At 37.4% G+C, this 72,089-nt stretch overlaps 1 long non-coding RNA gene across 1 annotated transcript; it reads right to left on the bottom strand.

Annotated features, from left to right (window-relative positions):
- Nucleotides 1-38,598: 38,598 nt before the first annotated feature.
- Nucleotides 38,599-58,531, bottom strand: LOC109156352. The gene is made up of 4 exons (XR_002050004.1): nucleotides 58,521-58,531; nucleotides 40,617-40,624; nucleotides 39,943-39,945; nucleotides 38,599-38,688 (listed from the first exon to the last, which is right to left on the bottom strand). It is a non-coding gene; the product is annotated as an uncharacterized LOC109156352 (long non-coding RNA).
- Nucleotides 58,532-72,089: the final 13,558 nt, after the last annotated feature.

Genomic DNA, 72,089 nt, shown 5'->3' with positions numbered 1-72,089 from the left:
TCCATATAACGAATCATCAATACACAAGAATATGGGGGAAATCCTAAGAGGGGAATCATAGCTATGAAAATAGGTTTTGTTGAGACATGGGTTACCTCTTAGCCTTAATTAATTCCTTGGCTATGAAGGGTCTTTCTTTAAGCTTTCTTCTTTCTTGATTCCTCCTAGGGAAATTCTTGGAATTCTTGGTGTGGTGAGAGATTATTGTGGTGGGGGTTCTAGGTGCCTCCTATGTTCCTTATTTATATATCTAAGAGTCTTACTTAGGGTCCAATTACTATATGCTTGCTAACTCTATTCCTTTTAGGACTAGGGGTTGGGTTTAGAGATGAGGGCCCACAGACTATGGTGGGCCTTTTCCTAATTAATTATTGTAATTTAATTCTTTCTTTTGGGCCATTGGTTCAATGATCAATTGGTTTTAGGGGTCGTAACACGGGGTGTTACATCAGAATTCTACAAATTCCTAATGCAGTGCATTATACAACTCTACAAATCCCAATTCCCAAATGGCCAAATCATAGATTTCTCAACAATACAGTTAACAATACGGCTTAATTCGCAAATCATAGTTTTCAAAAAAAAAAAAAAATCTCAAATCAAAAAATTTTAAAAAACCTTAGCAAATTTAAAAAAAAAAAAAAAAAAAAACCTTTGCAAATTACAACTGTAGACTGAAGAGGTGAAGGCGCGGCGAACAGAGTTAGGATCGGCCGATTGCAGAGAAGATTTGTTATTTGTGGATTATGAAAGTAGATTATCAATTCACTCGATTGCCCATTCTTATTTAGCTTCTGGACTTTTAATAACTCCTTGAGAGGAATTGAATGGTTGCTGTGGCGGAGATGTATTGAATGATTGCGACTTGCGACTTGCGATGCGCTGATGCCTCTTTTCTTTAGTTCTTCTTGAATCTTCCATCTATTCGGCTTCCAAAAGAAGTCATTAAGTCAAAAATATTAAATAATTTTTTCTAATATATACTAAGTAATATATAAAATATACAATATATTATTATATCTTAGTTTATGGGCCCCTCTAAGGATGGGCCCTGGGCAGGGGCCAGCTTGCCCATGTCCCAGGGCTGGTCCTGAACCCAGGTGAATGGGTTGAAGGTGAAGACAAGATACTACGTAACTAAGAGGCCTATCGTGTCCAAACAGTGAGGCCTTAGAGAAGCCACACACCCACCATTTATACTATTCCTTACAGTTCCCAGTCATCCATGTGTACGATGATCTTGACCAACCTCTCTCCACCAACCACGTACGCCCTACATTCTCCCGGCCTGTCGTAAGAACCCATGCACGTCACACACCATCCACCCCCACGGCCCCAAGGTCGTTATGACCAAAACGAAGGGCGCGGGACCCGGTCGGGGCGCGCGGGGCGCACTGGCCGTAGTATGCCGAAGCGCCATCTGGCGCCCTTGGAGGCCGGCGGCACTCACCCCCCATCCATGTACCAACCACATCCCGTGATCCAACAAATACCTTGGGCTAATCCACGACCCACCAAGGTCTACCGGCCCACTACCCATATCCCCATCAAAGGTACTTTAATATTAGCAATTATATCGTGGACTGCGGTGCACATGCACCGCGGTAAAAAATGACGCCGTTACAATTAACGAAGCGCGCATGTTTGGTGTATTAATTACCAACTGAAACTACAGTGTTTCTAAACTGACACTACCTCACATCTTATTTTTATATTATCAAGTAAAACTGCAATTGAAATGAAATGAAACTGTAGTTAGATGTGTTGAAATGAAATTGTAGTTTATACAAAATGAAACTGAATAACAATTTCACATATTTCAGTGTATATTACCCAATGAAACTGTAGTTATATCAAAATGATACTGTAGTTGTGTCGAAATGAAATTGCAGTGTATATAAAATGAAACTGAATAACATTTCACATATTTGAGTGTATACTGTGCAATGAAGCTTTAGTTATATCAAAATGATCATGTAGTTGTGTTTTAATGAAACTAATAGTGTACATAAAATAAAATTAAATAACATTTTCACATATTTGAGTGTATAAATATCGAATGAAACTGTAGTTATATCGAAATGAAACTGTAGTTGTGTTGAACTGAAACTGCAGTGTATACAAAATGAAACACTGCTAGAAATTATGAAATTTCCGACCACCTGAAAGTGATCTTAAATCAAGTCGAAAGCCTTGTTCCGGCCACTTTTGGTATCCGGAAAAACCTTTGTTGCTATATCTGACCACTTTTTGCTTTCGACTTGATTTAAGATCACTTTCAGGTGGTCGAAAATTCCATAATTTTCAGTAGTGAAACTGAATAACAGAGTTATTTTTTGCGAAACGGCGCAGAACAACGCGAAACGGGTACCGTTTCTTTTCATTAAACAAAATGACGTCGTGTTGAAACTCGGTGCATAATCGATTATGCACCACAGTGCACGATATAATTTTCCCTTTAATATAGATTCGAGTCTTAGAATTTTGAGCCGTTACTCTTACTCGGAAGAAATTGTACTCAAATTATTCTCAATTAATAATTCCATAAAATTAAATACATACAACCTTTGTTTTGAAGTTACTTTCCAAAGGTTTTTCGTATTTTTAGTCATTTACATATTAATTAGGCAAAATCTCCGATGGGGGATTCGTGAGACGGATCGAATTTTTCATATGTATTACACTTTCCTTCATAAGTATTATAATTTTTCTCGTAAGTAACTTTTTAACTCATAATATTATATTTTGATTTAAAAGTATTATATTTTTCATCATGGCATTCATGGGGTTCATTTAAAAACATGATAAATGTTTTTTAGAAATTTATTTCAGGATAATGATTCATATTTTCGAAAATGATTTTCATTTTTTAGTGTTTGGTTGAAAGTCAGAAAACAATACATGCCTATTTTGTTGGAAGTCATAAAATTGTATCTTTTCAATTAGGTTGATTACTTAAAAAGATAAACATAAATCTATTAAAATTTATTTCATATAAAATATTAATTATTTTAGTGATTATAGTAAATATGATTTATATTAAATAAATTTATAACCAGGGCTATGTGGTCTAGTGGTACCCGGGTTGGACTTTTATTTGGAAAGTTGTAAGTTCGAGCCTCAGTGGAGGCGTTATGAGCTAGGTTGAGAAAGTATATGAACAGATACAACAATGTAGTAGAGCTAGTAACAAATTCAAAAAAAAATAAATTTATAATAGTTATAAAGATTATTAATAATCACAATAAAAAATATGTAATTTATTAACTTATTGTAAAAAAAATAAATACATATACTTATGTATAAATATAAGTGTGGATAAGGAAGAGAGATCTGAGAATGAGATAAGAATGCAAGCATTCCGAACAAAAATTTTGGAAGACATTTTCTGTCAAATGGGTCACTTTTCTTTGATCGAAATGAGTATTTTTTAAATAGACCCGAAAGTATCACATTTTTTCCTCATAATCATTACCATTTCTCTCATAAGTAACAATCATTTAATTTATACATTAGTACATTTTTTCTCATAACTATTGAACATCAAAATATTTCATTTTGATTTAAAAGTATTACATTTTTCTAATTATAAAAAATATTACACTCACCCTTATTAGTAATAAATAACTTTTTCTTCATTAGTATGACATTTTTTAGCATAAGTATTATAATTTTATATTGATCCAACCCCGCATAATGAATAAAGTGTAGGAAGAATAAGTCAATAAAACAAATAAAAATAAAACAAAAAAGGGATTCAAATTTCGAAGAAAAAAATCCCTAAGCTAAAATCTAACTCATGTGTACCACACAACATTCTTAAAACCGATTTGCTATAGTGCTAGAAGTGTTGTAGTGTCCCAGCATAAAATGGATTACAACAATATTTTTGTACTAAAAAATAATGTTTTCAGCAAACTTAAACAACAAGTGAGCACTTCGTAATTTTTATATCAAGTGTTGGCAAGAATTTTCAAGGATGAAAAATGATTTTTGTGATCGAGGGAGAGGAAAATCAAGATTTTTGGAAGTTCAACTCGCATCCAAAAATTATAATGGTCATTTTACATACCAAACATAGCTAATATTTCATCATAAGAATTCGTGATGCGGTCTCACAGGAGACTCACACTACATATATATTATAAACTAGTATCACATGTTAACTAAATCTGTCAATAATACATTACATTGTAAAATTAATATATGATATAGATTATGCCTCAAAAAAGGGTGGTGGGGTGGATAGAACATGATACTCGTATATGAAGATCACCAATTTGATTCTTGTCCACACTCAATAAGTCGAACTCGTTGAACAAAATTTTCTTAGTACGATTCATCTCACTTCTCGTGTGTAGTTTACAGACCAAAATTACACAGAACAACCCATAGATAGAGGTGACGAGTTTCTCTCGTGACCAAAGAGATATATGGAGTAATATAAATTATTGTTTCAATCATTTAACACTTGCATTGGATCTGCTGCTGGTGTGCTTCTTGAATGTAGTTTTCGCTTAACTTTTCATTTCATATATACTTAACCTTACTTCACGCTAACATTACGTATTTTCTACATTAATTATGTTATTGCCATTTGCTTTACAAAAAGGAGAAAATTAATAAATAAATAAATAAAATGTCCGTTAGAATTTCCTAAATATGGATCACTCGTCTGGTTGACGGGGACGTATTATATATTAATATAAATATGCCGACCAATTACACAGGCAGAAGTGGCCAACATGAACTCAAATCTCTATCTTAATCACTTTTTAGTCATCTATATTGTCTAAAGATCAGATTTCCAATTTAATTAAACATAAACCCCTACGATGATAATATTGTTATTGATCAAATTAAATAATTGGTTAACCGGTCAAAGCTCAAAGTGATGTTTTGCCCACCCATTCTTCCAAAAACCTGAACCCCAATCCTAAGAGCCCCACACCTCGACCCATGAGAGTATGCATGCAATATTGTAGGTCTCTTCCAATTTAATTAATTAAATGTTTCGAATTTGAGTCCTAAAAAATGTAACTATTTTAAAACACACGGTCGTACGATACACAAACAAGACTAGATACCAAAAGAAAACGTGATGGATGCTTTGCCCAAAAGCAATATGTAGTCTTGACTCAACTTATATGGAGTTAGACTAGAGAGTTATTAAGGTCTATATGGTTCAAGTTATCTCACATAAACCTTTAGGAATGTGGATATGGTAATATCATATTCTCTTGTTTGGTTTAGGGAATGTGAGACTACTGACTTACTACAGTGAATGTGAGATTCTCAAACTTATATTTTTAATTCATTTTTGGTAGCTTTCATGAGAATTAGCACATTTTCCCATTCAAGATTATGTGAGATTCATGAGAATGTTACATTACCACAAAATATCACTTGAACTAAACAACCCCTTAACTCGTGGAATCTCTTTTGAAAAAATTAACTATTTTATTGGTAGGTAAAATGACAATTTTCAGGCATAATGTTGAGTGGGTCCACTTTCGGTTTAGATCGGATCAAAGTGATTTTTAGTTATCCTAAGTAATTAAGAGGTTACCAAGACTATATGGTCTAATGGTACCCGGGTTAGACTTTCATTTGAAAAGTTGTAAGTTCTAGCCTTAGTGGAGGCGTTATTGGTTCTTTATGTTTCAGTAGGGGTTGAGAAAGTATATGTACTACATTGTAATAGAGCCAGTAGCATTCACAAAAAAAGTAATTAAGAGGTTAATTCAATATATAATACATTTTTTTAAAAGGAAGTGTATATCATCAACACAAAACAAGGGGCGTAAAGCCCTACAAAAACTATATGGTCCAAATGACTAAATCTACCACAAGACATGAGGCCATTCGTCCATACAAAGAGAGCCAAACACTACAAAATGAATCAAAGCTATTTTGGCCCTTACATACTCAAGGCCATTCGGCCTAAATTCCAACCAAGCTACAAGCTCAGAACTCATCCAAAACCAAGCCCATAATCCCGATCTCATTCTTGAACAACTTCCTAAGTGTAGCTCATTCTTTGCTCACCAAACATTCACAAGCCCTTTTATTAGAATGCAAGTTCCAACAATCATAATACATTTAAAATCGATAATGGGTGAATGAGATCGAAATTGAGAAAGAAAGAATGTATATTAGGGAGTAAGCGCAGCATTTTGTGTCTGCACTAGCTTCACCATGCATTCATGCTTATATCATCACGTTCACCCAGTCTTTTAAATGTATACGACAACGTACACAACGTATAGTACCAAAAAGGATATGATGGAATGCAATGAATAGAAAGCGCATATACCTTACAATAATATATTATATATCGATCATTCTCTTTTGGTGATATTATCCTATTTATGTATTATATTTATACTTAAAAATCAAACAGTAATGAATTAAAGTTCAAATGTTTTCAGAGATTTACCCAAGCACACTACTTGAATTAAAGATTTTTTTTTCTTTTGAATACACTTGAATTAAAGCTTTATTATTATTAAAAATTAAACAATAATAAATTAAAGTTCAAATGTTATAAGAGATTTAATTTATCCCGTGCACACCACTTGAATTAAAGCTTTATTATTATTAAAAATAAAAAATTAATGAATTAAAGTTCAAATGTTATAAGAGATTTACCCCGTGCACACCACTTGATGAATTAAAGTTTTATTATTATTGTTATTATTATTATTATTAATATTATTATTATTATAGAAGTGCAAATATAAAATAAAAATATAATATTTATTAAAAATATTGTTAGAATATAATGCATAAAATATTCAACAAAGAAAAATATAAGTCAAAATTTAACATAAAAGTGCTATGCATATTTATATACAATATTTTTTTTTGAAAATAAAAGGCTAATTCATTAATCATAAACAGAAATGTTTACAATACAGATCATTAGAAAGATAGTGCATTTTTTACAGTCAGACATAGAAACAAATTTCCTAGCAATGCTATAGAAAACTTGGATCGTGGATTGTTTTATAAATTTGAAGCCAACGTTGTTGAATGAACTCAGTGCTTCTTCACAGATCTGGTCAAACATAGCCAAGCCTGACTCTGATGTGACCATTTTATAATCCACGCTTATGATGAGAACTTGCCAAAGAAACGAGAGGAAAACTCGCCAAAGAAACGAGAGGAAAACACTCGCCAGAGAGACGAGAGAAAACAAACTAGTCAAAGGAATAAATGGATAACGTAGAACCAAAAGATAACAAAATAAATGGAAAAGATGATAGAAAACCTGTCAGATCTGGAGAGTTTCTGAGGCCTTCTCTGAAAAAACGATCAGAGATAATCTGAGATCTAACGCTTATTCCTAAAACAGCCAGAGGATGGAGTCTACTAATGGCACCGCCAGCTCAACCCTCCATTAACATTAGAGCGTTAGCCGGCAGTCGAAGGATAGAGTTGCAGGACCTTTACATAAATTAAAACTAATACATAAACTTTAGAGACATAATTATCAAGTATACAAAATAACAAAATGATAGATTTATATACTCCGTATAATTTTAAAAAAATTAAGCACCCAAAAATTAGGGATTCTGCGGCCGCCATCGCCCTAGCCGTACATGGACACCTTGAATGCAATACTTTTTATGAGTGCAAGAAAAGTATTACAAAGTGCATTTTAACTAACAACATGAGAATTTGAATTAAAAATAGCTTTATTCGAAGACTCGTTAATTGAATTATACACCTAAAATTGAACGATGTGAGTGCTATTATTATTATTATTATTATTATTATTATTATTATTATTATTATTATTATTATTATTATTATTATTATTATTATTATAGAATACATATATAGTAAATAACAAAATTAAATAAGGATAAATTTCGTATTATCAAATAAGCTATTTCTGAGAACTCAGAAATATCTTAATATTAGGGTCGCCCCCTTAGAGTTATTTCTCTTGCAAGGGAAATAGATCATTCTCATGAATAATATTCTCAAGAATAAAATGACTTATCCAACGATATAATAGGTCTATCCCGAAAATACTTTTCCATTTTCAACTTATTTTGTGAACTAGACATAATATAAATGTATTATATATCTCACATGAGGTAGTCTTAGAGATAAGACTATCTCATAATAATAAATTAAAGTGTGTAAAATATGAAGACCCACCATCCATAGAGTAGCTTATATAATTGACTTAAAACTTTTAAACCCACTGTTGTCATACATATCTTAAACTCACAAAAGTCATATGGCTTTGATAAAAAATGTAAGAAGCAAGAATATAATGTGTCCCAATTACGTACTATGCTTTAAAGATTTATATATACTACTTCTCTTACATTTGTTCAAAGGGATAACATTCTAAGTGGAGAGTGGCCATAAAGTAGTGACATCCACGCCATTTTTTCTTTTCCTTCCTTTGATTTTCCCCCATTAAAATTTGATTGCCGAAATAACTAAGGAATAACATTAAATTTTAAAATATGAAACATTTACCTATAGGGTTGTGGATAGGATGAAGTAGCAAGTCTCTTTCAATTACCCTGAAATATCCTCAATTTATAGCAATATATGGCTGTTGTTTTAATAACATATTGAAGCTATTGGGTAATGACTTGAACGACAGGGTCCAATATCCTATTATCGAAATGCAACACAAACAACTATGTAACTATAAAGAAATAAAATTACCCTAAGGCATTAGTCTAAGTATATGAGAAGTCTCACTTAAGCCTTACTTCAAACGAAAAGGTATAATGAAAAATATAGGTTATCAAAATAATAATAATAATAATAATAATAATAATAATAATAAAGAAATAAAGTTACACATTTATTATTATGTATAATTTTTCAGTAGTGCTCAGCGGTTGAATTAACATAAGTAACTATAGATAATTATGTATAAACAATTTTATTGTGCCATATATAATGGTGTTATGGTATAGTTGATATATTTGATGAAATTATATTTTGCGGCGTATTTACATCGCTGTCAATGACCATCCACTAAGAATCATATATAAGTATTTGAATATTTTAAAATATACTTATGATTATGATATAAGAAATTAAGTGATAGACATGTTATCTATTGTCAATTCATCAAGAAGCTAAGCTAAATCTATATGTATTGTCCCAATTCAAAAATACAATACCCCACAAACATGAGGCCATGTTCCATAGTAGTCCACTTGTAATTATCTCTTATCATAATGTTTCTTATTGCTTTTATATTCCATCCCTGTCTTTCTTTAATCTCTCTCTCTCACGTAACCATTTTTGGTCTGTGACAATTCTATAGAGTTAATTCAAAGAATGGCCCTTGACTATTAAGTTTATACTAATTTTTATCTCTTGCCTTTTAATTGAACCATAAATAATGTTATGTTACCTTGGCTATTTATCTTTACCAGTTTTCGTCATTGACAATTAATATGGCCATAAATGGCCTCTTGCAATTGACTATTGATTTTGTTCTAAATTTAGTCATTCAGTTAAGTATTCATTTATAATAAACATTAAATTTAAAAATAATAATGTAAAAATTAGCTTGTTGTTGAGATGAACAAATTGAGTTTATAAATTTAATACATTGAGTTCATCATTGTGAAATTTAATGCTTATTAAAATGATATTTATACAAGAGTACAAGATTCCTTACATGATGATCTCATGGGGATATTTACACAAGAGTACAAGATTCCTACAAGGAAAGTAGGGTCGAAAGAGAGTCTAGAAGGGGGGGGGGGGGGGGGGGGGTGAATAGACTCTACTCGAATTTTTGAAAACAACTCTCAGGGAGTAATTCACAGCGGAAAGTATGTGAGTTCGTTTTAGAATATTCCTTGCACGCTTTTGTTATGGAAAATTAGAGTTTGATCAATATGAATGCAATGCATGGAAAATAAATAACTTAAAGTAAATAGAGAGTGAGAGGGAGATTTTTATAGTGGTTTAGCTATTAACGAAGCCTACTCCACTTTTTTTTTTTTTTTTTCACAACTTGTGAAAGGGTTTGCACTATCACTCCTAGTACAAACTAAACAAGCTAGCTTCCTTGATCACTAAGCTAGACAGCTACTTCTGTAGGTTTTTCAACTCTTAGAGTTTACTCCGCCTCTATCAACGTTTTCTTCAGAGTTGAGGGTTGGAAAGAAATAACGATATTCTCCAACTTGTGAAATCTTGTCTTGATGTTGCTTGAATCTTCAACTATAAGTTGCAAGATTTCCTTTTGTTGTGAAGACTTGAAGTCTTGATAATCTTTTTGAAAATGTTTCACAACTACACACTGGTTTTAAAAGCTTTAGGATGCTACTTATTAAAAAGCTTTTGTAGATAAAAGTCGAGTGATAAACCAACACCTTCTTCAAATGGTGAAGATGGGTATTTATAGGAGTGCAAAATTCATCCGTTGAAGGGAGATGGAGATTCAAACTTATTGACCAACGTGTAATAACCACTGGGCTTGGAGCATTTAATGCGGCGTACTGTGTAGCCGTTGGCAACAAAAAGTTGTTTGTCTTTTTGTCTTTTTTCTACTGACAAAAGTACCAATCATTTAATGCTCCTTGATTTTTGAAAATATCATTCCTAGGACTCCTTTTGTCTAGAATGATTTACCCAGCTACGAGACTTAGACAAATATACTTTTGTTGTAACACCCCCGATTTTTAGGCATATTTTGAAACAATTTAAGCTTAAGAAATATGAATAATTCTATCATTAATACCAAAATAAGCGGAAGCTAAACATAAGAGTTGGGTGTTATGCCACATCTAAGCTAAGAACTTATATACACAGGCTACTAACTAACTAATCATAATCCATAAACAACATCAGTATAACATCATGGCTCACAGGTCGTTCAAACTAAGCTAGTACTAACTAAGTCTAGGAACCATGGCTCCATCTAGCGCGCTCTCGTATCAACTAGTTTGTATCTAAAAAACATATGGTGTAGCAACCGTTAGCGAATAATGCTAAGTAACCCACTCCCACGCGTTGAGTACAATATATATAGATATGAGGAAATCATTTTGAGACTTAGGAATACATAAATATAGTCCTAACAAATCTAGCTTTAAAATCAAGACGTTGACTCGTAGAAGGATACACTCATCAATATAATCAGACTCATGACATACCATTAGCATTGACACGATAAGAAAACATTAAGATGCAAGAATACAAACCATGACCACATGACACGTCCATGTTCCAACCTTTACACCACTCCATCCATATAACAGTTCCAACTTGTACCTCCGAGACCACCCTGTACACCAGTCCAACCTTATTCCTCCGGAGCAATGCTCCCCACTTGCTTTTCCGCCGACTTCTCCGCCAATCTCAGCACACGCAGTGCTATAAACATAATTGCACCGCAGTGCAATAACATAAGCACACGCAGTGCCATAACATAGGCACCGCAGCACCGTAACATAAGCACACACAGTGCATCATAATAAGCACATACAGTGCATCCCCATAAGCACCGCAGTGCATCATACCGCCAATCTCATATCTTTTACCATACATGGACATCCACATAACATTTAAGACTCAACGATAACTTCATCAAGGGATAATCAGGAAGGGTGCAACATACTTACAACTCGCAACGACAAGTGACATCAAGACAACCATGAGACTCAAAAGGAACATCATAGACCATACTTTGAACCAACGGGATACAAGCTTAGACCACATGCATAATTCAAGACTCACAAATCTTATTACGGTACTTAGGACATCATTCTAGACTTATAAACATCAAAGAAGACACTTCGGGGCACGGGGATCAACCAAACGGAGGCCGGCGGACCACCGTGCACCACGTACCAGCAGGTGGACAACCACCCGCCGACCTCTCGCCGGCGGAGAACCACTGTTCCAGCGGGAGGTGCGGCGGGTGGTCGTCTACCCGCTGGCCGCCCGCCGGAACAGTACACTGTGACCAGCGGGTGGTCAGGTGGGGGTTCGACCCCCCACTGACTACCCGCTGGAACAACACTCCAAGGGGAGTTTTCCCACTTCGCGAATTTATCAATTATGCCCAATTCGAAGTCCAAACACATCAAAACTCACATCAACAATAATAGGGACTTGAATACATAAAATAACCCAATGAATAACATCATTGAACCCTAAACACAAGCTCTAAACATGCATAAACACAAGAATATACATATAAACGCTCAAGAACATCAAGAACATCAAGAGATCACAATATAAACCCTAAATACAAGTTTTATCAAGACATAATTGCAAGATAACGCATTCCATCATTCAAGGATACCAATAAATCACAATATACCTTTTAGCTTAATTAAACTCCCCACAAATCCTAAGATTCTTCTTCATGGTCTCCCCTTCACGTGATCTCTCCTAAGCTTGGTGATGGGGAAAAATAACCAAACTTGGTAACCTTCAATTGGTGAAAAGGATGGAGAACTCTTTTGGATAGGTGTGATACCCCGGTTATTTGGAATATTTTGTTGTAAATATAATTGTTTTTTTTTATGATTATTTATAAGGTGGTTTTATAGTATTTGATATATTTGATATATTAGTTATGTAAATAATTAAATTATAATACATTTATTATACGATGTGTACTTGCTTATTATATATGTGATATTTGTATGTGGTACGTGTATTGCAATATATATTATATTATTGTTATTATTATTATTGTTATGTTATTATTATTATTATTATTATTATTATTATTATTATTATTATTATATTACTATTATATAGTAAGTATAGGTATATACTTATAATATGTTGTGTATAAGATAGTGAATTTGGCCTTGGTAGAGTCTAGGTTCATTTAGCATGTGGATTATTTTAGTTAGACAAATCACCACAAAATCATCTCTTTTAAATTAATATAATTATGATAATTCATCTATTAACCTTAATTAACTATTTTCTATCAATATTAATATTGATTATTGACTAAGGATTATTTCCCATCTACCTCTCTTGCTTGTGGCCGAAATTCTTCTCATTCCTTCTTCCTCTCTCTTGGACGACTTCTTCTTCAATTCTAGCAAGCTGGAAAATCGATTATAGGAAATTATGGTGTGCAGTAAATTATATTGTTTTGATGACTCCTAATAGGTAAGATTTATGTTCACTCAAAATTTCTTTTAACCCCATATGAATCAAAAATCTTTTTCTAAGTGCTTGTGTGAAAATTTTTTTCATCAAAAATCTTTTTAGTTATTTTCGGATAATTGCTATATATGTGATTCATGACCTTCGTAAAAATTGTGTTCAATACGTAAATTTATGTATCGTTTTATGTTGGTGTTTATATGCTTATGAATATATGTTATATGCATTCGTACGTACGTTAGTGAAGTGGTATATATATATTTTTAATTGTGCTTAGCTTAAATGAGTGGTTGTGTTCATGTTTAATAACATGCGGTCATTCGTAAATGTGCGCCTAAAGATATATGTTGTGTTTGTATGGATAACAGTGCGTACAGTATGTTGTAGTGCAATATTAATTTATTTAGGCATGAAAATATTAGTATGTGGCATATTGGTTAAATAGTTGGATATTGTATTAATATTGAGTTAGATGATTAGCGTTGATGGATTATTCATATTTGGTTCATGGCATGCCAATTGATATAATGGTTGCAGATACAAATGTAAGGTTGAAAGTATTATTTGGGTGCAAAGACTTTTGATGTAAGATGCGAATTTTGAAAGTTATAGTTACATATATATTTTGTCTCGGAGGATGGTGATACTTGTAGTTTTGAACTCTTCTTTTTTGGTTACTATTATTATTATGAGAGCTGAGATCTCTCTAATTGAATTGGCCACCGGTTCGTAGATTCGTCCGGTTTATATTGGATTTGGTTTTGGATATGATTTGGTTTGGAAGCTTGAAATTTTCCATTTGGATCCATCCCTCCTTGGCATTGTATATAATAACTATTGTTGGACATGTGAAAAGTTTAACCGATTATTTGGAAAATTTACTATGGTGGTTATTTTGAGAGTTTTGGATACTCTCTATTTGGTGGTTATCTTGAGAGATTGAAAACTCTCTTTGAGTTATTCAATTGTGATTTCGGTAATTTTCCTTAATTGGTTATATGGAAATTTTGAGGGTATGGTTATATGAAAATGTTGAGATAAAGGTTTATGGAGAATTTTGAGGAAAAAATAATGGTTGAATAATTTTGGATTATGGATAGGCAATGCCTTGGTCGATTTGCTAGAAGTTGTTATGGATATTTTTGTAATTGGATGTGTGATTTCCTCAATATATATATATATTTTTAAATGATTAAAGACTATTGGTATTGTTGAGAATAAAAATGTTCTAAGGGGTTTATGTGCAAGTTATATGCTCCTATGTGTTATGTGTTATGTGCAAATGTTTTACAGGGTGGAGTAAGTCTTACCAGCTATTGTATGCTGAATTTGTTCCCCCTTTAGTTCTTTTGTAGGTGTTGTTGCATGGCATTTGGAGCATGAGAGCGAACCCTTCTAAATTAGTCTTTTGGAGTTGTTATTTTTTTATTAGATAATCTAGAGGTTGTATTTAATGCATTGTAATAGAATAAATTGGGTTGTTTTAGTAGTGTTGGTTTTAGCCTGTGCGTTTAGATATAGCTTGTATCTAGACGTGGCGGTAGCATCCCTTTTCCCCTTGTTTTGTTTAGCTTCCGCAAACTATACGATGGTTTCTAATTAAATAAAAGAAGAAAAAAAAATAAAATTTTCTCGAATTTTAGTCGTGGAAAATTGGGGTGTTACAAATGGTTTTGGGGAGGGGGAATTTCGAGTAAGGAGTATGAGATGCATGATAGGTGTAACACCCCGTGTTACGACCCCTAAACCAAATTAATTAATTAAATACTCACCCTAAAAAGAGAATTAAAATCCATTAATTAGCTAAAATGGGGCCCACCATAATCCATGGGCCCTTATCCCTAAAGCCAATCCCTTAGTCCTATAGGAAATAGAATTAGCAAATCCATACAACTTAGACCCTAATTGGGACTCTTAGATATATAAATAGAGACATAGGAGGCACCTAGAACTCACACCACAATAACTTTCACCACACAAGAATTCCCAAGAATTCCCATAGGAGAAATCAAGAAAGAAGAAATCTTAAAGAAAGACCCTTCATAGCCAAGGAAATTAATTAAGGCTAAGAGGTAACCCATGTCTCAACAAAACCTATTTTCCTTGCTATAATCTTCTTCTTTGGCTCCTTCTATATGCTTGTGTCTTGATGAAATCGTCTATGATGATTGTGATATGATCTTGATGATTGATGAGATGATTTTATGTGTGATCTTGATGATCTTGATGATGATAAGAGGTTCTTGATAGTGATGCGATGATTCTAGATAAATTTTGATGTTTCTTGATGTTAGAGATAAAATATGATTTTGATAATTTGGATGAGATTAGAGCCCTAGGTTGGATTGGGAATTTGTATTATGATGTTCTTGATTTATATTTGGGTGGGACTTCGCATGTTCGGGTGTTGTTATGTTTAGAAGTCATGTTAGGATGTGTTCAATATGGTTCTTGCTTTTGATCCGTTAATTGTCTATGTGGTGTCGTTATTTGCATTTAAAAGTGCCTAAGCATGGTTTCGGGTTCCACAAAGGATCCCGGGACGCTTTATTTGATGAAAGAGTCAGTAGGGGGTAGGTGGGGGTAGGGGGACCTGCCACCTACCCGCTGCCCGAGAATCACCGCCAGGGAGCGGGCAGCCGGCGGGCAAACGTCTGCCCGCCGGCCACCCGCTGCCCGAAAGACCATCGCCGGCGGGTGGCCCTCCACCCACCGGCTACCCACTGGTCTGTTACCCACCCCGGGTCCTCGGCTTCCCCGTTTGATGTTCCCCATTCCCCGTGGTGTCCCAATGGACCCCGTTTGTTGTGCGTGAGTCTAGTTTGGTGTTTCGGGTGCTATTCGTAGGATAGAAGAGTCTTAGGATTTGCATGCTAGTGAATCGGTAACCCGTTGGCCTAGGTGGAAGTTGTATGAACCCTTAGGACTACTCTTAGTATGTGAATGATCACACGTAAGTTTATTTATACATCCCCCCCTTCCCAATGTGTTATTATGTGCTACAATGTGTTATGTGATGCATGATTCCCCAATTTGGTTGCGATCAAATTGGTGTTCCTCAGTTGCGGTTCAGAAGTTGGCTGCGGTCAAATTGGTTACTTATGAGCTGCGGTTCATTTTCCTGGCTGCGGTCAGTGATTCACTTCTTGGGCTGCGGTCCACATAGGCCTCGTGTGCTGTGGTCCACCGACTGGACGCGCCAGGCGGTGTGTAGGACCATTAGCCCGAGGAAGGCTGTAGTCCACCGAATGAGTGATCAGGCGGTGTGTAGGGCTACGGTTGGCTGCGATCAACCGAGTGATGGGCCAGCGGTGTGTAGAGTCGTAGTCTCCGAAGATCATCGCCCACCGACTGAGTCCCTCAGGCGGTGTGTAGGGCTTGATCTGCTACGACCCACCGACTGAGTTCATCAAGTGGCGTGTAGGGTCGCAGTCCCCCATTGTAAAGAGGATCACAGTCCACCGACTGAGCGCGTCAGCGGTGTGTAGGGCTGTGATCCGCCGTTGAGTTCGTCAACGGTCTACGCGGTTGGTTGCGATCAACCCCCTTCATGCTGCGGTATGAGGTAGGGTTCTGCGGGGCCGTGTTACTACTATATGTACTAACTCTCATGTTCGGGGCATGCGATTGGTCCCGTGGCGCCACCAAAGTATGCTTGTGTGACTTAAATGATGATGGATTGATTATGTGAACGATTTGGGAGTGAACTGTGACCTTAGATATATGTTCTTTATGATATTTTCTCTATATAATTGTCTATCATCTCTTAATATGCTTATCCCTATCTGTCGAGTCTATCCCTGGTTTTAAAGCTTGAGTCTGCTAAGTATATATCTCCTTGCTTCAAAATGGTTTTCATATATCTATATATATATCTACCTATATTGTATTTCAACGCATTGGAGTGGGTTACCAGCATTACTCGCTTAACAGATATATTTAGCTTTCAGGCACAGATGAGTAGACACTGGAGCGCGCTAGAGATCTGAAGCGTAGAGTAGTTAGTTTCCCTTTCGGCCTGCGTGCCATGATTATGTATTGACATTGCTTTGAGGTTATTTAGTTAGTATAGCCTTTGCATCTGAGTTCTCTAACTCAGATGTGGCATAACACCCCGCACTTTTATATTTGATTTTGGGATTTAATGAGAATTCACCTTTATTATATAAGTTTTAAAAGATTCAAAATTTCGGGGTGTTACAGTTGGTATCAGAGCCTAAGTTTGACCCTAGGGTAAGACTCTTAAGACCAGATTTTAGGACATTAGGCTTAAAACTCTAGGAGTTCAGTAAGATAGGATTTAGGAATCATAGAATGCGCGGTGAGATTGTGAGGCCCCTAAACTTTCCCTCACACTAATTCACACCTAAATTAAAGAACTTCCCTTCGCTTATCACATCAAGGTAAGGGTACAACACTCTAACTCAACATTACTATAAACATTGGCTTTATAGATCAGCATCATGGCACCAAACAGAAGACAATCAAGGACCCCGGAACCCGCCTCACACGACCCCCTGGCTCAAACCCTACAGCAACTAACCCAAGTCGCCCAAGCACTAAGCGATGTAGCTCTCCGCAACAACCGACCACTACCACCTCCACCAAACACAAACTCAGAAGTCGCCCGACAAGTTTCAAATCATCGACCACCCACTTTCTCGGGGGAAGAAGATCCCGCCATCCATTCGGAATAGATTCAGACCTTCGACAAAATTCTGGGGTTTGTAGAATGCCCAGAAGAACATCGTGTAGAGGTAGCCTCGTTCTACTTCGGACACGAGGCAGACCTTTGGTGGATCCAAGAGGGACCCACTTACAGGCAGGAACCAGGGTTCAACTGGGAAAACCTGAAAACACGACTACGAGAAAGATTCTACCCAGCACACGTAAGAGCATCTATGCACGAGGAGTTCCTCCACCTAAAACAAGGAACGACTACTGTCATGGAATACCATAAACGATTCCTCGAACTAGCGCGCTTCGCGCTAGAATTAGTCCCTACGGAGGCAACGAAAATTGAAAGGTTTGTATCAGGCCTCAACTTCGAAGCTCGAAAGACACTAGTAGTAAGCGGACCCTGGACCCTCAACGATGCTTACTTCAGTGCCGCCAATCTCTATCGGATCCAACTACTACAACGTGGGGTTCAGGAACAAATTCGAAAGAGGAACACAGGAGGTGGAACACCACCTATAAAAAGAGCAAGAAACGACGCTAGCACGAGGCCAAGCAATCTAACTGGCCAGAGACCACCACTAGGAAACAACGAAGCTAATACAGGGAGCCTCCCTTGCCCAAAATGCAACAAGAACCATAGAGGCAAGGACTGCTTGGGAAACCCCTGGCGATGCTTTAACTGCGGAGGAGAAGGACGCAAGTCCTTCCAGTGCACTCGACCCTCGAACTCACGCCCTACATTCATGGGCCAACGCGGAGGCACAAACAACCAGGGGAATCACAGTGCCCCCGAAAAGGTATTCTTCATGAGCCGCACAGAAGTTGAACTCGAGGACGAGGGCAACCTCGACGAAGGAAACATGGTTCCAGGAGACGAAAACCACACAAGCCCATCAGAAGAAAACCAAGAAGATGAATTTTGTCTAGGATAGCTGGCGAATCCCATGTAACCACCCTCGTAGTAGAATTTTTGTTTAGAGTAGCTACTTCGGAATTATTATAAATAAAGAAGCAAAATCAAAATAATTTAGCATAAAGAAAAAGGGGCTAGAATACCCCGAAAACCCGCATCAACAACAAGAAGGACCAACCAAATCTTCTACCACTAGAAGACAATAGAAGGAAAAAACCAAGGAGTATACAATAAAGAGTATACTAATGTTACTAAAGGGAATTAAACCCTTAACCTCTCACTTATATGACCAAGTCCTTAACCACTAAGCCATGAGTATTTCTTAAAACCTCAAGGGAATACTCCCTTCTTAAACCCCTACAAAACCCTAAACCCACAAAATCCCCAAATCAAAAACCCTTCTTCTTCTTCTTCTTCTTCTTCCACACACACTCTCTCTCTCCCTCTCTCGCCTTTCCGCTGACCAACACACCCGACGTCACCCAACACCACCACAATCATCCCGCCAGCCACCGCCACCAACCAAGCCGCCGACGGCCACCCAGGCGTCACCCACCATCGTCGCCCACAAACAACAAAAGCAAGGATGTGGGAAGTTTGGAGTGCACTTTTGCCTACTTCCTAAAGCACAATATCAAGTTCAATCTACCTCCCCTTATGTTGAAACACATGGAGTTTTGCAAGACTAGCAACCGGCTTAGTCTACCTTACGGAATGATCCTAAGTTGGATCATGGAGAAAAAGGGAGTAGACCTAAGCCACACAAAAATCAAAACCGTAAGCGACATGATTTTCAATGCCCAGAACCTCCGCCGCAATGACATCTACTACACCGGAAGGGGACGATACATCATGATAGGAATATTTTTGTAAGTTTTGATGAGCCAAATATAATTTAGATCCCCTTAGATTTTAGGTCCTTTAGTACAAGCATCATAAACCAGAATATCGAGTCAAAGAAAATCTACCATATGAAGAACAAAATTAATTTGGGAAATTAATTTTGGTCCTACGAGTATTCATCTGAGAAAGAAGTACAAAAGAATGACGTTACAACAAATGACCGGATGAGCCTAACAGCGAAATAGTAGAAGTCTTTACTTAAAATGATCATACCCGAGATCAATTCTCCCCTAAGGATTTATTTTTTACAAGTCAAGAATTCAGACAAGCACAATGTTCTTAAAGAGCACGATGCGTACAAGCACAATGTTCCCAAAGAGCACAATGTTCTTAAGGAACACAATGTCCTTAAGAAGCACGATGTGTACAAGCAAGATGTGCCCAAAGGAGCACGATGTCTGAAAAGGAGCACAATGTGACCAAATCAGAAAAGCACAATGTTCAAGTCAAACAAGCAAGAAGTGCTTTAGTCAAAGGAGCACAATGTGGCAAAGAAGCAATATGATCAGAAAATGGATAAATTCGAAAGAATTTATTTTGAACCTACCCACATGCCACAAGAATCCAAAATTGCCTGAAGATATTGATCATAACGGAAAAAATATTTATGAAGACATGAATATAAAAACTTATCCTAGAAATAAATTCTACCATAGAAATTTATTTCAAAGATTCGTTGGATATTCAAATTGACAACAAAAATAATATTTTAAGAAACAACTTGAAAATCAAGTTGAGATAAAATATTATTTTGTCAGGCAAGTTGACAATCAAATCAAAATTGAAGATCTACTATTGTCAACAATATCAGGCTATGAAGATTCAAATTTCAAATATCAAATTATCCCACTCCAACGGATATATTTGGTTATCTATAAAAGGGTCATGAAGACTTGAAGAAAATATAAAGGTGAATACAAAAAGAAGATAGACAAGAGATAGAAAACAAAGTGCAAAATTCGAAAAGTGCAAGTGCTCAAATATTCTTTGGAGACTTAGTCTGAATAGTCTAAAAAATAATTGGAGAGAGATACAATTACCTTTGTATTTGTAATTGTTAAAAGAGTATAGCTGTGTGCAAAATACTCTAGTGAGTGTAGTTGTGTGCAAAACACTCGTAGTTGCTAAGTGTAGCCGTGTGCAAAACACTTAGTTGGTGTAGAGTATAATTGTGTGCGAAATACTCGTAGATTGAGTGTAGCTGTGTGCGACACACTCGGAGTTGGGTGTAGCTGTGTGCAAGACATCCGGAAGAAGTGCTTGTGTAACGCTTATTCACTATTGTAACTGTGTGTGGAAAATAGTGAATTACTCCTAGAAGTGAATGGAGTAAAGTGGACTAGGAAGATTACGCCACTTCCGAACCACTATAAACTGCCTCTCTCATTTACATACTGCACTTACATAATTTGCTCTATCTATCTATCTATCCTATCCGACTAACCCGTTTACTATTCATAGTTAATCTTAATCTTTCGGGTTTAGCATGTTTTCACGTATGCATGTAACTCAAACTTTCCAGGCTTAAATATTGAATTATTCTAAGCAAGTTTGACGTATTGCATGTGACGTTTGTTGCACGACCGACGTGATACGATATCTTAATTATAGTCTTGAATATTATTTTTAAATATTGAGTGAACCATCTCCTTTAAATATTCAAGATATCCACTTCATCCTCACACCTCATTTATACTTGCTATACACTTGCATGTGATTCGATTTATATATTGGGCATAACTCTTTACACTTATTTATTTCCGCTGTGCAGTTCAAGCTTACTCTATTTACTTGTTACTTAGAGTTGAAGTTACCAAAGAGTTATTAATTGTGAAAAAGCTTGAAAGTCTATTCACCCCCCCCCCCCCTCCCTCTAGACTTTCACACCCTATCGGGACCAACAATTGGTATCAGAGCAGTTTTCTATTTGAGTCAATCTTGACTGCTAGACAGATCTCAAAAAATCAAGATGATGAAAAGAGATATGGCTCTTGCCCAAAATCTATTGTTTTCCTTAGAAAAATTTGATAATTGGAAAATTCGCATGCAGGTACATCTATCCGCGTTACATGATGAAATGTGGGAAGTGGTTACGAGTGGTCCTATTAAAATTTTGCAAGTCAACACTTCATCCGTAAAAACAAGTGACACTCCACAATACATTCCAAAACCGAAGTGAATATTGCCAATATTGCCAAGGATATTTTGTTTAGAAATAACTTGGACAATATTGCCAAGGATATTTTGTTTAAATCTATCGATGACACGATATTCCCAAAAGTTCAAAAATGTCAATCCGCGAAGGAAGTTTGGGAAACGCTCATTCAAATTGTTGAAGGACACGAGCGAGAAAAGGATAATAAGCTCACCATAGCATTAAAGAAATTTGAGGATTTCAAAATGCTAAACGGCGAGAATATTACCGACATGGAAACAAGATTTGCCAAAATCCTAGGAGAGATTAATGATCTTGGAAAAGATATTAATCAAAAAGAAATCTCACTCAAAATTCTACGTGGTCTACCATCTACATGGGACATGAAGGTCACGGCCATGAGAGATCATAGGGATCTAAAAACCCTATCAACCGATAAGCTGTTTAGTGATCTAAAAGCTTATGAATTTGAGATGAAATCAAGAACAGAGGAAGATCATGAAGAAAAGAACAACGCGCTTATAGCCGAGCAACCATCAACTTCAAGGTCAGTACAAAATGTTGAATTATTGCCTAATGATCAATTTGCTCTCTTTGTCAAGAAATTTAGTAAATTCATGAAGAGAAGCAGCTACAAGAAAAATCCACAAGGAAAATCGTGGAATGCAACAAAGAATTCGAAGAAAGAAATAGTTGATGAAGATTCAAATTTGTGTTACAATTGTAGAAAGCCTGGACATTTTGCAGCAAGTTGTCCACACCCCAAGGTAAGTAAAAATCAATACACAAATACTTCTAACTCTCAACAGGAAGAATTCAAGACAAAAGATAAAAGATTTACCAAGGAGAGAAGAAAAGCACTCATTAGTGACCCACTTGAGACAAGTGAGTCAGAAGAATCTTCTAGTGATGAAAGTGACACCTCAAAGGATGACAATGCAATGTTTTGCATGAGTATTTCCAACAACACACCCTGCGAGGACATGTGTCTTATGGCAAATGAAAATGAAGAAAATGAGGTAACATCTAACTCTTATGACTCTGTAAATTCTTCATTCTCTAGAGAGTCCTTCTTTCACTTAATGGAAGAATGTCAAACCGTGATGGACACTCACTGTCAACTCAAAGAGCGCAATAATCATCTGATTCTTGAAAAAGATCAAATAAATGAAAAATTGCAAAATACTCTACTTGAAGTGAAAGACTTGAAAGATAAAATTATTTATCTTCAAGAAGAGTGTAAATCAAGGGAAGTGAGAGAACACAACCTTAGAGAGGTTATAGCAACATTTACACATTCATCCAAAATAATGGACAAAATGGTAAATATGCAAAAATCCTCAAGTGATAAAACCATACTTGGTTATGATCCATCGTGTTCTCAAGCCTCTGAGAAATTGACCAATTCTACTACTTCTTTAAATAATAAAGTCCAAGTAGTAAAATTTATAAAAGGTCAAGAAAGCACAGTGAGACAATGAATTGGTTATCAAACTAATGTAAAATTAAATGTTGTTAGGCCGAAGCCTCAAAGAAACAATATTTCGCTTAAGCAGTATATAAAAAGACAAAAGTTTGTTCCTAAATGGAAATACACCAATGAGTCTAGTGCACAAAGCCCTCATAGGAAAATGGGAAGAAATCCGAGAATTGGGGCAAGGAGATTTTATCCCTCGAAACAAGATTGGCCGGGTTGATTATTAAACCATGGACTAAGTCCAGATTTAATGCCTTTCATAGGCTCAAACAATCTTCTTCCCTAGTGCCAAAAGATCGAGTCAATTCTAAAAAATCGGCACGAAAAATGTTTTTTAAAATTAGTTATGATTATAATGTGTTTAATGGTTACCAATCACCTAAACTTAGATCAGTGAGTACAAGGTGGATTTGGGTACCAAAAATGACTAACACCCAAGGACCCAAATCAAGTTGGGTACCTAAAAATGTGTAATTTATTTGCAGGAAATTTGGTACTTCGGTAGTGGATGCTCTAGACACATGACTGGAAATAAATCTAGTCTTGTGAACTTTAAAAATATCAAAGGACCAAAAGTCGTATTCGGTGAAAATGAACGATACGGCATAACCAAAGGAATTGGTACAATATTTCACAATGGTTTAGGAATTGAAGATGTATCCTTTCTTGAAGGTTTAAAATTCGACTTGTTAAGTACAAGTCAATTTTGTGATAAGGGATATCTAGTAGAATTCGTCAAAGACAAATGTCAAGTGAAGGATAACTCCTCGGGAGAAGTTGTGCTCGAAGGTATAAGAAAGAAAAATATGTATGTGGTGGATTGGAACACAACAAAAGAATCAGTGTGCCTACTAGAAAACAACTCACGCGCAACAAGTTGGGAATGACATAAGAAGTTGAATCATCTAAACTTCAAGACTATCAACAAGCTAGCAAGAAACAAACTAGTTGAAGGTCTACCAGACATTGTTTACAAGAAAGATCAAATATGTGATGCTTGCCAAAGAGGAAAGCAAGTCAAGTCATCTTTCAAATCCAAAGTCCAAGATTCTACAACAAGACCGCTAAGTCTACTACACATGGATCTACCAGTAGACCCAGTAAGTCTTAGCGGTAAGAAATATACACTAGTTGTTGTTGATGATTTTTCCAGGTACACATGGACGATATTTCTCAAAAAGAAAAATGAAGTGGAGCAAAAGTTGCCAGAATTACTTAAGCTACTACAAAACGAGAAAGACTTGAAGATTGCAAAAATCCGAACTGATCGAGGAACTGAGTTCGTGAATCAAGTGATCCAAGCCTACTGCAATTCTCAAGGAATCCTACATCAATTATCTGCCGCACGTGCACTTCAACAGAACGGTGTAGCCGAAAGAAGAAATATAACGCTAAAAGAAGTCGCACAAGTGATGATTACGTCAGCCGAGCTACCTAAAAGATATTGGGCTGAAGCAATCAACACCGCTTGCTATACGCAAAATCGAAGCTTGATATACAAGTCTTACAATAAGACTCCGTACGAGTTATGGAAAGGGAGAAAACCTAAACTCAACTATTTCCATACTTTTGGCATCAAATGTTTTATTCTTAATAATGGTAAAAAATATCTAAAGACTTTTGATGAGTGTGCAGATGAAGGAATATTTTTGGGATATTCATCTACCAGCAAAGCATTCAGAGTATTGAACAAGAAATCAATGGTGGTAGAAGAATCAATTCATGTTACATTTGATGAAGCTCATAAGAAGGAAACCCAGAGCAACAAAAATGATCAGGAAGGTTGTCAAGTTGAAAAGTCATTTAATCATACTGACATATCTTTTAAAAATCAAGTTGTACAGGGTATGGAGCAATTAGACATTGATTGCAATAGTGAAGGACATGTGGAAGCAAATGAAGACCCCCACGTGGAAAATCAAAATTCTCAAGTTGAAACAAAAGTTGGAGAACTATCTAATGAGCAAAATGTGTCTACCTCCAACTTACCTACTGAGCAAGGAAACGTGGAAAACCCATGCAACCTACAACCTGACTTGAGATGGCTCAAAAATCACCTTCCTGAGCTAGTGGTTGGAGATCCATGAGAAGGAGTAAAAACAAGGTCCTCAAATATACATACTTTATTTTCTTGTTTTCTTTCTCAGGTGGAGCCCACAAGCATTGAAGAAGCTCTAAGTGATCCATATTGGATTAATGCATTGCAAGAAGAGCTTGATCAATTTAAAAGAAGTGACGTTTGGGAATTAGTTCCAAGACCTAAAAATTACAATGTAATTGGAACAAAATGGGTCTTTCGGAATAAAGCAAATGAGAACGGAATTGTTATTCGAAATAAAGCAAGATTAGTGGCAAAAGGATATTCACAAGAAGAAGGAATAGACTTCGATGAAACATTTGCACCTGTTGCAAGACTAGAAGCCATCAGAATATTTCTAGCTTATGCCGCATACAAAAAGTACCTCAGGGACATGCCAGTTCTTAGGGGGAAGATTGGTATCATGGTTTAGCAAAAAGCAAAACTCTATACCTACAAGCACAACCGAAGCTTAATATATAGCTGCTGGGAGTTGTTGTGCGCAAATTCTTTGGATGAAATAACAAATAAAGGATTATGGCGTGAATTGTGAAAATGTGAACATACTGTGTGACAATACAAGTGCCATAGCCATAACACACAATCCCGTGTTACATTTAAGAACAAAACACATTGATGTGAGACATCATTTTATCCGGGATCATGTTGAAAAGAAGGAACTGACGATAGAATATATCTCGACCGAAAATCAAATAGTTGATATTCTCACAAAGCCTCTGCGTGAATCAAGATTCTCAAAATTAAGACACGAGATGGGCATGATTGAATTGAGCTAAGTTTCTAAATTCTATTTAAATTATATGCTCAAATTTTTCTTCTGAAAAATTCATTACCTTATCTGATTTAACTAGATTAGTTTCGTGCATATGTGTCCCACATGCAAAATATGTCACATCTTAGCATTTAAGTCTACCTATCTTAATTGAATGTTGATAAAGCATATAATGCATGCATGCCTCTCTAACCGTGTATCAATATATATACATATATGCACAAATAAAATTTGTTTAGATTTACAAAATCTTTACCATTTAATGTTGACAAGATAGTATGCTGATGAATTTATCTTAAATGAGAACACCTTTTTATGGTAGTTGCACATAATAAATTATCTAAAAAGAATCAATTTTCTTTTTCTTCCAACTACATAAACGTGTACATGCATATATTATTTTCGGAACAGATTTAGTGCTCTATGAATTTTATTTCAGGTAAAATCAGTCTGAATAATTTTTTGCGCCACATCAGCAAACAAATTGGATGGAGAATGTATAACCTAAACTAATTATCAGTTAGGTCAAAGGATGGAAACTCTTGAAATAACAAAAATAACCCTCACTTATTAAAAGTCAAAATTCAATTTTGAGGATATTTTTGTAAAGACACCCCCATCTCCACCCAACCGGTCGAAAAGCCACCTTTTCACTCAACACTCTCCAAAAACTTTCCATCTTCCATAGCCGAAAATCCTCTCAAACTTCACCTCTCTCAATCTCAATCTCAATCAAAATACCAAACACATTATGGCTACCATTGGAGATTCAAGCTCTCAACCGAATGAGGAACAATCTACTCAACTTAATCTTGCCAAGCTAGCAGTTGGAATCAAAGCCGGAGGAAGCTTTGACCCTCACGGATTTCTCAAGGAAGCCAAGAACATCGAACTAGCACAAAGAATCATCCATGCTCTTCAAAGTAGCAATCTAATGAGGTTATGTTCTTATCCATATTCTGGATTTTATAATGAAGATGTAACAGATTTTTATGTGAATGCCAAAGTTGTTGGTTGGACCATTGAGTCCACCGTAAATGGAACTCTCATCACCATTGATGAACAAGAGTTGCACTCAACTTTTGGACTTCCTATGTCTAGTCCAGAACAACCACTATTGGACTTAGATGTACACACATATGATCACACCGAAGTTTGGGCAGAAATTTGAAATGAGAATGCATCTCCCGAACCCAACCTTTCTAGTCACAAATCTGACTTGAAGCCAGAATATGAAATGCTAGTCAAAATCATCTACAAATGTGTCTTATGCAAACTGAATAGTATGGAGGACATATCACTTGTGAGAATTGGATATATGCATGCCTTGATGAATGATGTTAGGGGTGATTGGATTAAGCTTATTTTGAGCCGGATTGCACACTTTGTGAAAGGAGAAAAAATAAGAAATGGCAGGTTCAATCATATATTAGGGTTCGGGTTACTCATTGGAGAGATTATCAAGAGAAAATGTTTGCCAATGAGGGCTAGAAAACCATTTGGGAATAACCGAATACTCTTCAAAGACCATGAGGTCTCAACTGAGTCCAATCCCAAAAGAAAAAGAAAACCGAGAGGAAAACCTTCCTTCGCTGAGTGGTTTCGTGAGTATATTTGCAAGCTGATCATCAGTATTGATATATGTGACAACCCAAAATTTAATTTTATAAATCCGGTTTTAAGAAATTCCAAAATAGCCATTTTCACTCCATTAAAATATTTTTTGCGATAAATTGGTGTTTGAATAAATTATTTTGAGTTAAATTTTAAATTAATTCAACACCAAAACCTATTTTTATTCCAAAATCCTAAATTTTTGGGTACCTCGCGTACCAAGTTTTAAACTGAGAAATCAATCTGAGTGAGACCGGGAGAAATCTGAACCAAGTGTTTGGTTGGAAATCATTTTTGGAAAAATACATTTTGACCCCTAAACTATTTAAAACCACCTTTCTAGACTTTGGTCCATGAAGCTTGGTAGGCCACAACCCTCCAACCTCTTTGTCTAATCTTTGCTAGAAACAAGCCAAATTACCACTTTGCCCTCAACCAATCATAGATGATCAGCCTAGGGTTTTGGACCTTATAAAAGCCTAACTATTCCATTGTTCATTCCCTTATCTCTTTCTTTTCCACTCCAAAAACTTGTCTGCCAAGAGAAGAAAGAAAACACAGTAAGTTCATCATCTTTTTCCCTTCAAACCTTAGCCTTCCATTTTCTCCTCTTGCTTTCATCCTTTCTCTGAGGTTTTAGTCTAAGCTTTGTATGGTTTGTTTGGGGAGTTTAGGTGGTGAAGGAGGTGCTAGTTAGGTTGGGAGGAAGAAGAGATCCAAGCAAGAAGAAGAAGAAGCTTCAAAGGTATAACCCCATGGACTCCCTCTTCATTTTTGGCTCTGTAAAGCCTAGTTTCTTGAGTAGAAATGAATATAAATGATAGATTTTTGTTATGTTTGAGCTAGGAAGTGATTTACTACTTGTCTATAATGTGTTTATAATGTTTTGGATGTGTTGGATTTGCTTGAAATTGATTTGCAGATGAAATGGATCATCTGGTGCACACACAGTGTGCACCAGATAAATGTAACGGCCTTAGCCAATGGCCCATCAAGGGGACCGTTGGCTAGAGCCGTGGCCAACCGGGCCTAAGGAACGGCTCTAGGAGGTGGCCGTTGCCTAGGCCCGGCTTTGTGGCGGCTTGAGAGGGGCTGGCCATGAGGGGCCGCGTCCCCTGGTCCCTGAGTTGAATCTGTGCAGTGGCCGGGCCCTTGTGGCTCAGCTACGTGTCGTTTCGGGCTAGGTGTCATGGGCCCTTGTGGCTCGGTACCTCGGGACCGTCTTGACGCACGTTTTGGTTTTGATTTCGTTGAATTTGGATTAGAAATGAGCAAGTTATGATGGATTTATTGATGATTTTGGTTAACAATATGTATGTTGAAGTTCACTGTAATGAGATTTGTTTTGCTTGTTGCCCTGATGTTATTTGCTTGATGAACAGAAAAGCATGTTCACTTTGAGAATAAGATTTATTAGAAAAACATGACTAGAATATGTTATTTGATCAATGGGATTTGGAGTACATTTTGATTGTAGAAATATGTAGAGTTTGATATGTTGCAATACAAGCATGTTGGTGTATTCTTGAAAGTTCATTGTGATATTTAATTTGAAGCATGTTGTATAGTATTTTGCATTCCAAGTAGATCATGTTTTAAAAGTGCATAAGTGGCCAACGTGAGCCTAAGTATTATTTTCCAAAAAATCTCATTCCACATAGAACATCTTATTCTTGTCTTTGAGAATGAATTGAGAAGTGTGTGCATGTCTTTTGCATAAGTTAAGTGTTGCGCATATGAAATGCATGAGTGATATATCTATATATATCTATGGTGAGGAAACCTTGTTTTTGAGGACCCGTTTGAACTATGTCCTCTCGGATGATTATTATGGACATTGCGGTCCCAGTACATGTAACACGGTGTATTCCCACGTTACGAGGTTGGAAACTGCCCGCCAGGCTTGGAATCCTAGTTAGGGGGTGTGCACGCTAAAAGTTCGTTACCTGATTCCACAGATTTGAGTTTAGAACCAAGAGAGTGGTTCGGTGGATGAGATGAGCATAGGTCGGCTAGAGGCCGTACCAGGATAGGTTCGTTCACGCTACGGTGAAGTTCCTACCTCATCCATTAGTAAAGAAAGCGAGTCATTGCGACTCTAAGAAAGCGAGTCATTGCGACTCTAAGAAAGCGAGTAATCGCGACTCTAAGAAAGTAAGCAAGCGAGTCCTTGTGGTTCTAAGAAACCTCCACAGAAAAGTATTATATTTTACAAACGAGTGTATGAGTATACTTATAGTATTGCACGAGATTGCATAATGAGAATGTTTGCACGAGATTGCATAATGAGAATGTTTGCACGAGATTGCATTTGAGTATAGTATCGCACTAGATGGCATGTGAGAATGATTAACCGAGTTTGAATGTTGAGCATGATTGCTTTAGTTGCATTTTGATGCCTTATATATCTAGTTTGGGTGATGAGGACTTGAAAGCATGAAGATAATTTCATATTGATTGATAGCATGCAATTGCTTGATGACATGAGTTTGTTATGATGAGTTTTGTTATGAGAAATATGTGTTGGAATATTTATGTTGATGATTTATTTATATTTGAAGCATGCCTGTTGATATTATAGGTTGCGAGCATATATAAAGTCTGTGATATATCTAAAGTTGTCTAAGGGCATCCCCATTTGTTTGATTTAAGGAGATTTTAGAATAGTAAAAGTTATACTTGGAGATTTTAAACAAATGGGAAGGATAAATTTTCATGCCATTTTTCTCCTGCAAAGAGAGAAACTTTGCAGAGAAATATGGCCCACCACAGCTCACATTGTCCTGACACAGCCCACCACAGACATACGGCCAGCTTTTTGTTGTTTTATTTTTTTTAGTTTGTTTTTATTTTTTATTTTAGTTTTTAATTTTTAATTTAACCTGTTAAATTTTTGTTTTTATTTTTTAATTATTAATTACTCCGTATTAATTTTATTTTATTTAATTTTAAGTTATTATTGTTATTAAATTTATATTTATTAATTAAATTAAAATTCTTAATTATCAATAATAATATTATTAAATGTATAATTATTAATAATATTTTTATCAAATTTATAATTATAATTTTTAGAATGATAATAAATAAAGAAATAATTAAAATAGAGAGATAAAATGGTGGGTCCACAAAAAGTTGTGAAAAATTTAAAACTAATGGGAAGATGAGATTTTGTGATTGAGTGAGATAGTAGATGATGATGTGGATGTTGGGACCCACAAAAATCTGAGGTAAAATCCTCAACTATTGAGGATGCCCTAAGTGTTGAAATTGTTTGATTGAGTTTGTGAACAAATGTTTTTCCAAAGTATATACTGTAGTACTTTACATGGTTGAGTGTGGTTATACTTAGCTTCGTGCTAACGGGTATTTTCTTATTCGTCTATGTGTTTTTTGTAAAACCCCTTCCAGATGGGCCCAACAGTTGAGAGACAATCGAGTTGGACTAGTCTAGTAGATCTAGTAGTCTAAACTCTTAGTACTTTTATTATGATGTACTATTTTGACGGATTTGTAGACTTATGTTTGTTGATGAAGTTTGATGTTTAGACATCGGGGTGTTTCCCCCTTTATGACATTTGATATAGTAATATGACTGTTGGATTACTTTTATTAAACTAGTTCCATCCTTAGCCTATGCAATCGCCACGGAGTGGTGGTTGTGACGGTGACATTCCCACTAGTTTACTTATTAAGTTGTTTATCCGCTGCTTAGTTTATGTTAATTATGTTTTAGATTTGTAATTGATATTTAGGAAAAGTGAGGTGTTACAATATATTCGAGAGATATATCTTTCTTTTTAATATGATCTCAAATAAAATGATATTTGATATCAATGTGCTTTGTTCGAGAGTGTAACACTGGATTATGAGTTATGGAAATTGCACTCTTGTTATCACAGTTTATGCACACTTCTCGTGCCACAACTCCATAATCTTTCAATTGTTGCATCATCCATAGGATTTGTGCACAACAACTTCCTGCAGCAATGTATTCGGCTTCAGCTGTGCTCGTGGCTATAGAGTTTTATTTCTTGCTAAACCAAGACACGATTCTTCCCCCTAAGAACTGGCATGTTCCAAAGGTACTCTTTCGGTCTATTCTGCACAATGCGAAGTCCGCATCTGAGTAACCAATTAGGTCGAAAAATCCTCTTTTCGGGTACCAAAGTTCAACACTTTAAGTCCCCTTGAGGTATCTTAAAATCTTTTTAGCTGCAATCAAGTGGGTTTCTTTTGGTTTAGATTGAAAGTAAGCACATACACCAACAACGAAAGATATGTCAGGCCTACTTGCTCTTAGATATAGTAATGAACCTATAATCCCTCGATATTTCGTTTGATCAACATCTTTCCATTCATTATCGATTTCCATATGTAATGAAGTGTTCATGGGAATTTTGACTAATGATTTCCCATCAACACCAAACTTTTTGATCAAATCCTTTGTATATTTAGCTTGGTTGATGAAGATTCCATCAGGACATTGCTTTAATTGTAATCCAAGAAAGTAGTCCAATTCTCCCATCATACTCATCTCGAATTCGCCTTGCATGAGTTTGGAGAATTTTTCACATAAATCAAGATTCGTGCAACCAAATATAATATCATCCACGTATATTTTCACAAGCAATATGTGATCTCCCTCTTTAATACGAAAGAGTGTTTTATCAACTACTCCTTTCGTGAATCCACAATTGATAAGAAAATATGAGAATGTGTCATACCAAGTTCGGGGAGCTTGCTTTAAGCCATATAGGGCTTTCTTTAAGTGGTAGACTTTATCACTTTCGTGGTTAGAAAGAAATCCAGGAGGTTGTTCTACGTAAACTTCTTCTTCGAAAAGTCCATTAAGAAATGCACTTTTAACGTCCATTTGGAAGACCTTGAAGTTTTTGTAGGCAGCATAGGCTAGAAAGATGCGTATTGCTTCTAGTCTAGCAACATGAGCAAATGTTTCATCAAAATCAATGCCTTCTTCTTGACAATAGCCTTTGGCTACTAGGCGAGCCTTGTTCCTAACAATGACTCCATCTTCACTCATTTTGTTTCTAAAAACCCATTTGGTTCCTATAACATTTTGATGAATGGGTCTAGGAACAAGTTCCCATACATCATTTCTTTCAAATTGATGAAGTTCTTCTTGCATGGCTGTAACCCAATCTGGATCACTTAAGGCATCTTCAATGGATTTTGACTCCATTTGAGATAAGAAACATGCTGTCATGCTTTCGTGAATTGAGGCACGAGTTCTTACACCTTCTTGAATGTTCCCAATAACCTAATTTGGTGGATGATCTCTTAACCATCTCAAATCTGGTTCAAAAGATGTTGGATGTGCATGCTCATCGATTTGTCGAATATAGGGCAACTCAACATATATCATTGGTTCTGGTTGAGCTTGTGGTGTAGGTGTAACTTCTTCAGCAATAGGTTCGAGCTGAGGCTGTATTTCGGGTTCAGTAGGTTTAGATTGATATTTTTGATAAGATGTCAAGAAGTCTTCGTGGTCTGAATTTTTTTCTCCCACATTGCTTGGCTCAACTTGTATGCTCAAATTTCTTACGTCGATTGATTCATCAATTGGTGGAGTCTTTTCAGCTCTTTCATCGAACTTTACATGAATGGAGTCCTATATAACCATAGTTCTTTTGTTTAGAACTCTGAAGGCTTTGCTTACTGAGGAGTATCCCATGAATAATCCTTCATCATCTCTTTCATCAAAGGCTTTTAGATGATTCTTTCCATTGTTGTTAACAAAGCACATGTATCCAAAGATATGAAAATAACTTACTACAGGTTTCATACCTTTCCATAATTCATAGGGAGTGATTCCATGAGTCTTGTTGATGAGTGATCGGTTCTGGGTATAACATGTTGTATTGATCGCTTCAGCCCAGAAACGTTTCGGCAGTCCAGAGTGAGCTATCATAGTTCATGCTGCTTCTTTCAAGGTTTTGTTCCTTCTTTCGGCAACTCCATTCTATTGAGGTGTTCGTGCAACCGAAAGTTGGTGAAAGATTCCATTTTGTCCGCATAATTCTGTGATAACTTTGTTCACGAATTCTGTGCCTTGATCTGATCTGATCATTATGATGCTAACTTCCTTCTCTGTTTGTAGTTGTCTAAGGAGTTCGGGTAGTATCTTTTCAATTTCATTCTTCTTTCTTAGAAACATTGTTCAAGTATATCTTGTGTAGTCATCAACTACAATGAGAGTATACTTTCGTCCACTTAGACTTGCAGGATCTATTGGTCCGAACGGATCCATGTGTAGAAGGCTTAACGGCCGAGAGGCTGTGTCTGTAGATTTAGACTTGAAAGAGGCTTTGATTTGTTTGCCCTATTGACAAGCATCACAAATTTTATCTTTGACATATGCTAGTTTCGATAAGCCTTCTACAAGGTTTCATTCTGCCAATTTGTTGATGGTTTTGAGGTTCAAGTGATTCATTTTGTTGTGCCACTGCATTACTTTTGGAAACAAGACAAATGTTTACCTTAGAAAGTTCCCATGCAACAACGTACATGTTTCTCTTTCGACCGGCCGAGAGAATGATGTCACCATTTTCAGTGTTGATCGCACTACATTTGTCTTTCGAGAATTCCACTTTATAACCCTTGTCACAAAACTGACTGGTACTCAATAGATTGAACTTGAGTCCTTCAACATATGAGACATCTCAAATGATTATTCCATTTCTAATGATGTCACCAATCCCTCGTGTCTTTCCACTGGAATCTCCTCTAAATACTACTTTTGGGCCATCAATTTCTTTATAGTTGCTCAAATTTGATTTGTCTCTAGTCATATGTCTTAAGCAGCCACTGTCTTCATACCATATGACCCTGTTAACCTGAAATAAAAAATTATGTGATTCTAGTTACCCCTTTGCTTTCGGGTCCTTGCGGGTTAGCGGTCAGTTTTGGGATCTAGACGAACCTAGAGCTGGTGTTGCTCATCCTCGGTCCTCTGTATCCATTAAACACGCGATATGTATAAGGGATTTTTGCAAAAGTTTTGGCCTTGTATCGTCTTTGAAAATAGGTTTCGGGTGGATTGTGATACACCTTAGAATAGTTAGTCTGTTTGTGTCTGTGAATCTTCTCGAATTCTGCTTTCGATAAAGGTTCGGGGAACACAAGCCAGTCTTCCTTGGAAGGTCCACTCCTTCCGTCGCCTTTCACTGGTTTTCTAAATGACCTCTTAAGCTTATCATGCATATTTCGTTCATTTTTTTTGACTTTCTTGTGAATAACCCTTGCGTTGATTCACTGAACCAACTTGCCTCTGATTGACATTCGGGTTTACCTTTAATTGGTTATTTCTCGTAGGCTGACACTTTTTGTAATGTAGACTAGGTCTATTTACTTTCAGTCCATTCCTTTTGACATTGTTGATATGTCTAGGATTGCCTTTCGGGAAATTCCCACTTGTAGGTTCCACAATACATTGGACAACCTTTCCTTTAGAATGACTTGTTGTTTGTGGTGCTTTGCCCTTATCAATCTGAGTCATTGGCTCAGGCATTTGGATTGGTCCTCGAACGAACACAAATTTTAAACCTCCACTAGAAGAAGGATCAATAGGTTTGTTCAGTAGACTTTGTGATGAGGAGCTTGGTTCATAGCCAATTCCGGCTTTTTCCCTTGGTGGTCTTGATGCATTCAACATTCGATCTATCATCTTAGATGAATTAGTGAAAGATGCAACGACCTCACGTAGATTTTGCTCCCTTAACTCTACTCTCTAGTTGTGCACTGCTCCTTAAGAAGATGAACTTGCTTTTCGAGTTCATCATTAGCGATGGCTAGCTCAATGTTTTTAATTCTAACTCGTCTGAGTTCATCATAACTGATCAAAAGTTGAGAGTTCTCTTCTTTCAACTTGGAGTATGTGCTTTTTACAACTTCAAAGTCCCTCATCAATTTTACAACCGAATCCCTGGAACTTTCCTCACTACCAGAACTAGACTCTATTTGAGTAGATGAGGAGGATTGAGAATTTAGCTCATCATCTTTGCCCATCAGGCACAAGCTGTTCTCGTCTTCTTCTCGGCTAAATAGACACAAGAGTCATTTTTCGCCCTCTAAGCTTTCGCTATCTGAGCTAGAGCTTGATGTGCTTGTTTCGGGTTTAGGCACTTCACTTGTCTCATTTACGACCATTGCCATCCTTCTTCTGTCGTGTTGTGGCTGATTGGACTCATATCTTGCTTTGCCTTTTTCTTGATTCGGCTGCATCCTTCCTTTCGTTTGGTGAGCTTGTGCTGGGTTCCTGATCCTGATATTTGCGGACCATGGGATGAGGACAATTCGCTTTGAAATGTCCTAGTTTTTGGCAATTATAACACAGCTCTTGAGCTTCCTCCTGCTCCGTTTTCTTGGGATAAGATGATCTTTCTGCCTGCCTTCGATTTGAGGAACTTGGAAAAATTTGCAGCTCTTGAAAGTTGTTCTTCCTTATGAACCTTTTGAACTTTCGTACAAACAAAGCAAACTGATCATCAGTTAAGAAATCAGAGGGATTAGAATTTGACTTGCTAGACGTAGAAGGTTGCTGACTTGCTTCTAGGGCGATGTTTCTGATTTCTGTTTCCTCACTGTTCTTGGGTTCGTGCTCAAACTCATATGTTTTCAAATCACTGAAGATTTGTGTAGTTTGAACAACTTTAAGATCTCGATGATCTCTCATTGCTGTTACTTTCATGTCCCAAGCTTTCCGTAGACCACGAAGGATCTTCAGGTTGATCTCATTCTGAGTTGGTTCTTTCCGAAGGTCTGAAATCTCTCCAAGAAGTTTCGTAAATGGAAAATCCATTTTTCGGTGATTGTCTCATTCAGATCATTTTGAAGTCTTCAAATATTATCATTGCCATAGTGAGCTTGTTATCTTTTTCCTGTTCATCTGCCTCGCCTAGGTTCATGAGAGTATCTCATCTCTCTTTTGCCGTGATGCACTTTCATACTTTTGGAAACATCGAATCATCCAAAGACTTGTATAAGATGTCTCGTGTAACATTATCAAGGTTTGCTCGTGTTTTCTCTTCCGACGTGAGTTGAGACTTTAGTTTCAGAATCATCACTTCGGGATCTGCTCCTTGAGCTACTGTTTGCGCGTTCACAATTGTTATCACGATAGGTCCCTCTTCAATGACATCCCACATCTCGTCATGGATGGCCGAAAGGTGTGCCTTCATTCTTACTTTCCAATCATCAAACTTAGACAAGTTAAAGACAAGAGGTCTAGATCTATTACCATAATCCTTTTCCATTTTTAAGAAAAATGTGCAAAGAGAAAATAGAGAATTTATAAGGATTTTTGAAAAGGGATCTACCAGGCAATATACGCGAAGCATTTAGCGTTTAAGGTAACAGCTCTGATATCACTTGTTGGTCCCGGTAGGGTCGAAAGAGAGTCTAGGGGGGGGGGGGGGGTAATAGACACTACTCGAATTTTTGAAAACAACTCTCGAGGAGTAATGCACAATGGAAAGTATGTTAGTTTGTTTTAGAATATTCTTTGCACGCTTTTGTTATTGAAAATTAGAGTTTGATCAATATGAATGCAAGGCAAGGCAAATAAATAACCTAAAGTAAAGAGAGAGTGAGAGAGGGATTTTTATAGTGTTTCAGCTATTAATGAAGCCTACTCCACTCTTCTTTCACAACTTGTGAAAGGGTTTGCACTATCACTCCTAGTACAAACTAAACAAGCTAGCTTCCTTGATCACTAAGCTGGACAGCTACTTGTGTAGGTTTTTCAACTCCTAGAGTTTACTCCGCCTCTATCAACATCTTCTTCAGAGTTGAGGGTTGGAAAGAAATAACGATATTCTCCAACTTGTGAAATCTTGTCTTGATGTTGCTTGAATCTTCAAATATAAGTTGCAAGATTTCCTTATGTTGTGAAGACCTGAAGTCTTGATAATCTTTTTGAAAATGCTTCACAACTACACACTAGTTTTAAAAGCTTTAGGATGCTACTTGTTGAAAAGCTTTTGTAGATAAAAGTCGAGTGATAAACCAACACCTTCTTCAAATGGAGAAGATGGGTATTTATAGGAGAGAAAAATCCATCCGTTGGAGGGAGATGGAGATTCAAACATATTGACCATCGTGTAATAACCACTGGGCTTGGAGCATTTAATGCGACGTACTGTGTAGCCATTGGCAACAAAAACTTGTTAGTCTTTTTGTCTTTTTACACTAATAAAAGTATCAATCATTTAATGCTCCTTTGAGTTTTAAAAATATCATTCCTAGGACTCCTTTTGTCTAGGATGATTTACCCAGCTATGAGACTTAGACAAATATACTTCTGTATTATCATGTAGAAGTTTTCATTTCGAGTTTGACTTTGACTCTCAGTCTTGGGATCAAGTAACGAAAGATTGTCCTTATCTTTCGTCTTCAAATCAAATGATCTTCCTTATCATTTGATGTTTACACGAGAGTTAGACCCTTCCATCTTTCGGTCTAAGTTGTTCTCTCGGGCCTCTCTTGATCTTCTCTTCTTCTTCAAAAGCATGACTCGGGTTTTCATTCGGCTGAATACGAGTCCTTCTCTAAGTTACAGACCCATTTTGTTAACCAACAAAAGATAACATAATCAAAAGAAAAATAGGGGTCTAACTTCCTAAGAACTTGGTATCATCAAAATCTAATTACACTTGTTCCTAACAGTATATATATAAATTTACAGTAACTAAATAAACTTACTAACTTTCAGTAAGTTTATTTAGTTACTGTATATATGCAGATTTGCACAACTAACATATTATAAAATATTACTTGTGAATGTTCGGTTATTCGGTTAACCGAATAACTGACCGAAATCGACGTATGTTCGGTCGGTTTCGGTCAGTTATGAAGATTTAAAAAATGTCTTCTGTTATCAGTCGGTTATTAATCGTAACCGACCGATGCTCACCCTAACCTCGATCGCTAAGCCTGGTCGCCAAACTGAGTTCCTGAGCGGTACCCGGTCGAGGACACACCGCCAACGGAGCCAGGTCGCCTGTTCAAATTTCGGGAGGGGATCTGGTCGGGGACACGCCAACTACCGAGGCTGGTCGCCCAATCGGGTCCCATGTGTAAGCCCAGCCGGGAACACACCAGTTACCGAGCCTGGTCGCTTTACCCGAGCCAGCCAACCTCCGTCCGGGTATGCGTCTGTCCTCATGGACAATTGGTTGCCGAGGATGACTGGTTATGATCTCCCAGGCGTTTCATGCGACGAACGGGGACCGCGGATGTCATCTAATTTGCCAAGTATCAAGCCATGCTCAAACTTGACTGTCTTGCCTCACACTCCAGACCAGGTGTCCGATTTGGGTTATCTATCAGTGATCATTTAGAAAAAGGTCACTAAAATACTCCACTAAAGTTGTTGGATTTAATTGTCTTCATACATTCCAAATTGGATTGTGTATCTAACAATAAGTCCAAAAGTTTCCACAAGTATTAATCTAGGTTTTGTTCTTTTAAATTCATAAGTTCAAATTTATTGAACATTTGGTTGTGAAACATATTTATGAAAATGTTGTAACAATACTAAGGATTTTATTATAACAAAAACATTTAACTTGTGGTGCACTGCCAATAAATAAATTCTTTAGCAATTAATAGAGTCTTTAGTTTCTTCAAAATTGATCATGGGTCATTCTGGTTTGTAAGGCTCAAAACAATTTGCAAGAAATATATGTAAGACAAATAATGTTTAGTTAATTTTTGAGGTGGACCTTGAGATTATTTGGGAAGTTATTGTGTATGTTTAAGGTTCCAAATTTATGGACTTAGACTTTTGGTTTGTTGTTTAAAATTATTGGAATGCTTCTATGACTTAACTATCTTTTGGCTATTTTGATGAGTGGGAGTGACAGACGTACGTGTCAACTCTAAACTTTTAGTTGTTAGAGGTGGTGTTTAAGTCGAGTTATATAAAGAAGTCATAGAATACAGTTAGCATTATGCTAACATTAAGAGATCTCTACTTAAGGCATGCTTCTTAGATTTTAGGGATCATATAATGTGCATATTTTCTTATGCCAATTTGGATGATATCTTTTTTCAGTTGCGCATATACATTTTTTGAGTAACATCCATTAAGGGACTAAGAATAAACGTAGGGTTTGTTCATAAAGAACCTAAGTTAGGGAATCTAAATGCATGTGATTATAGAAGATATTACTCACTTGATCAGTAGAGGACGTATTACTATGGTTCGTATGTTTTTTTCTTTAATGAAGGTTGTGCCAGTACTTGCACCAAGTGGTAGAATGTAAGTATTTTCCCTAATATAATATATTATAATATATTGTATTAATTAAGTGGTTGTGGTGCAAGTAGATGACTAATTCAGTTAGTGATTTAGTCAGTTAGGTAACTTAGGATATTCAGTTTAGCTTTAACTGAATATGTGCCTATATTGATGGCATGTAGGCTTCTAAGTAAAATAGTCCTCACACAACTTTTGTATTTCAGCATACACACACCGTCTAGTATTCAGGGGAGAGAAGTGGTAGACAAAACACCAATGTTATTCTGCTGGTTTACCATCCCAGTGACAATACGAACAACTATGGCCAGAGACATTTGAGTAATCCTAAAGCTTCCGCTGTTACAAGTCAGGTTTCTCGTTTACATTAATATCTGACATGGGGTTCATTTTATAATTATTGCAAACTTGAAAGTTTAGAAATAGTAAGATCATAGCATTTCATTTCTCAAGATGGAGTGTAACACCCCGTGTTACGGCCTTTAATCCCGGACGAATCATTTAATCAATCCCGTTAATAATAATTAAAAAAGCGTTTAAAATTGGTTAGGATTCCCTTCAATTAATTAGTTTTGTCCACAATGGACCATGGACCCTTATCCTTAAACCAAATCCTTAAATCCTATAAGAAATAGGATTAGTGGACCCTCACCATTCAGACCCTAGTCGGGACTCCTAAATCTATATATAGGAACTTAGGAAGCATTTAGAAACCCTACCACAGTTAATTCTACCACACACCTACAAAGGGACCCCCTGCCACCAAACGTAGAGGAATCCACTGGAGGGAAATCTGAGAAAGAAGAACCTTAGTAGCCAATGACATCGATTAAGGCTAAGAGGTAACCCATGTCTCGAAAAAACCTATTTCCTTGCTATATCTTATTCATTAGCTCCTTTGATATATGATTTTGTGTTTGAGTCTTGATAGAGCTTTGTCTAGGGTTTATATTGTGTTTATGTGATAATCTTGATGTTCTTGATACTATGATTGATTATATGAATGATCTTGTATTTTGATTATGTTTAGAGCCCTAGGGTTTATATCGAGAATTTTGTATTACGATGTTCTTGATATATTTGGGTGGGATTATGCATGATCGGGTGTTAAGCCTAGCCTAGGACTTGTGTTTGGGACTTTGCATATAGGTTTCTTGATGTTCTTGTGGTTCCGGATGCTCCTGAACCATTATTCGATTAATGTGGAGTCTTGGCCTGTTTATGAATCATGTTAGAATGTATTTGGTGTAATTCTTGGTTTAATCCCGTTAATTGAAAACGTGGTGTTGTCGTTATGTGTTTGAATGTGTCTGGACATGGTTTCAGGTTCCACGATTGTTGCCTGTGAGTCAGTGGGGGCAGGGGTGCCCGCCACCTACCCGCTGCCCCTTGCCCGGTTTCCAGCGGGCAGCCGGCGGGCAGTCGGGCACCCGCTGGAAAAGGGAGCCGCCGCTGGCGGGTGGCCCTCCACCCGTCGCCCACCCCCTGGAAAGTGGGTGGGTGTCGTGATGTTTTCTCCCGTTTGTTGTTTCCCCGTGTCCCGTTGTACCCCGTTTGTCGTGTATGAGTTTCATTTGGTGTTTTAGGCATCATTCTAGGATTTTATGTGTACTACATGTCGTTGTTGCTGTGTCTTGAATTTTATGTGATTATGTGTTGATTTATTGAATGATGATGAGTATCGTGGTCATTACGCAATGGCCGGTGTGGATAATGATGATGAGATTGTGATTGGTGGAAATGAATTGTTGGCAGTTGGCACCACTTGTGCCCGGTCATTGTACTAAAGGTACAGGCCATAGCGGTGACTGTGATAAAGGCACACACCCACCTTAGACTTGCTTGCCGTTGAGCATGGGTCAGGTTATAAGTGCTTCGGTGTCATGTTAGAACTATATGCGCTAACCCCTTGATAGTGGCACTAGAGGTGCGGATCATTGAATGGCACTGTGGCACCATCTTGATATGTTGGTGGTTGATAGGTGGTTTGTCGGTGGGGGGCATGTAGTTGCCCGGAGGCATAAGGGGTGGTGATATAAGGGTGGCTTAGAGGTATAGGTTGGAACTGATATAAGGACGGATGGGAGCTACAAGGTTGGAACTTGGTATAAGGTTGGAGGATGAACTGTGTGCTTTGATGACTACTTGCTATTTGATTGTATTGAATGTCTTAGTTGCCTCTAGTTGTTATTTGTATGCTTATCTGTCTGTCATGTCTTGTATTGCATGCTTAGGGTGCCTGTTAGTTCTTATGATTATTTTATTATATTGAGTCTGTTAATATGCCTTTAGTCTTGATCTTGGATTTAAACTGGAGTCTCGTAAGTATATATGTATTCCAGTTTCAAAATGATTTTCTTATATCTACCTATATTGTACTTAACGCGTTGGAGTGGGTTACCAGCATTATTCGCTGACGGTTGTTATACCGAATGTTTTTCAGGTGATGAACATTAGCTTCGGATCGCGCTAGTCAGAGCCTTGGACTAATTAGCTTAATTAGCCTTAGCGTAGTAGCTGGCCTGCGTGCCTTGGGATTGTATTTGAATATCGAATTAAGGATTTATTATGCTTAGTTAGCTTAAGCCTAGGTGTGACATAGCACACCGACACTTACGGTTAGTTTTATGCTCTGTTGGGATTCAGTTAATGGATTTGCCTTTATTCTATAAGTTTTAAATATCTCGAAATTTAGGGGTGTTACATGGAGGGTGTGGATGTGTCCACACTGCACTTTTTACAAGGGAGTTGCTTCATGGGTTAAAACCACGTACAACTTTTCTAAAGAGTTAGATGTGTATATTGCAATTGTAAAAATTAGGGACTAAAACCGCTAGCAAAAAAACAATATAATTGAGGGATTAAAATTGCATTTTTTCCTAAATCTTCTATATCTGTCGTTTTACAATGGATGAACAAGATTTATTTTTATTTTTCTCCAGGAAACTCCTTTAGACAAAAACTTGACCACATATTTTAAAATTCATTTAAGTGAGCTTGAATAATATATCATTTTTCAATATATCTTCACAAATATGCTCATCATTTACATATTCACAGAGGAATTCATCAAATTTTGTATTTTACACTGTCAGTAAAAGTTCTAATCTATGTGTATAACATTAGATTACCGGGAGAGTCGTGGTCCCTAATAAGATTTGGTGAAGACTTGTATGAATTTTCAATAAGTGTCCGTTTGGAAACCCGTTAAATGACTTTTGGAAAATATTTTCTGAAAAATAAATTATTTTTCAAACAATATTTTCCTTTCCGATGTTTGCCTACACAACGAAAAACTATCTTTGTGTGTTTGGTTCACTTTTTAGAAAATGAGCATGAAAATAAAAAGAATTAAATATTTAAAAATTTTAATTATTTGATACTTTTGATAAAATCCTTATATATATATATATATATATATATATATATATATATATATATAGGGAAAGGTTCATGTGTGGGTATAGCTTCCTGTGCGATTGTGCGGTTAGATTTGAGTCGTTGATCAAATCTAGATCAATGGCTCAAATCAATGAAAATAAAAAAAATAAAAAAGGCGTGTCGGGAAGAAAGCCACGCACCTTTAAATGTTAGATCTTAATCACAAACTCACGCACATTAAGTACAAAACCCACGCACATTAAGCACACAACCCCACGCACATTAAGCACAAAACTCAAGCACCTTATGCACAAGACTCACGCATCTTATATACAAAACTCACGCACATTAATCAGAGAACCGCTCCCATTAATTTTGACCTAGATTCAAAAATTAAAAAATTACCACATCATTTTTTTAAAAAAAAAATTTGGTAATCCTGCACGTTGATTTAAGCGAGATGAATGGCCCAGATTAAACCGCACAACCGCACCTGAGCACTCTAATCGCACCAGAACCTAATTCTATATATATATATATATATATATATATATATATATATATATATATATATATATATATATATATATATATATATATAGATGCACTCAGGTGCGAATAAGTGCCCAGGAAGGAATATGCGAACGAATCAGCGCGTGACACGTGTCCAGATCTAACAACTTAAAAAAAAAAGCGGTAAAATCATTTACAAGTGCACCTACTTTCACCTATAAGTGCATATAATTTTGCCTTGTTAGCATTCACTTATCGCAAACATTCATGCACCTGGGTGTGCTTATAACTATAGGTGCAACTATTTATAACTATAGGTGCACGTACTTTGACATATAAGTGCATGTAATTTTGCCTTGTTAAATTCATTGATCTGAGTTCAACGGGTAGTAATACCCCTGAAAACCACCCGCAAACATTCATGCACCTAGGTGCAACTACTTGCAACTACTTAGAACTATAGGTGCAACTACTTATAACTATAGGTGCACTTAGTATTGATGCTCAGAGTAAATTTTTACTTGCACCTATGATACATTTTACATGCAGTTGTACTACATTTTACTTGAACTTCGATGTTCAACTATTTATGAAAATGCCACCGCGCTTTTTTTAAAAAATCAGTGTTTCTCATCCATTAGATCTGGACACGTGGACGGACAGAATCCATTCCTATTTCGCGCCTGGGCGAAGCATTCGCACCTGAGTGCGATTCTATATATATATATATATATATATATATATATATATATATATATATATATATATATATATATATATATATATATATATATATATATATATATATATATATATATATATATAGTTAATACCCAAAATCGTCCTCGACTATAGTGGTTTTTCTCAATTTCGTCCTAAACGACTTTGGTGACCTAATATCGTCCCATACTTTTGTGTTTCGCTCAATTTAGTCCCAAACTTTTGTGTTTTTGCTCAATTTAGTCCTTCATTTGTTATTCTGTCCATTTGGTGTTAAATAAATAGACAATTCAGTAATTTTAATATTGACATCTCTTTACTCATAGACATGTAAACTACGAATTACTCCCAGAATTACTCCTAAAACTACGAATATAAAATTTGATTTGAAGGTCCGGGAGTAATTCTGGGTGTAATTCGTACAAGAAAGAGGAATTTCGCACTTCACAAGTTGAAAGTAAAGAGAGATCAATATTGACATTACTGAATTGTCCCTTTATTTAACACCAATTTGACGGAATAACAAATGGAGGACTAAATTGAGCGAAACACAAAAGTCTGAGACGATATTAGGTCACCAAAGTCGTTTAGGACGAAATTGAGAAAAACCACTATAGTCGAGGACGATTTTGGGTATTAACTCTACCCAAAATTGTCCTTGACTATAGTGGTTTTTCTCAATTTCGTCCTAAACGACTTTGGTGACCTAATATAGTCCCAGACTTTTGTGTTTCGCTCAATTTAGTCCTCCGTTTGTTATTCCGTCAAATTGGTGTTAAATAAAGGGACAATTCAATAATATCAATATTGACATCTATTTACTTTCAACCTGCGAAGTGAGAAATCTCTCTTTCTTACACAAATTACAGCCAGAGAAACTCTCAGACCTACAAATCAAATTTTATATTCGCAGCTTTAGAAGTGATTCTGGGAGTAATTCGTAAAAAAGAGGAATTCCGCACTTCACATGTCTATGAATAAAGAGATGCCAATATTAAAATTACTGAATTGTCTATTTATTTAACAACAAATGGGAGACTAAATTGAGCAAAAACACAAAAGTCTGGGACGAAATTGAGTAAAAACACAAAACTCTGGGACTCCATTAAGTCACCAAAATCGTTTAGGACAAAATTAAAAAAAACCATTATAGTCGAAGACGATTTTGAGTATTAACTCTATATATATATATATATATATATATATATATATATATATATATATATGTATATATATATATATACATATATATATACATACACACATATATATGTATATACATACACACATATATATGTATATATATATAAGCTTCCCTCCTATGTGGTAAATAGCCCAATTTTAGACTAAGCCTTGTTTCATATTCGCTATATTTTGTTTGACATCCTACCCTAATTATTACTATTATATTATATAATAATAATTAGAGAATGTGAATGTGGGCGGTAGAATGATGTAAGGAAATCAAGTTTACTTTCCTTAGTATTAGGAATATATGAGGCGGCAAACCTTCATTTCTTAAGTTGTAGAAAGGAATTAAATTTCCTTTCTACTTTGTTCTCCCACATATATTTATATATTGCTTTGGGATTATGGATGAGAGATATATACACGGCAGCAAGTTGGCAGCGAAGAGAAAAAGCAGTGGGCGAAAACAATTGTTTTATTCTCAAGCTTTTCTTCGGCAGTGCGCAGGTACAATTTGGTATAGTTTGTCGTGAGTTCACCAGATTCTTGGGTGGTTTGTTCATCATATACTTTTGAGAGGTCAACTTATTTGTTCCAGGCATCTTTAGATATTTCTTAGTATTCCATTTTAGGCTTGTGGAACATAATAGAAGTCTTTGGCCTAGAGTTTTTGTATTTCCCCCTCCCGACTATGTGGAAGATATCGCCATCCCGGCGATAGAGAAACAATCCTCAAACTTCCCTCTTGGCAATGCTTTAGTCATCATGTCAAACCCATTATCATCAGTATGAATCTTTTCAAGTTCAAGCATCTTGCACTCTAAGATATCTCTAATCCAATGATATCTCGTGTCAATATGTTTTGACCTGTAATGGAACGTGGAGTTCTTTGCAAGATGAACTGCACTCTGACTATCACAATAGAGCACATACTTGTCTTGAACAAACCCGAGCTCCTGAACAAACTTCTTCATCCATAACATTTCTTTACTGGCCTCAACAGTTGCTATGAACTCAGCTTCAGTGGTAGACAAAGCAACACAGTTTTGCAATCTTGATTGCCATGAAACTGCTCCCCCTGCATAAGTAATTAGATAACCTGAAGTAGATTTCCTAGTGTCAATGTCCCCGGCCATATCTGAATCAGTGTACCCGGCAAGAATAGGTTTCTCTGTACCAAAACACAAACTCAGACTTGAAGTACCCCGAAGATATCTCAGAACCCACTTTACAACATCCCAATGTTCTCTCCCTGGATTTGAGAGAAATCTGGTAACAACACCCACTGCATGAGCAATATCTGGCCTCGTACATACCATGGCATACATCAAACTACCAACAGCTAAAGAATAGGGAATTCTTTGCATTTCTTCATTCTCTTTCTCACTAGAGACACATTGCTTCTTACTTAACTTGAAATGCATACCAAGAGGTGTATTCACTGGCTTAGCTTTATCCATATTAAATCTCTCAAGTACTTTCTCTATATACCTCTCTTGAGATAACCACAACTTCTTGTTATGCCTGTCACGAATTATCTTCATCCCAAGAATTTGCTTTGCTGGTCCCATGTTCTTCATAGAAAAGGACTTACTCAACTCTTGTTTCAACTGTTGAATTCTTGAAACATTGCGACCAACAATCAACATATCATCAACATAAAGCAACAATATAGCAAAGTCATCATCAGAGAATCTGTTTACAAAAACACAGTGGTCTGAAGAAGTCTTCTTGTACCCATGCTTACTCATAACGGAAGTAAACTTTTTATACCACTGCCTCGGAGCTTACTTCAATCCATACAAACTCTTCTTTAACCTGCAAACATAATCCTCTTTCCCTTTGACTTTGAATCCCTCAGGTTGCTCCATATATATCTCCTCATCTAAATCACCATGGAGAAAAGCTGTCTTCACATCCATCTGCTCAATTTCTAGATTCAAACGGGCTGCTAGACCCAACACAACTCTAATGGATGAAAATTTCACAACAGGAGAGAAAATTTCATCAAAATCAATACCTTTCTTCTGGCTGAAACCTTTCACCACCAGTCTAGCTTTGAACTGTGGAACTGAAATGCCTTCTTCATGTTTCAATCTGTAGACCCACCTATTCTTCAAAGCTTTCCTATTCTTTGGTGCCCTCACCAACTCAAAGGTATCATTTTCATATAAGGGGTTCATCTCATCCTGCATAGCCTCAAGCCACTGTCTCTTTTGCTCACTCTCCATAGCTTCTTCATAGAACTCAAGTTCTCCCCCATCAGTCAATAGCACATACTGACTGGAAGAGTAACGAGTAGATGGTCTCCGTTCCCTATTAGACCTTCTAGGAGGATCAACTGGAACTTGCGAAGGAACTTCTTGTTCCTGGTGCACAACATCATCAACATGACCATCCATATCAGCTGTATCAGCCTGATTGTCTGGTACAAGATCACCGTTCTGGCCATTCTCTTGAACCTCATCAGCATCATGTGTATCTTTGCTGGAAACTGGCTCACAGTCAACCAAACTTCCGCTTTCTTGAGATTCTGGCTTTCTCACTTTGTCAACATCTTCAATGGTTTGATCTTCAAAGAACACTACATCACGGCTTTTCACAAGCTTCTTCTCAACTGGATCATACAGCTTGTAGCCAAATTCATCAAGACCATAACCAATGAAAATGCATTGTCTAGTCTTCGAATCCAACTTCGATCTTTCATCTCTTGGGACATGCACAAATGCCTTACAACCGAAGACTCTGAGGTGATCATAAGAAACTTCCTTTCCACACCAAACCTTATCAGGAACTTCATTATTCAAAGCAATAACGGGAGATAAGTTGATAACATGAACCGCTGTGGAAACTGCCTCTGCCCAAAAAGAACTAGCAACTTTGCATCATCAAGCATACATCTGACTCTTTCCATAATTGTCCGATTCATCCTCTCTGCTAAGCCATTTAAGTGAGGAGTTTTAGGAGGAGTTTTCTGATGTCTAATACCGTGCATTCTGCAATACTCATCAAATGGGTCACGGTACTCACCGCCATTATCAGTACGGATGCACTTCAATTTCTTCCCTGTCTGTCTCTCAACAAGGGCATGAAACTCTTTAAACACACCAAGCACATCACTTTTGTGCTTCAAAGTGTAAACCCAGAGTTTCCTAGAATAATCATCAATGAAGGTCACAAAGTAAGATGCACCTCCAAGTGATCTAACCTTCATTGGTCCACGCACTTTAGAATGTATCAACTCAAGTGGCTCCGGCTTCTTCGAAGGAGAATTGCTCATAAAAGAAACTCTTTTCTGTTTCCCTGCCAGGCAATGAACACATCTGTCTAATCTAGCTTCCTTTACTCTTGAAAGCTTCTTCTTCTTGGCAAGGTAATCAATCCCCTTCACACTCATGTGACCAAGTCGTTTATGCCACAATTCTGATGCACATTCTTTTGCTGCCACATTCACTGAATCACCAGAAATAGAGCTTTGTAAAGAGTACAAGTTAGAAGACTTGTTACCTCGTGCAATAACCAGCGAGCCTTTAGTGATTTTCCAATGTCCATCACCAAAGAAACAACAGAAACCATCATCATCGAGTTTTCCTGTAGAAATGAGATTCAGTCTGATACCCGGTACATGCTTTACATTTTTAAGTTCTAGCTTTGTGCCATTGCTGGTCTCAAGACAAACTGTACCGGTACCAATTACCTTCACCTAACCATCATCACCCATTCTTAGTTCTCCAAAGTCACCTGGAGTATATGAAGTAAAGAATTCCTTCCTTGGTGTAACATGGTAAGATGCGCCTGAATCTACAATCCAAGTTGTCTCATGGCATGCAACGTTGACGGCGTTCTCATCACAAGCAAGAAGCAAATCTGCTCTAACTATTGCAACCTGGTTCTCTGTGTGATCATCTTTCTTGTCTTGCTTCTGGTCCCTTTTCAACTTGAAGCAATTTTTCTTGATGTGACCCTTCTTGCCACAATGATAACATTCAACATCCTTGTGCCATGACCTTGACTTACTTTTGCTTTTATCTCTACCCTTCTGACCCCTTTGTTTGTTTCTCTCCCTATCATTTGTAACCAAAATATCTGACTGAGAAGTGGAGGTGTCTTGAGATCTTCTTCTTGACTCTTCATTCAAGATACCACTCTTGACATACTCCATGGTCACAACACCGTTGGGAGCAGAATTGGTCAAAGAAACCCGAAGTGTTTCCCAAGAATCAGGTAGAGTGTTAAGCAACTAGAGACCAAGTACCTCATCCTCAAATTTAATGCCCATGCTAGACAACTTATCAAGAACACCCTGAAAATCATTGACATGATAATTGATCAATGTACCTTCCCTGAATCTTAGATTCATCAATTGTTTTAGCAAAAACAATTTGTTATTGCCTGTCTTGGAAGCATACAGGGTCTCAAGTTTATCCCACAGGCTTCTGGCATGTGTCTCGTTGATAATGTGATTCATAACATTATCTTCAACCCATTGGCGAATATAACCACAAACTTGTTGGTGCTCAAAGTCCCACTCTTTGTCTGACATGCTTTCTGGCTTTGCAGTTGCAAACACAGGTAGATGTAATTTCTTCACAAACAGAAGATCCTTCATCTTGGCCTTCCAAATGTGATAATTTCTACCATTCAATCGTACCATATTACTCATATTTGTCTCCATGTCAAATGTACACAATCAACAATCAGGGCTCTGATACCACTTTATTGGGAAAAATCCCACTACCTGTGACAATGAAAATCACAGACTTGACACCATGCACAAATACGAGATGATACAAAACAAGCAAAATAAAACTAGACACAAGGAACACACGATTTACGTGAAAAATCCCAAAATCACGGGGAAAAAACCACGGGACCACCACCAACAAATATTTCACTATAATAAATCTTGGGTACAAAGTTTCAAGCTACCACACGAGCCAAACATCCACAAATCATCAAATACAACAACTCTAGGCCAAAGACTTCTATTATGTTCCACAAGCCTAAAAAGGAATACTAAGAAATATCCAAAGATGCCTGGAACAAATAAGTTGACCTCTCAAAAGTATATGATGAACAAACCACCCAAGAATTTGGTGAACTCACGACAAACTGTACCAAATTGTACCTGCGCACTGCCGAAGAAAAGCTCGAGAATAAAACAATTGTTTTCGCCCACTGCTTCTTCTCTTCGCTGCCAACTTGCTGCCGTGTATGTATCTCTCATCCATAATCCCAAAGCAATATATAAATATATGTGGGAGGACAAAGTAGAAAGGAAATTTAATTCCTTTTTACAACTTAGGAAATGAAGGTTTGCCGCCTCATATATTCCTAATACTAAGGAAAGTAAACTTGATTTCCTTACATCATTCTGCCGCCCACATTCACATTCCCTAATTATTATTATATAATATAATAGTAATAATTAGAGTAGGATGTCTAACAAAATATAGCGAATATAAAAAAAGGCTTGGTTCAAAACTGTGCTATTTACCACATAGGAGGGAAGCCCAACACAACATTTTCCTTTGACTAATGCATCATTTTCCGTTGACTTCATTTTCCTCCCTCTTGCCGAACATTGAAAACCCGAAAAACATTTCCCAGAACTCATTTTCCGGTTTTCAAACGCACCCTAAATTCGAAGTAAAAATTCCTTCAAAAATTGGTTTGATAATACGGTTAATTCAAGGGGTGCAATTCACACTTTTCTTTAAAACTGATTCATTTCTACCAGAAGATGCTAAGAGCGTTGATGCGTTAGTTTTGTACAACAAACTTGAGTGTAGTTGGCTAAAAAACTATTAGAGTGTAATATATGTTTAATATACTTTCTCTATCAAGTTTAATCCTGTGATATTTCCTCAAAGAGAGTCACAAAGGTGCTAATTAAGTACAAAGTTCTTGACAAGACTAAATTAAGAGTAAAAGACATTTTTGGTCCTAGACTTATAGTGGCTTGGACAATTTTAGTCCTTTATAAAAAAATTTGCCATTTTATGGACAGAGTTATTGTGGCGAGGACATTTTTGGTCCTCCGTCTATATTTTTGTTAGATAACCATCTGAGAGAGGGGTAATTACGTCAATTTAGGCTATCTCCTTCTATCTATTATATCTATGTGTGTTTTGTTTTCTTCTCGGTCATAATTCGAAGGAATCGGAGAGTCCAAGTTGCAGTAAAGGCATGGTTGTGGGCAGAGCATTTCGTAGTGCAAAACTACAAATAAATGAGGGTTAGAGTAAAGGCATGGTTGTGGGACCAAAATCGTCCATCTCACAATAAAAAGAGCCTAAATTGACGTAATTGCCCCTCTCTCATACGGTTATCTAACAGAAATATAGACGGAGGACCAAAAATGTCCTCGCCACAATAACTTTGTCCATAAAATGGCAATTTTTTTTATAAAGGACTAAAATTGTCCAAGTCACTATAAGTCTAGGACCAAAAATGTCTTTTACTCTTAATTTAGTCTTGTCAAACAGAAATGAATAGCAGTGTGATATGAACCCAAAAAAAAAAAAAAAAAAAAAATTATTTTCCAATGTAGTCAATATTGAGTCAAATCCTTATCTCGATCAATTCAATTAATAGTTGTGGGGCAAATTTAAATGGGGGATAAGATATAAGAAAAATGCATTAGTGACAACACTTTTTCTAACCATTGCGGTACAAATGTATTGCATTTGAAAATGCATTCCCATTGTTCCACTATTTTTAGCTAGGCTACAAAAGTGAGTGCAACAAACATTAAATCAAAGTACACCTTATCAAGAAATTTGGGGCATGTTTAGTAATGCAATATATTTATTACTTAGGTCACACTTGTGTGAGTCCGTGAAACGGGTCGGATCGGATCAACATCTACATGTCATACTTATACGCTCAAATTTAATACTAATCAGGAATAAAATGTTTGTTACTTATATGGAAAAAATGTAATACTTTTACATTTTGATGTAAAAGTATTATATTTTTCATCAAAAGTATTACGTACATTTTTCCTAATAAGTAATGTTCGCAAGTGTTTGTTACTTATAAGGAAAAATATAATACTTGTGAGAAAAAATGTAATACTTTTAAATCAAAATGTAAAAATATTACATTTTTCTTTAAAAGTATTACATTTTCACATATAAGTAATAAACACTTTATTCCAAATTAGTATTATATTTTCATCTTGATACAACCGGTCTCACGGTGAGACGATCTAACACAAGTTTTTGCCATAATATTTTCATCTTTTGTTTTACACTTTTTATTTTATTTTATTTTATTACTCCCTCTGTCCGATTTTATCAATCCTACAAACTATTCATTGGTAAAATCAACTATTTATTCTTTGTTTATTTTCTTTAGTATCTTTTACTTATTTTTAAATTTGATTTTTTGTGTTTAATAGTGCTTTTAGTGTAGTTTCTAAACATATAAATTTTGTATACTAATACAAAATTTAATATTATGAAAAATTAAATTAAAAATAACTCCAGTCAAGCCTCGTTAACAAAACTGAAAAAGGCCGTGTATCTTGAAATCAATTTAACACTAAGGATTCTACTTGATTTTATGTTATGAGACAATTTCGCTGTTTAATTAAATCAATTTAATCAACGTATAAATAACGAAATTGAAAGCATAAATAAAGTAAAGACACAGTAGAATTGTTACGCAGTTCGGAGCTCCTTCTCCTACGTTTGCGGGGCAACCCACGTCTGCCCAATCCACTAGATGTTCACCATAGAGTATTACAAGAGGTAACTACAAACGGCTCACAGCCTTTACCACTACAACTCTTCTAAAACACCTACTCAGGACTGAACCGTGTATGCCATAACCATCTTTGGTGTAGCACTTCAGCTGTCACAGGTACTGATTTGAAGTACAGATTTAAATCACAAATAATATAATCAATATTAAAGCAGTAATATAGGAAGCTTGCATATGAGATCAGAATTTCAGAATTGGCAACTTCCTCTTTCGTTTTCCCTTCCTTATATACTGTACGCAATTCCCATTCCACCAAGCCTTGATTGTAGCTTCATATGTGGCTTGAATTCTTCTCAACCACTCATTCTTTAATTTGAGATCTTCAGACTTGCTTCTTTGTCCAACTCATTAGAAATAAAACTCCACCACACATTTTAGCTTGGTCCAATAATTAAATTACAACTCATACTAATTAACATTACATTACATTAACATTACATATTAATAAAATAAACTAATAAATTAGCCATTCTAATGTGTACTAATTTGTACACTTACAATCTCCCCCTTTGGCAATTTATTTGGTAAAACAATAGTATCATTATACTTTGGGAAAAAGAACAAATATTTTATTAATATCTCATAGCATACGTACTAAACATATAGAAAAAATAGATATGCAATTTTAATTCTTTTAGGACCAGACCAAAGCTTAATTGTGTGTGGGATTTTATTTTGAACCTTGGTTAACGTTGACTCACATACTTCATCCAATTAATAAATAGTGAATCATGCACGAAATAGTGTTGTATCAAACATACCATATATGTCACGCTTTCCATACTGTAATTTGAATTACTCCCCCTAACTTGGAGCTTTCCTTTCTTCATATGCATTCCAATTAAAACCAATTTATACCATGTGATCAACATACCAAATATACCAAGACATTCATACTTAAGTCAATCATAGTCATACCAAAATTATTAATAACATCCGAACCAAGGATTAACATCATACCATACCAAAAAGTACCAAAAACCAAAAACTTACCAAACATCCCAACATTCCAAAATACTCCCCCTTTCTCCAATACTCCCCCTTTGTTTTTGCCAAATAAATGACAAACAAACCGGTGAACATCATACTAGTGGATTGGATTAATTTGCAGACGGGGTGCCCGACCTAGATTCATCGCTCTCAGAAACAGAACCAGTACCAGCGCCAGTATTAGATCGAATCCGAGCATAGATAGCCTCCATTCTGGCTATTTTTTCCAACTGAGCACCCAACAAATTTTCTAAGCCATCAATGGTTATTTGTTGAGAAGCAACCGATGTGCGAACTTGAGCAATTAACGCTTGAAGAGTGAGAACAATTTGACGGCGATCCATGAGCGTCTGAGGTTCCTTGATCGCTGTCGTAGGACGGGGATTCGGTGCGGAGGCAGGGTCAGCGGATGATGCAGGGGCAGACACAGAGGGCGTGGCAGTTGGTGCGCCGGGAGTGATCAAAAGCGTAGCTCTATCATCATAGTGATCCTTATTTGTCAAACGATCATCATATTTATAGACTGAGGCATTAGCAATCACCACCTCATCTGTGTAGGGCTTGAACCCATGTTCCTGTAGTAGTCCGAAAATGAGACTAGGAAATGATAGATGTACCTTAGGTTCCCTATGTCGCACAAATTGAGCAAGATGACCAAAAATGATTTCTCCAAGATTGAAAGGAAGTCGGTTCCTGATCTTGTAAAGGAGGGCAGCAAGCTGGTCAGACACAAGATGATGACGCACAGCCGGCATCCAATTTGTTGAAGCAAGCCGTAACAGAACAGAGTAGACCGTGGTGAGCTTCGGGCTTTCGAGTCCGGCATTTGGCCGCAGCGGCTAGGAGATTAGGACTCGGGTCAGGAGCAGCTTGATGATTTGGAGTACCCAAATATGAATTAATCACGGCCGGACTTAAGGGATACCATTTATCCCGAATAAAAACTTGTTGAAATCGAGGTGACCCCTTCGGAAAAGTATCCAATGTTAAATTCGTGTAGAACTCGGCAGTGAGCCATCTGGAATACGGGCCTACAGGAAACAAGTGAGGCAAATAGGTATTGATCTCGCAAAATAGGCACAATGTTGCATTTTTCTGTCAACTCTTCTACATTGATGGATTTCTCTAGAATAAAATCCCTAGTAGCATGAACACTCCAGTCAGACATCAAATCCGGAGACAGTAAAATAGGGTGATATTTCTTCTTGGGTTGTTTCATCTTTGAGCCAGAGGGGACAGTATCAGCTGCTGGTGCAGGGGCCGGACTTGGTACTGGGCCTGAAACTGATCTGGACCTTGTCATTCTGGGTGGCAATGTGGGCCCTCGTTTTGATTGCTTGGAATCAGACAAGCAGACAACATCCTCCAATCCTCCAATTTTTCTTTTCCCGGCAGAACCTGAAATAGTAAGATTTTCTTTCCTTTTTCGGGAAGATTTGCTCACGGGCACAGAGACGATAAGGACAGTGTTATGAGATGTGGACACCGGTATGGGAGCCTCTACTGTGGAAGATGGGACAGGAATAGTTATGGGAATAGAAAAAGCATCACAAGTCATGGGAGACACAAATTGGTGGATATTTCTAATGGAGAATGGTGTGGTCACAGACTGCACAAAATCAGATAATGGCACAAGATTTTCAGGCAATTTATGTGAAGAATCATACGGATCACCTTGTAAAGGAAAGGAAGGGGCACTCATATCACTAGAGACAGACACAAACTGATTTGGCAAATGAATGTTGAAATCTAACTTTCTAGAAGCTGAAACATAGTCATCCAATGGTGAGGACACTACCGTATTTTTCGGAGATGGGGCATGCACCTTCTCCTGTTGGGATGGAGGCGGTTTGGGTGGATCCTCTTGAATAGTCCACGGCTCCACTGATATGAACTGAGCTAGAGCTTGGATTTGTCTGATTTCCTTGTCCGAGAGTCCTTCAAGAAGGTTTGCATGGTGCTTGATGGTGGCGAGAACTCGATCCGTATCATCAGATGTAAGAGGAGATTCAGCGTTGATGATGTGGCGGAATAGCTCCAATCTTTCGGATTTAGTTGTGAAAATGGCGAAAGGGTTGTCTTCTTCCATTGTTGACGGTTTGGTGATGGAGCGAGGTAAAGATGAGGATGAAGATGAAGAGTGTGGGTTTGGCGTGTAAGAGTGCGAAAGAAAATAAGGCTTTTAATTAATGAGCTTCTCAAAAGTTGTGATGGATGGGACGAATGATGTGACTATTTTGTAGGGGTAGAAGTAGAGTCATACTAGGAGAGAGTGATGGAAGTTGTTTGAAAATAATATTTCAATTTCAATACACATTTTAATTTGTAGTGGTGGAATTAATATATAAGGTAGCCGAGCCGGGTAAGGAAACATGCGGTTCTGAATGATGTTTAGCTTAAATAGAAAGGTAAAAGGCAAGAAAATTAGGTAAAGAGGAGAGGTTTAGAAATTTATTTTTCCTGCAACAAATAAACAACAACCACGTTAGAAAAAAAATTAGAGATTATTTGTTGTACCTGATGTGGAAGATTAAGCTGTGGGATTGCAAACCCCAAGGGCAGCTCTAAGCAGTTCAAACCTCGATTTGTCTAACGGCTTGGTGAATAGATCTGCAAGATTTTTATCTATTGAAGTATATTCCAAGATAATTTCTTTCTCTTCGACTAGTTCACGAATAAAGTGGTGTCGAATGTCTATGTGTTTCGTCCTGGAGTGTTGGACTGGATTTTTAGAGATGTTGATTGCGCTGGTGTTGTCACAGAACAATGTCATACTTTGTTGTTCTATACCATAGTCAGTTAACATCTGACGCATCCAAAGTAATTGTGTACAACAACTACCCACCGCTATATACTCAGCTTCAGCTGTGCTGAGTGAAATCGAGTTTTGCTTTTTACTTAGCCAGGCGACTAGATTTTTTCCGGTAAAGAAACATCCGCCTGATGTACTTTTTCTGTCGTCAGCATTTCCTACCCAGTCAGCATCACTGTATCCTGCAAGATTCAGATTAGTATCGTTCGAGTACCAAATACCATAATTTATCGTACCTTTAACGTATTTTATAATACGTTTTACTGCCTTTAAGTGTGACTCTTTTGGATCGGCTTGATAGCGTGCACACATCCCAACACTTACCATAATATCTGGCCGACTAGCTGTTAAGTATAGCAGACTGCCTATCATACTTCTGTACATAGTAGAGTCTACAGACGTTCCTTTTTCATCTTTGAACAATTTTGAAGTCGTAGAGATAGGAGTACGAGCATCTTTTGCAGATTCAAGTCCAAATTTGGATAGAAGGTTTTTCGCATATTTTTCTTGTGAAATAAAAATTCCTTCTTTAGTTTGGCTCACTTGTAATCCAAGAAAATAGGTTAGTTACCTATCATGCTCATTTCAAACTCTTGTTGCATTACCTTGACTAGCTGGTCTGTCTCTCCTGGTTGTGTAGATCCAAAAACGATATCATCTACATACACTTGAGCAATTGTTATGTGTTCACCTGATCGTTTTATAAATAACGTTTTGTCTGATCCTCCTATTTTGCAGTTGTTCTGAAGAAGATACTGAGTGAGTCTCTCATACCAGGCTCTTGGGGCCTGTTTTAAGCCATAGAGAGCTTTTTGTAATTTGTAGACATAGTCTGGATGATGTGGATCTTCAAACCCTTTAGGCTAAGCAACGTATATATCTTCCGAGAGATAACCATTTAAGAAGGCTGTTTTAACGTCCATCTGAAACAACTTGAATTTTAGGGCACAGGCAATCGATAGAAGTAGTCATATTGACTCTAGCCGTGCAACAGGGGAAAATGTTTCGTCGTAGTCGATTCCTTCAATTTGGGAGTAGCCTTGGGCTACAAGCCGCGCTTTACTTCTAGAGATGTTGCCAGCCGCATCGGTTTTGTTGCGAAAGATCCATTTGGTACCTACAACATTGACATTGTCAGGTTTAGGAATTAGAGACCATACCTTATTTCGTTCGAACTGCCCCAGTTCTTCTTGCATGGCCTTGATCCAGTGTTCGTCTGTTAGAGCTTCTTTGATATTCTTCGGTTCGATCTGCAAAGTATAACAAGAGTATCCTGCTAATTGAATATAATCACATTTCGGTTTACCTCTGGTTTTTACGCCGGAACTGGGATCTCCAATTACGTTTTGTATTGGATGAGCTTTCTGGATGCGAGTAGGGATATCAATGTTACTGTGATCAGTGTCAAATTCAGACTCAGACTCGGTTTCTTGCTCAGGTTGAGTTGATGAGGAAGATGGCATAGGAGACTCTGGATTAGGTTCAGGACAACTTGTGTCAGGTTCTGTCATTTGTCCAGACGGAGACGTTGTGATAATATCGCTCAGTTGATCATCGATTACAACAGTTGTGGACTCCATGATGGTTTTGGTAACTTTGTTGTATACACGATATGCCCTGCTGTTTGTTGAATAGCCGAGGAAGATGCCTTCATCGCTTTTTGATTCAAACTTTGCGACAGGGTTTCGATCCTTCAAGAAAAAACAGCGTGATCCGAAAACATGAAAATATTTAATGTTTGGTTTCTTACCTTTCCATAATGTATACGGAGTCTGATTCGTGCCTGGACGTAGATAGACCCGATTGATGATGTGACATGCAGTGTTCACAGCTTCTGCCCAAAATTTTTGAGGTAGTCCTTTGGCATTAAGCAGAACTCGTCCCATTTCTTGAATTGTGCGGTTCTTCCGTTCAACAACTCCGTTTTGTTGAGGTGTTTTCGGTGCTGAGTATTCATGTGTGATTCCTGTTTGGTTGCAGAAGGTATCGAACAGATTGTTGTCGAATTCTCGTCCGTGATCACTTCGGATTCGAATGATGGGTTCATTTCTTTCTTTTTGAAGTTTCAATGCCAGAGTTTTGAAGGCTTCGAGGGTTTCAGACTTGTCCCTGAGAAAGGTAACCCAAGAAAAACGAGAATAATCATCTACGCAAACTAGTATGTATTTCTTACCTCCAACACTTTCTGTTTGAGTTGGACCAATGAGATCCATGTGGATCAGTTCCAAGCAGTGACTTGTGTTTATGGTGTGCTGCGCTGGATGAGAGGATTTGGTTTGCTTTCCTGCTTAACATGCACCACATATGGTTGGTTTGACTTTCAGCTTGGGTAATCCACGAACACCTTCAATCTTTACAAGTTTGTCAAGAAGTCTGTAACTTAGATGTCCTAGCTTTTGGTGCCAAAGCTCAGTTTCATCTATATTGATCCTGCAACACAAAACATTGTTAGTGAGAATATAGCAATTATCAGTTGACCTTGTACCTTCCATAACGCATTGATTTGTTTTGTCTAGGACACTGCAGTTATTTTTGGTGAAGCTCACGTTCCAGTTCTGGTCACATAGTTGACTTATACTTATAAGATTTGCATGAAGCCCTTTGACTAGTAGAACTTTCTATAGTTTTGGCAAACCAACTACGTTTAGCGTGCCTATACCAGTGACTTGTCCTTTTATACCGTCGCCAAAGGTAACTTCACCTTTGCTTGTATTTACGTTACTCAGAAATTTAGCATTTCCTGTCATGTGACGTGAACACCCGCTATCGAAGTACTATTTTTCTTCTCGACCTGTTCTTTTAGAGTGGAAAGATACGAACGAGACATAATCTATCTTTTTCACCCAGATTTGTCTTGTAAAGGGTTGGATATTATTGTGTTTGAACTTCTCGATTCTTTGATCCTTGTAGAACTAGTAGCATTCAGGTCTGGTATGACCCTGTAACCTGCAATAATGACATACCGGGTTATAGGTTTTATAATATGGCTTGAGTGATCTTACTGTACCAACGCGACATGTCGCTGTGCTAGATTCTGGAATATCGCCTTGACCAGGGCCTGACGTTTTGACAAACATCGTTTTATCCTTTGAGTTGTTTCCTGTGAAACCTATACCAAATTTTGCAGAAGTCTTTCTTCCAGACTCAAGGATTTCATAAAGTGTAGACGTGGTATCCATCATTTGGATTTGGCGTTTGTAGGTGTTCAGCTCCTGCTTCAGAGTCTGTACCTCTTGTTTCAGTTTTTCTTCTCGGGACAATGCCTCTTTAAGAAGCAAATCCCTATCGGCTATTTGAGTTTGATACACTTTCTTTGCAGTTGTTACAATCCCTATTTCACTAGTTAATCTACGATTTTCTTTCCTTAGTGCTGCCCATTTGGGATACAACTTATTAAACTCAATTTCAAAAGATGATTCACTTGACTCTAAATCTTCTGCAGAGATATACTCGCTTCCCTCTGAGTCAGCAACATCTTCATGACACGGTCCAGCAGCCATATGTGCAGTAAAGGCAACAAAATTACCAGAAATTTCGTCTGAATCAGATCCTCCTGTTTCACCGTCCGAGTCATCATCACTCCAAGTAACTGCTGACATGGATTTCTTGCGTCGAAGATAGGTGGGGCACTCTTCTTGTACATGTCCAGAGCCCTCACATTCATAGCATCTGATCCCTTTACTGGTGGATTTCGCTTTGGGCTGTCCTGGACGTGAACCAGAAGCCTTGAAGGCTGATGATCCGGATTTAGAACTCGTTTTAGATGATGACGCCCCCTTTTGCATATTCTTGTTTCGTGAACCTTTTGATACCTGTTTCAAAAGTTTAGAAAACTGTTTAGTAAGAAATACAACTGGATCATCACCTATTTCATCTAAGTCAGGTACACAATTATTTTCTTCAGCGGTGAATGCTACTGTTTTTTGTTTTTTTTTTGTGTGATCTGTTAAGATTTCCATCTCATAAGTTCTTAGATACCCCTTTATTTGTGTTACAGTCTTTTTCTCCCAGTTTTCATGTTCCTGGATTGCTGTAACTTTCATCAGGAACTAAAGTGGTAGTGATCGTAGAATTTTTTTCACCAACTTTTCTTGAGTGAACGGTTCTCCGAGGACCATAGCTCGATTTGCTAGCTCTTGCACACGAGTGTGAAAGGTCACGATGGTTTCATCTTCATTCATCTGGAGCTCCTCGAAGTCTGACTGTACCCGTTGCAGTTTCGATTGTTTTACCGACGATGTGCCTTCGTAGGTAGCCTCTAGTGCTTCCTATGCGCCTTTAGCTGAATCATGGCCTGCAACAATAGGAAATTGACTTTCATGAATTAGCCCATAAATAATATCTAGTGCCTTATCGTTGTGTCCAGCACTTGTTTTCTCAGTTTGGGTCCATTCATTTTCAGGTTTCGTCACTCGAGTTTCATCCTCACTGGTACTGGCTTTGGTTGGATGTTCCCAGCCTGTTACAATGATACACCATACTGCTTCACCTTGTGCTTTGAGATGAGTGCGTGTGTGCACCTTCCAATACGCATAGTTGTCACCGACTAGCTGGGGAAGAGCTTTAGTGTGCTCCGTTCTGTAACACTCAATAACCCGTGAGATCGAACAATTTAACAAAATCAGAAATAATAATACTAACCGCTGAAGGATTGAGATCAAGGGGCACGGAGTAGCCCGATCGTCAAACTAATAACTTAAGTCTGGTGGCTCTGATACCAAATGAAAAAACCCGTGTATCTTGAAATCAATTTAACACTAAGGATTCTACTTGATTTTATGTTACGAGACAATTTCGCTGTTTAATTAAATCAATTTAATCAACGTATAAATAACGAAATTGAAAGCATAAATAAAGTAAAGACACAGTAGAATTGATACGCAATTCGGAGCTCCTTCTCCTACGTCTGCGGGGCAACCCACGTCTGCCCAATCCACTAGATGTTCACCATAGAGTATTACAAGAGGTAACTACAAACGGCTCACAGCCTTTACCACAGGTACTGATTTGAAGTACAGATTTAAATCACAAATAATATAATCAATATTAAAGCAGTAATATAGGAAGCTTGCATATGAGATCAGAATTTCAGAATTGGCAACTTCCTCTTTCGTTTTCCCTTCCTTATATACTGTACGCAATTCCCATTCCACCAAGCCTTGATTGTAGCTTCATATGTGGCTTGAATTCTTCTCAACCACTCATTCTTTAATTTGAGATCTTCAGACTTGCTTCTTTGTCCAACTCATTAGAAATAAAACTCCACCACACATTTTAGCTTGGTCCAATAATTAAATTACAACTCATACTAATTAACATTACATATTAATAAAATAAACTAATAAATTAGCCAATCTAATGTGTACTAATTTGTACACTTACAAAAACCAAACACATAAAATAGGACAGAGGAAGTATATATATTATTATTGTTGTTGTTGTTGTTATTATTTTTTCTTTTGTAGTTCTTTGAAGGAAAAAAGACTGAAATAAGCCTTCAAATTTGTAATTTTGCAATTCCTCATTTTAAGTAAATTGACAGAATTAGATGACTGATGTAGATTACTGATTGATTCAGATAAGAGGCGAGTCAGTAATGATAGATCACGAAGAGAGAATAAGAGAAAAATAACCGCACAAAAACCAAAGACACAGAATGTTTACCCAGTTCAATACGGTGTGTATCTACGTTTGAGGGACGATCACATAGGCGTCCAATCCACTAAATCATAAACCAATGTACAAAGGTAGATATACAATAATCTTACCCAAGTGCCCCACACAAGGTTCAAACCCAGTCTACACAGGTCTAGTGGATTGTTGAAGATGGAGAGCCATGCATACAGAAGTCCAATGAAATCCCTTCACTTGGAGAGCCCACTCTGATGCAGTCCACTTCAATGACGCTCTATAAAGTTGTTCCCACAACAGTGTGATCACAGTGTCCTTTCGTTTAAGCAGTAGTAACTCTTCTCAAGTTCATCATCTTAATCACTGTGAACATATTGTATTGAGAAGATGCATGACAATCAAAGATCTAATCTCATATAGCAGATATGGAGTGTTTCTTCTTACTTTCGGTGTAGCCCTAATTCTCTTCGAATAAGGGTACTTATAGATCCTTCAATAACCACTCTCCATAGATGTCTTTGATTGTAGAAGGTAGGACTATAAAAGATGAATGTAATCTCAGAAGATTAGGTCCATACCTTTCTTAAGAATATACGATGATCATCTTTCTATATGAGTCTGATAATACCGCGTAAGCCTTTTAAGAAACTAGCTTCCTAAATCAGATCTTCAGTGTCAGTCCTTCTGTTGTTGCTTCTGATTAATCAGTTATCTGTAGAGATAAACGGACAGACTCTAAACCTATCTTAGTATGCCATAATAATATTGCCAATTATAATATGGGGTTTTTTGAACATTTAAAAACACTAACAAACTCCCCCTATGGCTATTATTTGGCAAAACAACTCGACTAGAAACTCAAAGAGCTAAGATAGGTTATTATAAAGAAGCAACCCATATGTCCGAACTTATTACATAGAATGAAAACAGAAACATAGGATCCAAAATAGTTTAGGATCAAAAAACATAAACGTCCAGCCAGGGCCAGAAGGTACTCAAACAAAAACAAACAAAAAAAAAAATTAAACTCCCCCTGAGTTCATACTACTCCCCCTTTTTGCCAATGGTAGCCAAAGATCAAGCATTGGAGGGAGAGTCACTGTCAGACTTCACAGGATCAGCAGCAGCAGCAGCTTCAGTCAGGCTCAAACGAAGAAGAACAGTAGCTAGCTCAGTACGGGCACCTGTCAGTTGCTTTGCAATAATGGTGTGCACCGTCTCAAAATCAGCAACTCTTGCCTTTAGCTGTATGGAAAGCTGAACATCCTTAGCATGAGGAGAGTCATCAGGCACAGTATCTGGTTCAGGATTGGATGGGCAGTCACAGGAACAACATCCCGAATGTGATCTCCAGACAGAAAACGTTTATCAATAGTATAAAGCAACGTTGGGCTGATCACTTCACTGGGCATAGGCTCAAGGCCCTGAGTGGTAAGGATGCCAAAAATCATATTTGGGAAGGGTAGTCTTACCTTCTGTTCGCGTGGGTGAATCAGGGTGAGGATGTGATAGTAAATCCATTTGCCCAGATCAAGTTGCATCTTTGTTCCAATTCTAAATAAGAACCCAGCCAGAAGCTTGCCAACTGTGTGAAAATGAGCTGATGGGAGCCAGTTGTGAAGAGCTAGGTGGTGTAAAATCACATATCTGGACATGAGATGGGAGCTTTGCAGATAGTCCTTGTCACCCGTAGGCCATGATTCTGTATGCCCACCGGTCAGAGTTCTGGCAACTAAGTCCCAGTCAGTAACAGCTTCTTCTTGAACTGCTGGCAAGCCATAGTATTCATTAATCATATCCGGCCCAAAAACATACCACCTTCCTCTGATAAAGATCTCCATCGGTTGTGGCCCTGTGAGAATGTCAATCTCATCATTGAGATTGCAATAGAATTCATATGTGAGCAGCTTAGAGTAAGGGCAGATGTCCGTGACAGTTTTTAACAATCCGACTTCATTCAGCAAGGGCAGAATGTCACAAACGGAGTTTAGCTGGTTCTCGTCCACCGATCTTTGAACAATAAGATCCCTTCTAACCATAGTGGCCCATTTGGTCTGTGCAGCAGGAGATACAAACTGAGGCCAGTAAACAGATGGGTCAGTTTCTTCAACAGGTGGGACCTCAGGGGTGATACTTCGACCTCTTGATCATGTGGATGGCTTCCCTTTTCTGACAGAAGGGGCTGGTACAGAGGTAGCTTGAACAGTATTAGATCCTTTTTGCTTAACAGACGATCGCAGAGTCTTGAACACTTGTTGAACAGGCGGGTTTCCTTCAGGCTTAACATTCTCACTCGACTTTCTCTTCTTCTCAGGCTGATCCACATCAGCATTATCATCACCGGTCTCAACAACAACCTTTATTGGAACATTCTTCCTTTTTGACCGTCTTGTTTCCTTGGTTGGGGACTGAACCGGAGTCACAGAGTGGCTAGAATCAGAAACATTTGCAGACGAGTTTCCAATAATATTCGAAATCTCTCAAATTTTGAAATTCGTAGAGTCAGGATGAGCAGTTGCCTCAACAGTTGGAACATCAGATTGAAGTGCTTGAGATCCATACACTTCAGCCAGTATTTTATCATCTTCACTGGAGGATTCGGAAGGATGAATCACTTGATATGGTTGAGGGATGGAATCAGATGGTAGCCCAGCAAAGTGTTGCACATGTTCCAGACTCTCTCCTAAAGATGTTGCAGTGTAAACAGGAATTCCACCTGTTTTCTCAAACTTGTGGGGGCTTGATAAATCAACAGTTTCAACATTAGCAGGTAAAACAGGTGTATCAACAGCAGAGCAAGTTTCTTTAGTGTCATCAACATTCTCAGCAGGAGGCAGAGCAATATTATCAGAAGAGTAAACGACTAAACTCAGTGGATTTAGCTCATCAGAGGACTTTGCTTTCTCATCAGACACATGCAAGACATCAGTTTTCATACCAACAGATTCACTCAAAGGCAGAGATAAAGAATCAACATTCATAAGAGGCTTCTCGGAATCCAAAGCAGTTAAATTTTCAGAAATAACAGGCACACAAGATGGGGTAGCAGAAACATCAGGTTTATCTGGTGAAATTTCAATAGGAGTTTCAGGATAGTTTGACCTGTTTCGGAGGATCTCCTGTCTGTGTGTTGCCTCTTTTTGAGCAGCTGCGAGATACAGAGGTTGCGCCTCCGCTTGCCGTCGAGAGGCCTCAACCAATTCTAGGGCTCGATGTGCAAAGTATTGAAGGAATGCCCCGGCCCGATTTCCATCCAAGGGTTCTGGAATATATACTGGAGAAACTTCATCACTGGCTTCAGAAACCATCATAAGCAGTTCAGTCGCATCATCTTTAGACCATTCTGCATAAAACTCTGGGTAATAGGTCATCACAGTTACTAGAATCTCGTCGCGAAGCAGAGGATCAAGTTTGAGCTTCTTCTTCATAGCAAACTGCAGCAGCGTCTGAATATGCTTAAGGGCCACCTCCGGAGAGTGTGTCTTACTTCCAAGTTTGATAATGATGTTTCTTACAGGGTCTGCCATTGAAGGTTATGTGCGAAGAGACGAGCAGATCACTGAAGGCAGATAGGCAAGAGAGATAGAAAGTTGAGAGCTGTGGTGATCGAATATGTGTTTTTCTTCTTGACCCGGTATCAAATAGGCTTAAGGATGACGAACCCTAATTAATGCGGCTTGTCAAATATCATGCAGACGCGATTGATTGACACAATGGTACAGCTCCTTTTTAGGAAGGAAACGGAACCCAAGGAAATTTGAAATTCGAAAAGAAATTAAGATCTTTTAAGATATCTCTGAGAAGCATAATGTTAAATAATCTTCTTAACATAAATAGAGAGGAGTCTTTAAGGAAAGTCAAATCATAACACTGACCTGTATACACCAACTCCTCTCTGACGGACCAACTGCTTTAATCAGTCAATTCTGCAAATTCCCATAGTAGATCTGAGAATTTCAAAATGATTAGCATCCAATGGCTTAGTCAGAATGTCCGCCAGTTGTTTGTCAGTCTGAATGTATTCCAATTCAATTTCCTTGGATTCAACCAGGTCTCTGATGTAATGATGCCTGATGTCAATATGCTTCGTTCTGGAATGTTGAACAGGATTCTTGGAGATGTTAATAGCACTGACATTGTCACAGTAGAGCGTCATTGTTCCTTGAGTAAGACCATAATCCAGAAACATCTGTTTCATCCATACCAACTGAGTACAGCAACCACCTGCAGCTATGTATTCTGCCTCTGCAGTGCTTAGAGAGATTGAATTCTGTTTCTTGCTTAGCCATGATACTAAGCTTTTACCAACGAAGAAACATCCTCCAGAAGTACTTTTCTGATCATCAATATTTCCTGCCCAATCAGCATCACAGTATGCAACCAGATTCAGTTCACTGTCCTTGGAATACCAGAGTCCATACTGTATCGTTCCTTTAATGTACTTCAGAATGCGTTTTGCAGCTATCAGATGAGATTCCTTTGGATCAGATTGATACCTTGCACAGATTCCTACACTGAACATTATGTCTGGTCGACTGGCAGTTAGATACAGTAGACTGCCTATCAAGCTACGATAGACTGTGTTATCCACTGATACACCAGTTTCATCTTTCGATACTTTTGTAGAGGTGGAGATAGGTGTTCTGGAAGATTTAGATGTTTCCAGATCAAACTTTTTGACAAGATTCTTAGCATACTTCTCTTGCGAATTAAAGTATCCTTCAGAACTTTGCTTGACTTGTAGACTTAGGAAGTATGTCAGTTGACCAACCATGGACATTTCAAACTCTTCCTCCATTACATTTACCAACTCATCAGTGTATTTCTGCAGGGTCGATCCAAACACAATGTCACCAACATAGATTTGAGCTATGGTTACATGACTTCCAGTAGTTTTTACAAACAGAGTTTTGTCAACACTTCCGCGTTTATACCCATGCTGGAGCAAATACTGTGTCAGTCGTTCATACCATGCCCGTGGGGCTTGTTTAAGACCGTAGAGAGCTTTTCGAAGCTTATAGACATAAGTAGGGTATTCTGGATCTTCAAAACCCTTAGGTTGAGCCACATAGATATCTTCATGGAGATACCCATTCAGAAATGCTGTCTTGACATCCATCTGATATAATGTAAATCCCAAAATGCATGCGACAGCCAGCAAGATTTTGATTGACTCGAGTCTAGCTACAGGAGCAAACGTCTCGTCATAGTCAATCCCTTCAATCTGAGTATAACCTTGAGCAACTAACCGAGCTTTGTTTCTGGCTATATTCCCGGCTTCATCAGTTTTATTTTTAAAGATCCACTTCGTTCCAATTACGTTGACACCATCAGGTCTTGGTACAAGATTCCAGACATGATTCTGCTCAAACTGATGTAGTTCCTCCTGCATTGCCTTGATCCACAGATCATCCTGTAAGGCTTCTTTGACATTTCTGGGTTCTATCTTTGAGGTATAGCAAGCAGAACCAGATATTTCTGTCAGATTATTTCTTATTCTGCTTCTGGTTTTCATCCCATCTGATAGATCTCCTATAATGTTATCTGATGGATGGTTTTTCTGAGTTCTGGTGGGCTTGTCTTTACCAACATCATTCATGAGATCTATCTCCTGTTCCGAACTTTCTTGATCTTCATCTGACGAATCTTGTGGTTTGAGTTGACTGTTGTTATTACTCGCATCTGGATCACTTAGAGAAGACTCTATCACTGTTGAGTCTACTGATTCTTCTGGGTTGTCATCGATAACCACGTTCACTGACTCCATCACAGACTGAGTCCTCTTGTTGTAGACTCTGTAGGCACGACTGTTCGGAGAGTAGCCAAGGAAGATGCTCTCATCACTTTGGGTTCGAACTTCCCTCTTTGTTCTCTATTAACTAGCACATAACACTTTGTTCCAAACACATGAAAATATTTCAGATTTGGCTTCTTTCCCTTCCAGATCTCATAAGGAGTTTTCGTTGTTCCTGGTCTAAGATAGACCCTATTTACAGTATGACACGCTGTGTGAACTGCTTCAGCCCAGAAGCGTTGTGGCAGATGTGAGGCATGTAGCATGACTCTAGCCATTTCCTGTAATGTTCGATTCTTTCTTTCCACTACTCCATTCTGTTGAGCAGTTCTAGGAGCTGAGAACTCATGTGATATACCATGCTCGGAGCAGAAGTCTGAATATAGTGAGTTCTCAAATTCCTTTCCATGATCACTCCTCAATCTCTGAACTTTTATAATGGACTCATCCTTTTCCTTCTGAACTCTTATGCACAGAGTCTTAAAGGCCTTGAAGGCTTCTGTTTTTTCTCTCAGAAAGTATACCCAGCTGTATCGAGAGAAGTCGTCCACACACACAAATATGTATTTCTTTCCCCCAATACTTTCAGTCTGTGTTCGCCCCATGAGGTCTATATGGACAAGGTCTAGACATTTCTCAGTGGTGATACCTCTTACTGCTTTGTGTGGAGTTCTGATTTGTTTCCCAATTGCACATGCGCCACATATTTTTTCTGGATCAATTCTGATCTTAGGTACACCTTTTACTGCTTCCAGTTTTATCAGCTTATCCATATCTCTGAAGTTTATGTGACCCAGTCGTCTATGCTAGAGTTTTGATTCATCAGACTTGGATAGATAACAAGCAGTTTCATTTATCAAAACATAACAATTGTCTAAGGACCGAGTTCCTTCCATGACAAGTTGATTTGCTTTGTCACTAACTCTGCAGCAGTTACGATCGAAGCACACATTCCAATTTTGATCACACAACTGACTGATGCTAATTAGATTCGCTTTCAACCCACTGACTAGCAGGACTTCTTCTAATTGAGGTAATCCTGGTACATTTAGGATACCTTTTCCCACGATTTTACCTTTTTGTCCATCTCCATATGTTACAGCTCCACTACTGGATTGAACAGCCATCAGACACTTAATATTTCCAGTCATATGTTTGGAACATCCACTGTCGAAATACCATCTTGCATCAGTTGTAGATGCAGTCAGAACAATGGTGGGGTAGCAGATGACTTCTGACTTTCTGACCCAAACCTGTCTAGTGAATGGTGTAATAGTCTTATTCTGATATTTTTCCTTCCTTTGATCTCTGTAGAAAAAATAACACTCAGGTCGAGTATGACCTTTTGTTTGACAGTAGTGACAAATGGGAGTGTAATATTTAACTTTGACAATCTTATTTTAGAACCTCGAATAATGAGATTGATGAGTTGATCTGGCCAGGTTAGTATCAGTATTCTGATTGTACCTCCTTCCCTTGTTTTGTACTGACTGAGATGACTGTCCTTGTTCATACCTGTGATCAGCAGTGGTCTTAGACATTCCCTCTTTCATGAACTTTGGTGCGTTACTTGAAGACTCTCCTTGTTCAAATCCCAGACCCTTTTTATCATTAGGATTTCTGCCAGAGTCTAGTGTTGGTCCCAAAAGAGGTAAGGTGAAAGTCTAGAGGGGGGGGGGTGAATAGACTTTCAAACTTTTTCGCACAGCACAACAATTGCTAAGCCAGAGATAAACCAAAACTCTTAACTAGATTCTTAGAGTATGGTGCACAGCGGAAATAAATAAACATAAAATGTGTGTGAGATTGTGTGAGCAGTATATCTCGTGTAGAGCGAATATGTAAAGAGCAGTAAGTAAAGAAAGCAGTAAAGAACACAAGACAATTATAGTGGTTCGCGAGGTGGTGTAATCCTCCTACTCCACTTGCTCTTATCTCCAAGAGCAATTCACTATATCTACCACTCCTTGGTTCCAAGATACAATGAATTTCCGTGATCTAGTGCTTTGATCACAAAGCCCGCACTAATCACGCCCAGTGACACCACACTGCTGCTTCGGGTTTCACGTCGCCGCGCTACTATCCTAGGATTTCACGACTCCGCGTTACATTCCCCCCGTCTTCCACACTCTGGTAGAAACGTATCCCGTGATCTGGTGCTTTGATCACCAAGCCCACAGCAATCACGCCCAATGCCTCCGACACTGTTGCTTCGGATCTCACAGCTCCGTGTGACAATCCAGGATTTCACAGCTCCGTGCTACTTCCTCCCTTCTCTTGTTTTGCTCCAAAACAAGTGTTGTCTTGCTTCCAACTTCTAAGACTCTGTAGATGGTCTTCAATGATGCGAAGGTCTCTTTGATGAAGATAGACACTCTGGAAAGATTTCTCAAGATAGCTCTGAGTGTTTTCTCTCTTTGAATATATCAAGTAAAGCACTTGATATTTTTGCTCTGCTTTGCTCTGTTTAAGAACTCTCTGAATATTTTCTTTGAAGCTCTCTGAGTTCTTTTTCTTTTCTCACTTCTCACTTGAAGATTTTTGGTATGCTCTGTACCAAATGAGATTTTTGCTCTAAGCTCTTTCAAGCTTAATTGCTTTATTCGATCCCTTTTATGGATTCGAATTTTATGCTCTTGCTCTCTTGTATGCTCTATATTTTTCCCCATCTTCAAGTCTTCATATCTTCATCATTTTATAGCTGGTAATGAGAATCTGTCCGTTGGAAAGAGACGCTCTCATTTTTGAAATCTTGTATCTTTTTGTCAGATATCTTATCTTATCTTCTGCAAAGATGTCAGAAAGGATAAGCTAGCCGTTGTTAGAGCTTCATCTCCATGTAAATGAGCTTCCAAACTTCATCTGATATTCCTCTGGTTTAACGTTTGAGTGAGAATATCTGGGGTCTCCAGTTTTGGTGTAGAATGGCTTCTCTGATCAGCTCTGGAGTGGTCCTTGTATCTTTGGGATTTAAAAATATTCATTAATTTAATCCCATACTAGTTAAAACTAGTATTTTTCCTTGTGAGAATATTTTCACTGTAAGTTCATCTTCATCTTCTTCATTCTCACGTCTGGGTGTTCTCAGATTTCAAACTGGCTTTGAACTTCCCACCCATTTGAATTACTTCACCCATTTGAATTTCTCCATTGTAATTAGCTCCCAATCTCATATTTCAAACTGCTTTGACTTCACCAATTTGAATTTCTCCATTGTAATTGGCTCCCAATTGACTTGACTGGCAATTGGCTCCAATTTGA

This window comes from Ipomoea nil, unplaced genomic scaffold, assembly GCF_001879475.1.
Source record: "Ipomoea nil cultivar Tokyo-kokei standard unplaced genomic scaffold, Asagao_1.1 scaffold2705, whole genome shotgun sequence".
In the NCBI taxonomy this organism is placed as follows: domain Eukaryota; kingdom Viridiplantae; phylum Streptophyta; class Magnoliopsida; order Solanales; family Convolvulaceae; genus Ipomoea; species Ipomoea nil.
This window is presented reverse-complemented; position numbering and strand designations above follow the sequence as displayed.